The sequence below is a fragment of the Parasteatoda tepidariorum genome, chromosome 7 (assembly GCF_043381705.1).
Source record: "Parasteatoda tepidariorum isolate YZ-2023 chromosome 7, CAS_Ptep_4.0, whole genome shotgun sequence".
Lineage (NCBI taxonomy): Eukaryota > Metazoa > Arthropoda > Arachnida > Araneae > Theridiidae > Parasteatoda > Parasteatoda tepidariorum.
In genome coordinates this window covers 31,532,251-31,604,339 of record NC_092210.1, presented here as the reverse complement: position 1 = coordinate 31,604,339, position 72,089 = coordinate 31,532,251, and the positions used below count along the sequence as shown (strand labels likewise).

Below are 72,089 nucleotides of genomic sequence, written 5' to 3'. Positions count from 1 at the left end.
TTTTTCAAGTTTAATCCTCTTTATTTAATTTTTACATTAGTGGATATTGACTCTACCGGTAGTGGATATTGACTCGATATAAAAACCGGTGGTGGATATTGACTCGATATAAAAACCGGTGGTGGATATTGACTCGATATAAGAACCAGTGGTGGATATTGACTCGACCGGTAGTGAATATTGATTCGATATAAAAACCGGTGGCGGATAATGACTCTACCGGTTGTGGATATTGACTCGATATAAAAACCAGTGGTGGATATTGACTCGACCGGTAATGAATATTGACTCCTTATAAAAACCGGTGTTGGATATTAACTCGATATAAAAACCGGTGGCGGATATAGACTCGACCGGTAGTGGATATTGATTCGATATAAAAACCGGTGGTGGATATTGACTCGACCGGTAATGAATATTGACTCCTTATAAAAACCGGTGTTGGATATTAACTCGATATAAAAACCGGTGGCGGATCTTGACTCTACCAGTTGCGGATATTGACTCGATATAAAAATCAGTGGTAGATATTGACTCGATTCGAACAGTATCTTTCGATATAAATAAAATACAAGGCCGTCACACAATCAGAATTTGAGAAATAAAACGTGTGCTTGTTTTAGATTGTCCATTAATTTTCATCGTCACAATTACGCCATAATAATTCTGCAATCAACAGTTCTTGATGGACAGTTAAATACAAGTAGTATACAGTTGTCTGCTTTTAAAGCTTTGATCAGTATCTTCTTTTTATGCGATTAAAGTTAAAAGAATCTTTTACCATTATCCGAAAAGATTTTTCTCAGTGTGAAAACTGAAATAAAATTACATTTTAAAATATCTAAAAACTGAGAAACGTGTATTTGTAAATTACTTGTTCAAAACCACAAATCGCATCGTCTTACTGCTTTAAAGTTTTCAGAGAAAAATTCAAGGAAATTGTAAAAATGATCAATCGCTATTTCTTCTACTCTAATAAAATTACCTCTTTATTTTCTACCTTTTTCTTTTAAAGGGATTGTGCTGTTTATTAATGTATCATCAAAAGTTTGTAAAGTACAAAAAAAAAAATGAAGAAAACACAAATTAAGAATTTAACCTAAAATCCAAGATAGCGAGAACCTCTTAAGTTGAAGAAAAGTCACTTTTGTTATCCCCTTGTACAGCATTTAAGGATGAAAGCTCAATAAAAAGTTGTTTTATTTATTATTATTTTGGTTACGTTGAAGAAAGCTTTCATCTTCTTTATGATTTCGATTATTTGTCTCTTAAAGAAAGACTTCAATTATTAATGCCCAATTGTAAAATTTGTCCAATTTCCCTCCAGGCACCGATATTTATTTCATCCTGGTATTAAAAATAAGCATTAACTTCACTAGTTTTTAACCGTTCTTTGAAGATTCTTTCGTCACATGAAATAGTCTTCTTCAACAAATAAATTTTATAACTGTTACGAGTCAGAAACAGTTATCTTTTAATAACTTCACATTTGAAAGCATTTTAAAATATATGTCAAGAGAAGTTATAAAAGGAGATATATTAATTAGCCCTTGTCAATCGTATCGCCAAAATTATTCGTAGAGTAATAAACTTCCAGTGTCCCTTAGCAGTCAAAAATGTTGTCAAAAACACACTGTTAGAATTTTCATTCTAAAATTATGGAGAAATAACGAGTAGCAGTCTGTCCATTAAATTAACCGCGAAATTTACAGTAAAGAACATTTTTTGCCTTTACGGTTTTGAAACCGTTTGCAATTAATATGGTTAAAAAAAACACGAATATAAAACTATACCGTTTTGTAACCATTTAAAATTAGCATGGTTTCAAAACCATAAAAAAATTTAGCTGAACATTGGAGATAGATCAGCAACTTTATGCGTGAAGGAGAGTATCGTATTCTAACAGCCCAGGGGCACAAATTGAGGAGCGGAAGATAGTAGAAACTCTTCATGTATTGAAGGCAAAGGAGGAAATATTATGTTGTCAATGCAAGGACTCGAACCCCGTTCTGTCCGTCATGAGATTGACATATTAGTCCTCTCGGCTAAAATATGTACCCATCTGCAGTGAACTAAGTGGCTTCATTATGTGGGTTTAGTTGGTGCCTGATTGCTTAACCATATTAGGTGAAAGCAGTTTACGTAATAAACGGTTTTTCTCACAGTTAACAGTTTGAACGCCATTTAATTTATAATTATTAGACTGTTTTGTTTAAATATAGTAAAATAACATTTAAATAGATTGTTATTTGAAAAAAATTTCGGAGAAGTTTCTTAAAATGTTTAAAAAAAATTGCTTGCATTTTAAATGCAATGCTTGCTTATCCACCTGCGAAACTTAATATGTATGTGTTACCGCTCATGCTCAAAAATCCGTAATCTGCACATTAACTGAATGATTTACTGATTAAGTATGGTAATCCATTAAAGTGCAGAATCGTGGATTTTCCAAAATTTATCTAAATAATCGATAAAGTTCATACGTTTGTCTCTCTGATTTTGTCAACTAACTTACTGATTGTTTGATTGCATTTATTGACTTGATTCTTTAGATATTTAAAAATAAATAACATTCATTGTTTTTGAATTGTAATAACATTTTAAACCGTTTATTTCTTATATTAGAGTTTTAAAGGGATTTATTCCTTACAATTAATGTGCTAAATGCTTGATTGTAATAACTTGATTTATTGTATTACAAAAAATAAATAAACAATATTACGCTAATTTAAACGCACAAAAACGTTGCTATTGTTTCAGCTACGATCTTATTTTCACTTTAAAGAGAGCTTAGCAGGTATAATGCACAGATTATCTAGGTAGTTTGAAGATTACCTAGATAATGTGAGGAATGAAACAATATTTTGGTAATTCAACGGATTACCCTAGCTAATCTGTTTATTAGCCGCATAATCTCTAGAATAATAGATTTTTACACTTTAATAGGTAACATATAAAAAGTATTGTCTATTTCAAACTACATATACCTTTTCAAAATAATCTACAGTCATTCTTTCAAATCTCATTTAAATGGTTCTTCTAAACATGATTTGCAGCACTTTAACATCCAGAATCAAATTACGGTAAAAAGCACTGCGTAAAATCCATTTTCACCAGAACATGTTACGGCACAAAAAACCTGATATACCGTAATTTTCGCAGTAATAATTACTGTAAAATCACAGAATTATTCTAATCAAATAAATATTACTATGCAATATTTTACTGTTTTATTACGGTATAATATTTAATGGTAAAAAGGGATTTTACGGTGAAATGAATGGATTTTTTGGATGATGCTCTAAAATTGTCTGTACTTTATTTCGTAATTTGACCCGGAATTTTTGAAAGTGCGGGTAACTTAAGAAATGAAACAATAATTTGGTAGTTCAACGGAGCACCCTAGTTAATTTGCACATTAGCCTACATAATCTGTAGAATAACTGATTCCTACAGTTTAGCAGTAAAACATAAAATAATATGGATTTCAATCACAATTGCTTTTTAAAAATAATACGCTGCGGTTAGTATTTCAAATCTCATTTTAATGGTAATCCTAAACATGATTTACAGAAAATACACTATAAAATTCCGAATTTTTACAGTAATAATTACCGTAAAATCACTGAATTACTTTAATTAAATAAATATTACTGTAAAAAATGTGGCATAATAATTTACGGTGAAAATGGATTTCACGGATGATGCACCTAAAGTGCTGGTACTTTATACAGTATTTTGATTTGGATTTTTTTACAGGGCAGAGTATCTGATAGAGGAGACTTTTCCTACCAGAATTTTTCTCAAAATAATCAATAGTATTTGTCCAAACACATGAAGAATGACTTGACTGTAGTGGTCAGCGAGGGGTGGACAAAAGATCGAAAAGGTAGGGATAACCGGGATGTGAAAGTCTAATGTCTTTTTCCTGTTTTCCGGAGAAAGACGAACGTCTGGCGTGGCAAAAATGCAATTTGAGGAGTAGTCGCCCCAAAAACTCTTTGTCTGTTGAAGACGAAAATGTGGTTTGTCACTCTCCTAGTTCGAAAATCAGTCCATTTGTTTGCTACCCCCACCCCCTTTTTGTGATGGAGAACCGCGCATGTCTTTACTGGTATACCCATGCTCGATACAGACAGAATGAGACTTCATTGAAATTTATAGCTTGTTCTTAAATTTTTCCTCGTCCAGAACCATTGCAAAAAGCTTTAAAGACAAAAAGAAGCTTGCCGAATTTGCCTTGCTGCTTTCAATATTTTCAAAAAGTAAAGTAGTTGAAGACAGAAGAGAATAAAAAGGAATAGAAGATAAAGGAACGAAAAAAAAAACTCCCTTCACTTGTTTAGTTTTTTCAGTTGCAGATTTCACTTTCGTTTCTAAGAGAATATTTCAAAAAAATTCATCGCCATTTTTTCGAAGATAGTTTTGATGGGAGGAAATTTTAAATTTGAAAATCTTGTTTACGTAAAATTGAATAATGTGTTTTTTCAGTATAATAAATTATAGGTGCATTCTTTTTGATGCATTCTTGTAGCGGATATGAAAAGTATTCTCGGACTATTTTTGTATAGAAAAAGATACACCAAATATTTTTTTGTTCTTTTAGAAAATCTGTTTTGAACGCTTTTTAAGAGCGACAGGTACGGCATAAAATTTACATTAAAATATTCGGAGAAAGATATTTGCATAAGAGATACAAATAGAAGTATAGATGCGGATTTCAAAGGAATTTTAGGAAAAAAATATGATTTTTCTCTTCCATTTGAATGTTATTATCAGTAAAAGGAATGTCTGAAAGAAGAAATATAAATGTGAATTCTGATGGAATTTTCGGTATAAACTACAATTTTTCCTTACAGTTTCATTAGAAAGAAAATATCCATAAATGTACTTTTACTGACTTAAAATAATAGAGAAAAATTTATTTTAAATAGAAAGGCACTGAAAGGTTTGAGATTGAGAAAAATATGTAATAATAATAATTTATTCCTATCTTTTGAGTAGAATAAGATGAAATGTCAATGCCATCAATAGATATTAGATATATACTATATATATTTACAAAACAGTTTTATATAACCCCTGAAAAGGTCGAATTTGTGATTTCCCGTAGGCAACAACAACAACTCAGAAACAACAATCTAAATAATTCTATATAGTGCCGATACTGGCTATAAAATATAGGGTTAGTCGGACAATTCTATCAAACTAGAAAGCCCGAAAATGGACTCCGTTTACGCATTTCGGCAGGGGGTAAAGCAAAATTATGAACCCAAAAATTTATATTGAACTGTTTTGAAGTAAATTGAACCAAACTGGGGTGAGGGCAGTTGAAATATGAAAAGAATAATCCTTGCGTTGTACGTTGAATAATCCTGTATTGTTGAATAATCCTTGCGTTGCGTTCTAAATACGGAAGTTGAAAAATAATGGACACCCAAAAAATTTTTTCATTGGTTTTGCATTAGCCATTGTTATGTACAATAAGACGGGGGGAAAAAACGGATTACCCTGAATTACTTTTGATCTAATGTTCGGATCTTCACGTTCTAGGACTCCATCTTAATGGCTTATGGGGTGATCTCAAATATGCTAATTAATAAGTGCACTTAATATATTAAGTTAGGAAATCAGACACAAGAACGCATTTTCTCTAAATAAATATACTTTTATTTCCATGAATTTGGATTTTTGACTTCCAAAATATGGGTGGTAGCCGCAATCTGGGAAATATGATCCCAATAGTTTGTTCAGGAGAGAGCTCCAAAGTTTGCATTCCGTAATGTAAATTTTACTTTCTGCATATTTCGCTATATCTCGAGAACTTTTTAAGTGATTTGGAATTTTTTTACTCACTATTATAAAGTTTGCGTTCCATGCAAAAAATAAATTTTACTAAATACTTATTGCTCTTATTATTTTACTTAAAAAATTCTTTAATTGTAAGGTATACAATTTTTTGCATATTTTTAAAGAATGTAATTTTATATGGCAAAACACAAAATATAAGCGATCAAACAATTCCTGAGAAATCGAATTTTAAGAATCTAACTGCATTTCTCTAGAACTATTAAGCCCATCTATCTCAAATGTTGTATTTTGCCATGTCAAAATTTTAGTAGGAAATTATGCAAAAAATTTTATACTTCACAGCTCGAAATTTTGTCAACCATTCTTAAATGAAATAATAAAAAATAATAAATATTAACTATAAGTTGTTTTTCTGCATGGAATTATCTTTGGATAAGCGAATTTTAAAATTGTGTGTAAAAAATTTTCAATTCGCTTAAAAAGCGAAGATAGCGAAATGCACTAAAGATAAAATTAACATTAAGGATTGCAAATTTTGGAGCGCTCTCCTGAACAAACTATTGGGGCCGTATTTCCCAGATTGCGTCTATCCCCTCCCTATATATTGAAAGTCAGAAACCCGAATCAATCGAAAAAAGGTATGTTTATTCAGAGAAAGTATGTTTTGGTGTCTGATTACGTAACTTAAAAAATATTGTCTGCACAGATAAATTAACATATTTGAGGTCCCTCCCTTAAGCCTTTAAGATGGAGTCTTGGAACGTGAACATCCGATCATTAGATCAAAAGTTATTCAGGGTGGTCTATTTTTTTTGGCGCACTGTACATGTAATGTTTCCCAGCTTACAGCTCTGTTTGAAAAAAAGACAAAGTTTATTGTACATTCTTCGATAATTAACTATTTTTGATTAATTATGTCAGGTAAGGTAAAGGATAAACGTGAATAACGTTTGGGACTACCTCACCGAATTAGCATTTCAAAACTTATACCTGAAATCAAGTGCACTTTTGAAAGCTGTTTTTATAAAGAAGAACAATTTAAAATCAACTGTCATTGAAATAAAAAAAAAATAATTTATGTTCTAAAAAACAAACTACTTAATTGATTTTGGTAATTAGTACTACTGATATTGATGTAATAAGTTCTGTTTCAAACAATACTAACAATATTAATATACTTATTTGGCATAAATACTGTGGTAATAGGCTTTTTATGATCGTCTAATCGGGAAAAGTACAGGAAAAATTATTTGATTGTATTAAATTTTGACTATTATAAGTTGGTCTCGATCCTCAATTAAAGGATATTGAATGCAGTTAATTTTTATTTTGATAGGATAAACTTGTAAATACATATTTTGCTTAGTTTAATAACGCTAATCACCATCATATGCAATAAATAATAACAAATAAAAAGAAATAATTGCATCGGTATATGCCTTTTAGATTGTAAGTAAGATTTCGTAATGTTCATTACATCGATTTAAAGATTATTCGCTCCCCCCCCCTATTTTAATTTTATTTTTATTTTTATTTGACATCATATTTAGTCCATTCCAGTGTCTTTATATTATCAGATTAAGCAAAACATGTTTTTAGAAGTTCACCTAATCAAAATAAAGATTGATTGTGCTCGATATGATATCATTTGGCATAGTGTTATTGCTGGAGGTCAATTCCTGATAGTCAAAAATTACCATAATCAACAATTCTTCCGGTACTTATCCTGTTCGGTGGACCACAAAAACTTATCTCTACAGCTCCTATAGTAGGTTTTCTGATACTAATATTAGTATGTATAGTACCTATTAAACTACTCCAATTAACATGATAGCAGTAGTACCTATGACTATAACTATTTAAGCACTGTTGGCTTCGAAAATAATAAAGCGATTTTTTATGGTTTGCTTAAATAAATATAAGCTTACTTGCTTTTCTATAAGTACCTTTTCGCCATTAATTTAACCTTTTAGAATAAAGTAGATAACTTAGTCAGTCATGTCTTCAAATGTATTCAGACCAAATTTGGTGAGGATAGGTTCAGAATTGCGGATTTGCATAAGGTACATGGACATGCATTCTCGCATAAACATTTGACTTTATTTATATAGAGTATTTTCAAACTTCGATGGTAAATGCGTAGAAAAAGTATATAAATAAATAAAAGGATGATTTAAGTAAAAAAAAAACTAAAAAAAAAACGATTTTTTTTTAAAAAGCTTTTTTAAAAAAAAATAATTTAGATTTTTATAAACTTTGCTTACAGCATATTGCGTGTTATTTGTTATTTCCTTATTTCGTTGACAATAAACAAAAATACCTTTTGTGTAAAATCAAATACAATTTGAATAACCGTGTTAGTCAATTAAATGAAACATTTTTTTTTATTCTCACGTATTCGTAGATGTAAATATAGATTTTAGTAGCGCATAAAGGGGAATATCTAGCATTCAGACTGTATGAGAGAAATGTAATAAAGGCAAATGTCTTGGTCGATGTAAATAGGAAAACAAATAAGTGCAATTGCATCTCCTACGAATGTAATAGCGTACAATTACGGCATTCATTGCGTTAACGCACCCCATTTACCCCTTTTATGCCCGTTTACCCTTTCCATTTCCTTTAGTGAGAAGAATAATGGCGAATTTATATACAACTTCCTTTGGTTAGTGCGAATCTAGAAAAGTGTTTTAGAGTCGGTTTTATCTCTTGCCCTTACATTCTCACCAAGAAATGTTCCAGGGAGTTTAATTAGATTTTTCGCATCAGATTTTTGTTGAGAGTGATGAATAAATATGCTTGTAATTTAATCATATAGCATTCCTTTTTTTTTTCATCGTGCAAATTTCTTTTATTACATTTGGAAATATATTTTATTTATAAAATAAAAAAAGGCAAGTAAGAAAATAAAAAAGATTTGCATGTTTCTAAGAAATATTATTTCATATTTCTTTCAGTGTTTACAATATTATACGTTTTTCAAATTCTAGAATTGTTGAATGCTCCATAAGTAAAGACCGTACTGTTAATTTTTTGAAAAAGTAAGCAAAATAGTATTCTAATTTAGTGCTTGCAATTTGGGAAGGAAAAAACAAAAACATTACCGAGATTTTACCAGGTTATGAACTTCATTAACTTGAGTTATAAGCAAATTGAAATAACAGTCGGCATATTATAAGCGTATCAAAAAAAGGGAGCTCATTTTCAAGACTTGTCAAAAGTGAATGTAAATAAACAGAAATGATTTGCAATAAAAACGTAAAGTTGCCTATGAGAAATGTTAAAATAAAAGTGAGAAACAAAACTTGAAAAACTACAGAAGCCGAGAGAGAGGGAAAAAAAGAGAAAAACAAGAAAGCAAGAAAAATCACAGTGACAGAAAGGCAAATCAGGGTAAAATGCATTTCCATGCGCTATGGAGAGGGTGACATTGAATGGTCGTTAGGTCGTTAACATTGAATCAGAGTTCAAACGAATAAAATGAGATTCCAAGGCATCAAGATGAGTTGAGGTGCCTGGAATGGAAATAATTTTAGCATTGTCGAAATTGAATTTAAGTTTATGATTCCAACAATGTGAAACAATTGATGATTTCTCGAATTCATGATAACGGACATATCTATAGTGTTCCTTAAATTTTTTCTGGATAATTAAATAAAAAATTAAGTTTAATTAATTATTTAAATACCGAGTCGAGATTTGTCAAATCACTCATGAGGAAAATGAGGTGGAAAACATAACAACCAGTTTGATTGCCAGATGGAGCCAGAAGATTATTTTTTCAATCGTTTTTTTACTCCTTTCTTTTCCATCTAGCAATCAAACAGGTTTTGACATTTTCATTCAAGATTGCTTCCTTAATTGTGAGTTGTAAGACTTCGAAAGCGTTTCTGTTTTTCCTTGCTTAAATACTAATTTCAGACTCTTAATTTGTATACTTTTTTATTTTAATCATTGAGAAGGGATCTAAAAGTTCGAAAAAGGTAGCAATTATGGAACATTCAAGCATATGATTACTTTTAAAATACTTTTGTTCCAACTTTGTTTAAACCAAAAGAGTTTGTTGAGTTTCGATTTCTCACCATTTAAGATTTGTCGGTGTTAAAATATTCCTTTTTCTTTAAAAAAAAAAATTGAAATTGTTTGCATAGGTATTAAATTACTTTAAAGTTTTCTTTCCGTATACCAACGTGCACAGTGTTAAAATTTATTATATCTGCTTCCGAATTCTGGGCTTCCTTATTTAATGTTACAAATTTAATTTAAGTTATTGTCGAATTAAAAATTCGATTGATTACACTACACTCATCACTATTTACGAATAATGTTTAAAGAAGATCCCGTGCAATGTCACCACAAAGATTTTTTCAATGTTTTTTTGCTCCAGACTACTTGCAGCAAAGCCTTCAAAAAATACTAAAAGCAAACAATTAGTTCATTCTTTGAATTTGAAATGAAGACACGCAAAAACTTCAATTTAATGTCTTTTATAAATACTAGGAGGCTCCGCCCCCTGCTCGCTAACGCTCGCCAACCCCCGAGAATTGCTACGCAATCATATGTGGTTCACGCCGTGAACCATGGCTCGCTGCGCTCGCTCGCCAATAAACACAATGTTCTAGCACAAAGACATAATATATTATCATCAAAGACATAGTATTTTATCATCAAAGACATAGTATTGTACTTATGTAGAAGAATTCTACCAATGTTCTTATTGGCTTTTAAAAAAGTATATTAGCTATTTAGATTGTACATGGTGAAAAAATCAAAACATTAGCTAAATAAGAAACATATTAGCAAAATAAATTATCAAATATTGCTTCACTAATATTCTGCATTTTAAAGCGTGAAAATTCAATGCATAAATAAACGCGAAATATAAAAAAATTCAATGCATTCAATACAAACACTTAAACGTTTTTTAGACGTTTAGGTAGCTCCCAGTAGAAAAATATCAATTCAACAGCGGCCTTTTAAAGCATTCTCACTTCAATTAATTAATTAATTCCTAATTGAGTTTAAATTAAATATTGTCATGTTTTTAGTGCATGAATCTGAATTGAACAACCTGATAATGCTCACTCTGGTTATTGTTATCTGGTTGCTCACTACGTGCTCTTGCGCGCCGAATCCAATCAATTAAAAATGAAAACTGTTGCCAGCGCGAGAAAAGAAATATCATCGGTTTTATTGATACATACATACATACGTACGTATTAGCGTTTTATATAATATAAATAGATAGATATGTTTGCTTTTGTTAACGTCCTTCTTATTTTCTTTAATCCCATTTCATGATAAATTTTATTACAAACTGAAAGGCGAGAAATTCGCACTGCTGCTTCATTGAAAAGCTATTTAGTAATTAAAAGAAAGAACACTTATGTGCAATCTTGTATTTATTTAAAGGAGTTCATGGAGTATTTCAAACATGTAAATCTGTATTATATTTAATATAGAAATAAACCTGAGAACAAGAAACTTTAAATGAGAAAAAAAATGTAAATAAAATATTTATATTGATTCGCAATTTATTTGAGAGGCTGAAGAAATTTTACACTCACTTGCCTTTATTAACATTCGATATCCTTTAAAAAACGCCCTTTCACTGCGTAGAATTAAATTAAAACAAATTACTAAAAGATTAAATTTAATAGCATGAATTCATTTAAAAACGTCAAACGAAAACGATTAAATTATCGTCAATTTAATAGTTAACCTTATTACCACAGTAAGGCGCTGTTTTTTTCAAGTGTTGCCATTTTTCCGAGCTTTAAAAAAAATTAAATAACTCGCTTCTTTACTTGTTCTAACATTAGAATAGAAAGTTTTAGTATTCTATTTTTCTCTTTCAATTCTCTGTGCTTGTCACAAACGCTATTTTAGAAGATTATTAAATCTTAGTTAATTTTTAGATACCAATAACTATTTAGTCCCAGTAGCAATGAATATCTAAGAATAATAATAGCAATTCAGTTTGATTTTCATGGTTCTATGATGCACCTCGCAAAATTCTACACCTATTACACACATTGCTGTAGACAATTCTGGTAAGTGAGAAAACTATTTTGCATAAGAATGCTATAAATGCAAACTAAAAGTAATAACAATAATTTAATAACAATAAAGTGTGTATTATTTTTGATTTTAACTACTAAATCAAACTAACGCAAATAAAAGAGTCGGGTGATTAACAGCTTGCTAACCAGGTAGCCAATCCCTTTAAGTGACTTGGAGACTTTCATGGGATAATCAAAAAACTTGAAAGAAAATTAAGACAATGTTTTGGATGACGCAAACGATTTAGAATATGTTAATTAACGGTATAAAAACCTATTTAGAGGTAGCTATAGTTAGCTCTAATTTGTGGTTTTTAGTTTAATCTAATTTCATAATTTTGTATTAGATAATAAAATCATGATAAAGTATTATAAAAATAAGTAACTGATTACTTCATTTTTGTAAAATGAGAAAGAGAGTAAATGGGTCGAACCGATAAGTGTGTGATGATTTATGTGTTTCCAAAACATTTATGATCATAAATAGATTGCATAAAAAAGACACCCATAACATGGAAGTCAATCATTCAAAAGGTGCGTATTTTCCATTTTCTTAAGTCGGTATATTTTTCACTTTATTTATTATTTATTAATTTATTATTTACTTATTTATTATTTATTGTTATTTATGTTAGTTTTTTAAGTTACTGAGAAATTTCATTTGATATTTTATTTGAAAACTCAAAACAGACGTTCAATTTCGTTGGTTTCAACTAAATTTTTTTTGTACAAAAATACACGTTTTAGCTTACATTAGTATTATAAACTGACTAGCCGCCTAAGGCGGCCAGCTGTCCGCCACGCTAAAGGTTTTCACAAATAAAGTTTTTTAAAACATAGCAGGAAATCTGAAGATTAGTGGACAATTAAAGTGTTCCTGTCCTGCAATTTTGTCTTCATATCCAGTTCTGCTGCAGATGTGTTATAGCTCTTGAGGATGTTTGAAGATGTAACTTTGCTATGGTAACCTAAGGCCTATGGTAACCTAACCTATAATATAACTATCAGGTGGAGACTTGTTTTTTTTTTTTTTTTTTAAAAAAAGGCCTCAGAAATTGTAAAAGCATACAAAAGTTGCTTTCGAAATCATCATTGGCCAATAGCTGAAAACCTCTTCTAATCTTCTTTGACGTTTCTCTGATACTTCTTGGGCTCTAGAATTGCTTGTCGAAATTCGGTCATGTTCCATCCTTCTTTGACGTTCCACAGACGTTTCTTGGGCCCTTCTTCTTCTTTGAGAATCTCTTAATATCTTTTTCTTTGACAAAATACAAAGTTTTTTGGAAGGCGGTTCTGCCATGTCAGTAATCGGGTTTTTAAGAAGTCAACGAATACTTTAGAACAACAATTACTATGAAAGCAAATCATGAAACTTCAATATTAAAATCTAAGTGCTTACCTGCAAACTGAAACTTTCTGAAAATAACTAATTACATTTAATAAAAACTGTTAAAATAAAGAATAGAAAAACCAAAGAGATCCAAGGTAAGTGTGATCGTTCCTTCAAAAACAATTAAATTCCTATTTTATATATTATATAGCTACAACGCTTAAGAAAAAAAAAACTAAAATGCTAAATACATGAAAAGAACACGAAAACGAATTAATTTTTTATGGTATCAATTTCTATTTCTATATAATTTTTTATGGTATCAATTTCTATTTCTATATCGCTACAAAAATTATCGTCTTCGCTTAAGAGAAAAAAATAGACCGTGGAAAGAAGAAGAAAAACTTATTATAACAATTATGAACAGCGACAAATATTTCAAAGCGAAGCGTTTTATCTACGTATCGAATATGTTGCCACATTTTTAATACAAAAGTTAAACTTTTCTCCACTTTGATAAATGTGAACTAATGCGAACCTTACAATTAAAATATTAATTCCTTCGTATATTATTGGTTTAAGTTGTCGAAAATTTATATTTCAATTGTAAGGTTCGCATTAGCATACATTTATAAGAGTGGAGAAAAGTATATGCATTTTTTAATAGTTTTTTGAATATGGCTCTTTGAAGACGAAAAAGCATAGATTTTCTTACAAAATGACTGATAACTAAAAAACTAATCCAAATTTTTGAAAAAGAAAAAAATTCTTCTTCATTATGTCAAAACACAATTACGTGCCGAGTTTCGTGCCTGGGCGAGGCTTCTGGGGCGATATATTAGACAAACAGACACACACACAGCCGCGTTTATTATTATGTATAGATGAAAGCTAAAACGTGAAATAAAGTTTTTGATTTAAATGTGAAATAAAATTTTTGATTTAAATGTGAAATAAAGTTTTTGGATTTAAATGTGAAATAAATGTTTTTGTCTTAAATTTTACGAAGATTTTTGAAATAAAACGTTTATTATTAAACATAATTAAATTTAAAAGAAAGCTTGTTTGGGAGAAGTGTTTTTACTTTAATTACTTTATATAGTCATTAAAAAAACAGTTTTTGAAATTTTATTTTTATCACTATAAATTATTTCTCAATTTCTAAATAAATTATTTCTCAACTTATTAAACGAATTATTATTGTATTTATTGATAATGAGAAAAAAAAATAAATGACTGAAATCAAAAATAATAATAAGCATAATGTTTAAGCTTTTTTGGTAATTAATACATCATTAAAAAAATATATATCAGAAAACAACACAGTGTTAAACATTGTTGCTCTGTTTAATGGTATACTATAATGATTTTAAAGAAGTTTAAATACACACAAAATGTTTCCTACCTAATTTTTTAAACTGAATAATTAATTATTTTATCTTTTAAATTTTAAATGACGTAACTTGAACGAAATATCACTTAAAATTTAAGAGTTATTCCTTTTACGTCATATCATTGATTAGAAAAAGTAAAAATAAATAAAAACACTTTCACGTGGCTATAAAAGTCTGAGAAAGAGACGAAAAATAATTTTCGATGATAGATTTTAATATTATTTTTAAATATTATTTTTAATATGATTTTTTAATATGATTTTTCATAATATTTGTATGCTGCTCATATGTCTTTATTTACAATTATTATTACTTTTTTAAATGCGCTGTTCGTATGTTTTTGTATAACATATAAATATTTAAGAAATTATTTAAAAAAACCCAATTTATTAAATTATTGTATTTAAGTATGTACCTAAGTATAAAGTGGTTTTTTCTTTTCTTATAAACAATATTTATGTATAAAGATTAAAACCTTTCTGACAAGCCTATAGTCTAAATAATTAAATAGATAATGAAGCAGATGATTTTCCCAAAATGGGTAAAAAATATGGTGTAAATCAGAAGAAAAAAAATCTGATGCATCGGAAAAAAAATCTGAAAATATTTATAATAATTACGAACATAATCAACAGCAAAGTTTGCTTTTCAGAACTAACAGATACTCATGCGCTACTTTCGAATCCATTCTAAATTATATATATATATATATATATATATACAGTTTTTCTCGTTGTTTAACTCTAATTCCTACAATTTAGTTTCACAAATGGTTAGTTATTGAGTTATTCTACTTTTGATTATATACATACAATGCTCAAGGTTTCTTTTTCTGTTCTAAATGACTATTGAATTTGATCTCGTAAAGCATGTGCTTCGGATATATTTCTATACTACGCGTAATACCTTACGCGAAAGAATTATATTGACTTTAAAGCGAATAAACCGTTTAAAGATATAAAAAAAATTATTAATGTTTTTTAAAATGTCACGAATTCGTCGAGATATTTCCACCTAGACAAAAATTATTAAAATTAGGGAATAAATCGGAGTTTTGTACAAATTTTATGAGTCAAAACAATGTAGTATTGGCGCAATGTTTTGAATATTAAATAGTTAAATTACAAATACTTTTCATTTTCGAAAAAGAATAATTTTTCTTCTTGTTGACATTATGCTTCGTTTCTACAATTAGCGATAAAGGGCGCTGACTGTAGTTGGACAAAGTTAACCTAATTTCTCTGATTGAGCCAGTCGAACTCACAATATTCGAATTTACAATGACTAAAAAGTGTTTCTTCACATGATAAAAAAAGCCTATGAATAACAACAGAAGTAAAAAGAAAAATATGACGTGATTCCCTTCCTACAGTTTAAAAAATTTAAATTAAATCTTATACTTATTTTTACAATTGCACTGCTCTATCATTCATAAAAGTTGATCTAGTTTTTATTTAATAATATGACCATGACACGCATAGATGTCTTTTTTCGAAGTTCAAACTTTATTACAAAGCTGCCTATTTTTTTTGTTGACATTATAAGAACGTATTTTGATTGATTTATAAATGTTTATAAGAAGAATCAGTTTTTTCGAGTCTCCAGCTATTAAGAAATGGCATTAAGCAATTAAATTCAGTATAATTTAAAAGCTAACTACCTTTAATGCACACAATTTTTGTAATTTTTAAGTAAAGGCGAATTTTCTAAATATACATTGTTTGTAAAGCAAAAGTATTTTTTTTCTTGTTATAATTTCGATATTTACAAGAAGAATCAATTATTAAAATTTTTTAGAAAGTTTAGTAACCAGAATGCTTAAAATCATGCAAATAATTATTGCCAATTACATCTTAATTTTTCAGAAATAAATTAATTTTTTTTTCTTCTTTTTTTTAAATGAGCAGAAAAACTGTTGTTTTAAGTTTTTAGCTTGCAAAAAAATTATCTCTAATGCTTTTCAATTTTACAAAACGCCTTTTTCGCCTTTCTTTTATGCTTAGTAAGGAGATAGCCAGCTTAATATGGACAGATAACTCTTACGAATACAATGAAATGAACACTCGTGATTAATGTTTCGAGCAACGAAGAATAACATACATAAAAATATCGTAGTATTTGCTGTCGAATACGTGTTTTTCTGTGATGATAGCTTTGAAGAACAACTTTAACGAAATTATTAAAAATTAAGAAAATGTTGGTGCTGCCATCTATACTTTATTTATGATAGCATTAACCGTAAAATAAATCCAACTTCCTTTTTATTTAAAAATGTTCGTAAAAAGTTTCAATTTAAATGGCCTTTTATTTCCTTTTTATGTTTGAAGTATAAATAAATTCTAATAAAAAAATAGCAGTGAATAAAAACTATAAATTTAATACTGAATGATGTAAAATGAGTATAATGCTGAATTTTATTCGGGATGGATAGAGGATTTTAAAAGGAATTACGTGGAAAAATGAAATTACCAATTGAATATTCGAAACAAGTATTCAGTAAATTCAAAAATTCATTTAATTTTGTTTTATTTTAGGTACACTTATTTTATGTTTTTGTAATAAAGAACAGAAGAGTTTCTTCTCCCTTTAAATTTACGTAATCATTTAAGAATGGATTGGGTTAATAAACAGTTGGTTCAACTTCAAATTACTTTCTTAATTAATAATATTGACGTAAAATAACAAGTCTGTTAGTAATTGAGATATTATTAAAGGATAAAAATCAACTATTTCTAAAGCAATATAAATTGCATATAGTAAATTAATAATGCATACAACATGAACAGAGAAATTAAGAAATAGCAAGCAGATAATAAACTAATTTCAAATCATTAATCAATAAAAAATTATTTTTTTAGCAAGTACTATTTCAATTTTTCAAGAGGTAAGGCAAGCACTCTACTGAATGCACTAACTAAACTTATTAAATTGTGAAACTTGCATAAAAACCTGAGCATTTACTGAACAGATGGCAGCACTAGCTTGAAACTAGATTTTGAACTTGAAAAGTTTCTCAATTACATCTACATGTTTTTCATTATTCCTGAGTGAAATAATAACAATATCAAAAATTAAAATAAAATAAATAATAATTTTATGAGAAAAATTGAATTTCGTAAGCAATGCAAAAAAGTGGGAAAATGTGGTTTGATACCTAATACTAACATTATTCAATTTCGAAAAAAAAATATTTTTAATCCATTTCTCGTTGTATATTAACAAATTAAAATAAAATACTACTACAATTCTTAACATAAATTTATAAATTTGTGAGTTGTATAAGTAGATAGTTTTAGACTTTTTTTCCTGATACATTTGGCAAAGTTCAATCGTTTTGTTTCTTGTTTTTATTTTAATCATAATGATTATACAATTTGGAAACTTTTGAAGCGATGGAAATATTTTTTCTACAGATAGTCGTAAAAAGTATTTTTCAAAAAGAAAACTGTAAACACTACGAAAATTTTATCCTCGTTTAAAAACTAGAAGCAATATTTTTATAGAGCTGATGAAAATGTTTATGTTTAAATCACACTTTAGATCAAATTGGTGAAACTGACATCCATAAGTAGAATATTCCATGCTGTTCTTTTTCAGAAACTTTTAAAAAAAATGAAGTAATAATAAGAAATGAACATTGTTGACGGCAAATTAATAACTAAGTTAGTAAAAAATAAAAACGTAATCGAAATTTATGCTCATTATTGTGAAAAACGGGACGGAAAGCAACTAAACCTGTATGATTCTTGGAAGGAATAATGAGGAGTTCTAAGTTAATTATTTGTAAGACCCAAGTTACGAATGGGTAATCAAACTGGTTTTGCTGTTTTATCCTATTTCCTTCGAGTAACTTGTCAGATTTCAAAAGCATTTTTATTTCTTCAACGAATGAATATAAAACTTAAACTGATAGCTAATGTTCATGGATTTTTTATTTCATTTAAACGAGGATTTGAAAAATATACATTTAAGGGGGTCATTATATAACATCCTATTTATTTTCGTGAAGTTATGGATTTCGTGATTACTACTTATACATGATTTCTTGATTACTACTTTATACACGATTTCGTGATTACGATTAATTTGATTTCCCTGTTTTTGAAGGACTTCCTGATATATGTTTGATGATTATTTATTTCAAAAAAAAAAAAAAAAAAAANTTATAAAAAAAAAAAAAAAAAAATCAAATTATGATTTTGTATTACATAAGAGTTCGAAAATTTGATTGACTTATTATGGAGGTATAAAGAGAGCCAATTTTTCCTTCACTGACAAATAACTTAGGAAATTCGAACCATGTTAAAGGAAATCCGCAGGGTAGCATCTGTTACGAGCATTTTTTTTAAATTTAAATTTCCAAACTGAAGAATTAGTTTTTGAAATGCGAAATTTACTTTCATTTCACTATCACCGTTCAACTCCCCACAGTTAGAAATTTAGAGCCATGTTGATAAGCAACCATTACATCGTTCAAATTTCCAGCAGTAAAATGGTGAAAAACTATATTACCATATCATTTTTATCCATATTCTCTTTTTTCTTATAACAGATAATCCTGATCAACTAGTTTACGCTGCTCTGGCATATTAAGAGATATAATCATACAACTTTACATCAAACTTAAAATGATGTTAAGTTACCTTACTGTTTAACTTCCTTATGGTTCGAGCCGCGGTGGTTTGGGAGATAGAGCGCTTGCCTTCCAAAGAGGTGACCCACGTCAGCTCCTGTCTCACACCGACCACAGTGCTGACATAAAATATCCTCATTAGTAGACGGATCATGGGTTAGAAACTCCTTGTCGTCGGGCTTACCGTGAGAGATTTTGAAGTTTTTCATCTCCATGTAAAGCAAATGAGGGTTCCATCAAAGAGCCCTGCTTAAAGACTAGTTTGTTCCAATGCTTGATTCAGGATCGCCCTTGTCTTCTGGGTTGAGTTCAAAATGACAAGGTTACGTAGTTGAACATTGATAGTAGTAAATTCAACATTGGGTCGACTGTTCAACGTCGATTATTTTTATATATAAAAGAAGAAGAAAACCTGGTTCATCCCGAAAGAGAAAATGCTTCAATTTAACGCCTTATTAAGTTTACATCGGATTTGTTTCACAATACGGTTTAAGATACCGGTACTGGGGTTCAGCTTTTAACTTATTTTTCTGAAAATGTAAGATTCCTTTAATAGTTATTAAAAACGTTTTTCCTGTAGCTTATCTTCATCATTAACGAATCTTAAAGAATCTTCCATTATAAGATAATAATAATAAATAAATAAATAAATAAATAAAATTTAAAAAAAAAATCCATTTTGACTATAGAATAATTGTTTTAAATTTTAAACTAGAAGGAAAAAAAAAGAAAACACGAAATGCTGAGTTTTGAAAAATAATGGCCAATTATTTTAATAATTAACTTTAAATTGATAATGACGTACGTATGCTTTCGATTAACTAGCGAAAATGAGGTTAATGTTTCTAAAGATGACGAAATGCATTGACGATTTGCCGGGAGATAACGAAAGAAAAGCGTTTCATGCGTTGTCCTTGTAACATTTCATGAACTCATTTCAGAAAGAAAAAATACGAGCAATCTCACATTTTTACAGATAGTCATAAGTAACTTCGATAAAAAGATTTCTTGACCAAAACAATATGAATGCATTAGAAGTGTGTAGATAATATTTTAAAGGTATCGAAGTTTGTTAAACTACATATTTTAAAACAATTTTATGCCTAAACTTTGAAAATGGGTACCGCAACGAGGGAAAAATGAATTTTACTAAACAGATTTAGTAATTGCCCACCAGGTAAAACATTTTTAAAATTCTATGAGTAATTTTTCTTTTTTTTAGGTATAGCATAAATTATGTGTTTATTTTTTAAAAGTTAAGGTAATACAAAATTACATGTTGTGCTTAAAATGTTGATTTAAAAATGAAATAAGGCTCTTAATAAATATTTTTTATGAAGATATCAGTTATGGGTAGCGTAATGGAACTAGGTTGTAGCATGACAATATTTTTCGTATTAAATAATGCAACATTGGAATTATTTGGTTCAAGAAGTTCATAGATTGAATAGTTTCAGTAGATTTTTTATGTTTTCACATTATCGCGTTGACTGCCGCGTCACCTATATTCAGGTGACATGAAAGTTTCTGATCTGGCTGCGTCACCCCTATTGGAGTGTCCCTTATTTGACTACTCGCGAAGGATATTTGTATGTATTTGGAAAGATATTTCACATATAGTAACAAAACTAGTGAATTGTTATAAAAGGTATACAAAAATGATTCATTAAGAATTCGAAAATTTCAAAAAAAGTGAATAAAATTTCGAGGAAAATGAATAAACCCATGTTTTAGTTCTCAATTGAATATAATAAAATTTAAAATAAAACAACTAAGAATTTAGTTTATGGCAGTGAGAACAATATTTTTGTATATAATTTTATAAATGTATTACTATTGGGTTCATGAAGTTCTTAGTTGGGGTTACTTGATTAGACATTTTTTCCCCTCCATACTGATGCAAAACAATTTAGAAAACAATTACGAATTCATGGTATGGCAAGACAATATTTTTGCATTTAATTATAAAACATTATTATTTTTCTTATTTACAAAACATATACATTTATTAACAAAAATATTTTTATTGTGCTATATTATTAGAATAAGTAGACTAATTTTAACCCATGTATTATTTCCTTATAGTAACGCAGAAAAGTTTCGAAAAAAATTAATAAATCCATTTCTCATATTAATACATTAAAATTTAGAAAAAAAGATTAAGAATTTAGTTTATGGAAGTTTGAACAATTTTTTATTTTATTTAACCAATTGAATGCCATGGGGGTCACCGGTGACCGGCTCTGAGTTTGTTCGCAGCGCCACGGGAGTCACCGGTCACCGGCGAGGCCAAGATTATTCGAAACGCATAATTCAATTAAATTTTTAATGCTTTTAATTTTTTTATATTATTATCGCTACTAAAATGGTTTGAAGAAATTAATGTAATATAGAACACATAAAAATCATTTTGTCCAAATGCGCAAGCCATGTACAAGTAGCGTGGTATTTAACGTGTTAGTAATATAAATTAATTATTTTTTTGGTTCAAATAGCTCTTTGGTTGTTTTACTTGAACGAAATTCTTATTTCGTCATAACAATAAAAAACAATTCGTAAAGCAATTTACATATTCAATGTATAACTGGATAATATTTTTATGGGTTGTATTATTGTAGACTGGGTATTTAAGCATATTATTATCTCTTTTTGCGTACTACACATTTCTGTAATAATATTCTTTTTCAGAGTTTTCAAGATGCAGATAATTAGAAATTTCATTTTTGTCTGTTCTTTTATGGGATTACGTATAGCTGAAGAGCGAAAGAGACCTCACATTGTTTTCATGATAGTTGATGACTTGGTATAGTTTTTATTGTTTTAATATTTAATGATTTATGAAAAATATCTGTTCTATTTTACATACAAAACTAATTCAACTTTTTTTGTTGAACTGTGATTAATACATTTAGTGTACAAATTTTCCATATAAATTGTCACCATTTTTAGATTTAGGATTGAAAGTTCATTTACAAAGATGACATAACAGATGAGCTCTCTTGTTTCTAAAGAATAATAGAAAATATTGATAGAATCTAAGGACCATTCTTAGCCATATGACGCAGATCGGTTACCGGTGTCCTTTTTATGTATTTTTTTTTTTTGAGGCTCTGATTACAAACAAAACTATATTTTGTTATTTTTCAACAAGTTGAATGCCAAGGGGGTCACCGGTAACCGGCACTGAGTTTGTTCTTAGCGCCATGAGGGTCACCGATGAACGGCGAAGTTATTAGAAACACATAATTCGAGTAAATTTTTAATGCTTTTAATTATTTTTATATTATTGTTACTAAAATGGTTTTAAGAAATATTTAATCAAAAACTGCAACGCATACTGAGAAAATCATTTTGACCAGACTGGCGAGCCATGTAAAATTAGAGTGGCATTCAACGTGTTAACTATAAAAAAAAAGTCAAATAGTTACAAAAAAAATCTGTTATATATAAAATGTTAAATATAAATTCCAAGAAAGGCAGTTTAAAAAAAAATTCTTTTCATTTATATTCAAAAGTATATCTATAATTGATTTCGTAAGTTAAAGAAATTTCAATGATAAGTAACTGTTTCTCTTAGTTCTTAATAAGTGCAATAATAATAGTAAATAAGTGCAATTTTAAAGAATTATTGCTTTGAAGTATAGGTATTTGGAAGATTTTACCTTTTATTTAAAAAGAGACACCCGTGTTTCATGCTATATTTCATAACTATAAATTATTGAAATGCTAAAAATAAAATTTTTCACTTATTTTGACCTAAATTACTACAAAATTACATAAAGAGTATAAAAAATATGTTTAATAAAAATTCTGCAAAGGGTTAGAGTCAAAATATCTCAAGGCAAGGGTCAAGGAAATATATTTGTTGTTACAAGTGCTACTTGCCAATAAGAGCAATCCTGCTTGAAAATCAAGCTGATTTTTAAGGCAGAGGATGAGCTTCTTGTTTCTCAGTCTCACCATCTATGGCCAAGATTGCGATTTTGCCACTCACACGTCGCAGCCAGTTCAACAGGAACGAAGCAAATCTACTCAATTCATTCATCCATAAATTGAATTTTGATCTGAACCAGAGTACGATCAATCTCTAATTCAGTAAACCAGTGTTTCCCAAAGTGTGGTACGCGCACCCCCAGGGGTACGGGAACAGTTTAGCTGGGGTACGCGTTCTTATGCGAAATATCTTGCAACAAACGAAAATTTCTCAAAATTGTATTTAAAAACAAAGCTAGCAATGAAAATCTACGATTACGTATTTTTCTATTGGCTATCTTTTGCAGAGTTAACAGTTAATAATTAGGAGTATCAACAGCCAGTTGTGATTTTTAACTTTTGGGCAATTTCTTTTACAGTAAAAAATATATTCATTTTGTAGCAATGGTACACAGTGTTACGAAAAATTTAGAAAGGATGCACAAAAGTCAAAAGTTTGGGAAACACTGCAGTTAACCAAGACGTGTTGATTGCTACGAAGACTTAGACAGAATTAACGTGCACCACTCACAATTTAATACACGGGGAATTGGTAATAATGTAAACTAATTCTATATGTTTCATAAAGTCAATAAGAAATTAGTTTCAAATTAAAAAGAGACACTGTATGACTAAACAACTATCGGAGTAAATTTAAAAAGGAGTTTCTTGCACTGCATATGATTTATATGCAGTGCAAGAAACTCCTTTTTAAATTTACTGTAATGTCATAATGTAAACTAATTATAAATGTTTCATACAGTCAATAAGAAACTAGTTTCAAATTAAAAAAAGACACTGTATAACTAAACAACCATCGGAGTAAATTTAAAAAGGAGTTTCTTGTACTGCATATAAATTAAAGATTTTGTTTGTTTGATTTCTAATTTGATAGGGATGGAATGATGTAAGCTTCCATGGTTCTATACAAATCCCAACTCCGAACATTGATGTCATTGCTAGAGATGGAATAATTCTGAATAACTATTATACCATCCACATGTGTTCACCATCCAGGGGAGCATTAATGACTGGAAAATATCCCATTCGTATAGGTAAGCATCGTATCTCTTCAATTTATGAATTTTAAAAATTAGTTTTCTTGGACAGCGTGCGCAGAGCACTAGAGAGATTTTACATAACGTCTGCGGTGACTGGTTGATACGAATTCTGCTCTCAGCTCTTAGTGATTACATTGCTGATGTAATACAGATCCTGGGTTAGAATGCTCTTGTCGTCGGGACAACTATGAGAGAGTTTCTTGGTTTTCCTCACATTGTAACGCAAATGCGGATTAGTTCTACAAAGGCTATTATTGATTAAAAAGTTATAAGATATTTCGAATAAGTAAAATAAGCCGAGCATAAAATAGGCTCAGAATAACAAAAAATGAATGAAATGATTATAAAAATTTACCTCAAGGAATATAAACTTTGAATAAGTAGAAGGTTTCTTGTCTATTTTGAGCGAAATATCTTCCCTTAAAATTAAACTGACTGTGGGTTTTAAAATTAAGAAAAGTGCTTTAAAGCAGTTTCCAATTATCTACTTGACAAATGTAATTTTGAAGTAGATTTTATCAAATGTGTAACAAGCTAGAGTTGAAGAGAGACTTCTTCGCATTGCGTAATTTTAATTTTTTGAGAGATTAAAAACGTTAGATTGAAACAAGAAATTTTTAAGATTAAATTAGTTTCTAAGAAATTTCAGTCTAACTAAAAACATTTTATTTAAACTACTCTTACTACCTTTACATATTGAACTTTATGTTTGAATACAAAACAAATGCTGAATGATTGCAGCAATATAAATTTTCGATAATAGTAAAGTGATTAATTGAATGATTGAATCTGTATCTTTACATTTAGCGTATGTTGCATACATTTCTTTCGATTTAATACAAACTTCCATAAATCGTTGCGCCTCAACTAGTTTATATTTTCAAGTAGGCTTTATCATCTAATTTTTTTTAAAAAAGGTAATGTATTATATTGGGACCTTTTCCATTTGTTTTTCGGAAATAGAAAATTGAATAGAACAAAATTTTGGGTTACTTCAGTAACCAAAGAGATACCGGTAGGAGTTAAAAAGTTTCCAGTACAAAGACTAAATATTTAAAGGCTCTAACATGCTATTCAGAGGAAAGTAGTTTGCCCACGTTTAAATATTGCGAATTTATATAAACTCAATTATTACATGATCTAAAAGTTTGTTTTCAGAAATTTCTAATTTTTAGAAGGTAACAAAAACAAATTAAAACTTTGAGGGTTATGCTAAAATCTAAATGTTTTTATTTTCTATTCTTACTTAGTCTCAATCACTGCACAAGAATCATCATTCCCTAACTGATCCTTACAAGAGCAATCTATGTTTCTACAAGAATAATTTTAATTTTCATCAGGTTTATTCCTTCTCAAAGTATCCGTAAAATAATCGAAACAAATTTCTTTGAATTGTCAAAAGTGTAATATAATTCTATTTATATGCCAGAATATTTTATAAACGAAATTCTGCTCAGAAACTTTTCTTTTTACTAAAGCCTATAAATGATAAAGCAGTTTTTGACTTTTCACTGGAGCTGATTTACATGAGACATCAAATAAAATTTCGTTTTTACGTGATTAATTTTAGGTGTATATTCTCAAATAGAGCTAGTCTCTTAAATGATCTATTCCTAAGTTATAAGTATTGAAGATTTTTTAACGTCAATTTGTTAAAATAATATTTTGTAGACACACTAAGATAAAGTGAACTATATCGAAAGCAAGACATTTAATATTTGCAAAGTGTTGCATTTGATATCTCAATAGTTTGAGGGGGAAAAAACAGCTTGTTTTAAATATTTTTCTTTGCGAAAAATAATGTCGTACAAAGCATCGAAAACTGATTTTAATATACAGCATATTGAAATATACCGCATACAAATTATCGCTGTAAAATAATTTATTTATACCAAAGCTTAGAAAAATTGAAAAATAAAATTCTGGCGTTGTTTCAAAAATAGAAAGGAAATGTAACTATGTAGGATTATTAAGGAATATATGTAGAATCATTTTCCACTTTTTTAATTTAGATCAATTGTTTTCAAGTAAGGAATAAATATGGTAAAACTTTTTGGATTACAAATTCATTAATTGGAAAATTTCCCCTAATGCCAAGATTTAAATTTAAATTCTAAACAGAAAAATTTTATTGTATAGAAAAAAAGCGTAAATAATAAAATTAATTTTTGAAGACTTTGCGCAACTATTTTTTCTTTTAGAATTTTGTATATAATTTCATTGCATGCAATGCAAATTTAAAGTAGCATTTACTTTTCTTCCTACAACAATGATGAAAGATTAGAATATTTCAACATCTATGTTTTGAATAAAAAAAATAATAAAATAAATATAAATAAAATATAAATAAAATATAATTATACATAAAAGTACATAAATAATAATTTTTGCTGCAGGATTTCAACATCGAGTGATTGTTGCGGATGCTCCTTGGGGTTTGCCCTTACAAGAAAAGATTTTACCGCAGTACCTTAAATCAATTGGTTATTCCACTAGGGCTGTAGGCAAGGTATGACACAACTTTTAACTATTAATTAACAAGTTTACATTTTTTAACGANAAATAATGGCACGAAAATGTTCACGATTCAATTCCATTTTTTGAAAGAGAAGAACTTTTCAATTTACTGTCAACAACACAAATGAAGCTATAATGGTAAATCGTCTGCTGAATTTATGTTTAAAAATATCAAACTTTCGATTAAAATCGTTTGCGGTCGCCTAGCAACAGTTACTGTTGCCAAGGCCAGAAATATAAATAGCAACCCTCGTATTAATAGAATCGTGAACATTAACTACGGGTAACTTGATGAAAAAGAGAACTTTCCTATTTGGTTTGAAAATATAAGTTCCATAACCCTAAGTTTGAAACCATAACCATCATTTTTTCAGGACGCTGATTCGGATTAGTTACGAAGAACTTAACCATAATTTGTAATCGCAAAATCTAGTGCAGTTTCTGGGAACATCTATTTAAATACCACCTTTAATGAAGTGAACAGAATTAAAAGAATATATAGTAATATTTATTTACCCAAAAAACAAATAGATAAACTCTTTCAAAATTTGATAAAATAAAACAATGGATACCCAACTAAAGTAATAAAATTGTATATAAAATCACTGAGTTAATCATATATTATTGTAGATATATTTACTGAAAATTTTCTTTGTTAATTTATACAATTTTTCCATGTTCAAATCCATTTCGGGCAAAACCGTGGTCAAAATTATTTACGAAAAAATTTCTTTGTTAATTTATATAATTTTTTCCATGTGCAAATCCATTTTGGGCAATTCCGTGACAAAATTTATTTACTAAAAAATTTCTTTGCTATTAATTTTTCAACTAATCTATTAATAATTTTATTTATATGCCAGAATATTTTATAATTCTGTTCGGTTAGTTCTCAGAAACTTTTCTTTCTACTAAAGCCGATAAATGATAAAGCAGTTTTTGACTTTTCACTGGAGTTGATTTACATGAGACATCAAATAAAATTTCGTTTTTAGGTGACTAATTTTAGGTGTATATTCTCAAATAGAGCTAGTCTCTTAAATGATATATTCCTAAGTTATAAGTATTGAAGATTTTTTAATGTCAATTTGTTAAAATAATATTTCGTAGACACACTAAGATAGATCAAAATAAACTATATCGAAAGCAAGACATTTAATAGTTGCGAAGTGTTGCATTTGATATCTCAATAGTTTGAGGGGAAAAAACAGCTCGTTTTAAATATTTTTCTTTGCGAAAAATAATGTTGTACATCGAAAGCTGATTTTAATATACAGCATATTGAAATATTCCGCATACAAATTATTGCTGTAAAATAATTTATGTATACCAAAGTTTAGAAAAATGTAAAATTAAACTTCAGGCGATGTTTCAAAAATAGAAAGGAAAAATAACTATATAGGATTATTAAGGAATATATCTAGAATCGTTTTCTACTTTTTCAATTTAGAACAATTGTTTTCAAGTAAGGAATATTACATGGTAGAACTTTTTGGATTACAAATTCATTATTTGGAAAATGTCACCCAGTGCCAAGATTTACATTTAAATTTTAAATGGAAAAATGTAATTGTGTGTAAAAAAAGCGTAAATAGTAGAATTAATTTTTGAAGACTTTGTGCAACAATTTTTTCTTTTAGAATTTTGCATAAAATTTCATTGCATGCAATGCAAATTTAGAGTAACATTTACTTTTCTTCTTATAACAATGATGAAAGATTGGAATATTTCAACATCTATGTTTTGAATAAAAAAATAATAAAATAAATATAAATAAAATATAAATAAACATAAATAAAAGTACATGAATAATAATTTTTGCTGCAGGATTTCAACATCGAGTGATAGTTGCGGATGCTCCTTGGGGTTTGCCTTTACAAGAAAAGATTTTACCGCAGTACCTTAAATCAATTGGTTATTCCACTAGGGCTGTAGGCAAGGTATGACACAACCTTTAACTATTAATTAACAAGTTTACATTTTTTAACGAGTATTAAAATATACATTTGATTTAAATACAATATTAAATACACATATCATAATTAATTATAAATTAAATGAATCAGAATTAAACTCATTCAATTTATAAATTTAACGCTCTAGCTCATATTAAATTCTATGTGATAGACAATTTCGCATGTGATATTGCATATGGGTAAGTAAGAATTCCGTTCGTAATACTGCATGCGACTATAAATTCTACATATTACTTTGCATATGTGTGGAAAAAAAATTCAGCATAAGGCATTTTAATCAATCAAGGTCGAATGTCAGTGACTGGGTAGAGCAGTTTGTTTGTCGTTGGCCTTCTGAGCCCAAGTCTGTGGGTTCGATCCCTGGCCCAGAAACCAAATTTTCGGGATGCAGAAAATCCTCAGCGGCCATGTCGTATGATTATGCGGCATGTAAAAGATCCCTTGGAGTGCCTCATTGGCTCTTGGCATTTCCTGCCAAATTAAATTCCTGGTGCACTTTAGCATCCAAATAGTGTCTTGGTGCTGCCATCTAGTGTGGCAGAAACTAGACGCCCAAATTAACATGGCCAACGGTATCTCATTCATTGTGGTGGTCCTGAAAGAGTGAATACCACTTCTGGAGAACGCACTAGGTTTGCTCATCCGGAAGACTGATTGTGCAGCTCATAGGAAATAAAAAAGTTCGAATGTCTGACGTTTTGATATGGAGTTCAGGTAGCTCAGTAAAGATTTCGCTCACTCCGCTAATGGAGAGCCGAGAGTTGTGAGTTCGATTCTAGGTAGTCAATTAATCAAGCTGTGTGTATACGTAGAAAGGAGCATCATGCCTGAAAGTCCTTTCGTTGGTTATGGTGAGGTTCCTTGAGAGGAATACCAAATCAGGCGCTGTGCACGTAGTCTAAACGGGATCAAAGTTGAGTGGCTTTCTTGCCACGGCTGTTAAAAAATAGAGCCCTGAAAAACGATGTTTAGCCATGGTTGGGTGATGTCTGTGTGCGTGCGGTTTGCTATACGAGTACATCACGCCACCGCTATTAAATGTTGCGCAACAAACATCACTGCTTTCGTGATTCCCATAGCCGATGACTCACTACAAGAAGTGCAAAGTTTTCTGATTTCGAAAAGGTGTAATCGTCGGGTATCACAGAAAGGATATATCTTTCAGTGGCGCATTTAGCTAGGGGAATTATCCGAAATAAATCGAAAGTGGCCTATTTGAATTTGAAAAGAGAGTGGTGATTGTCAGAATGTACACAGAATCAAACACGAAAAAAATAAGAGACATTCGAAAGAACTGTTCTCAATCGTAAGGATCCCAAACTTCAGGAGTTTCAACAGTAATTCGGGATTGTTTCAATGAATAACATACAAAAATAGTACATGAACTTGAACGTACTGCCGTCCTTGAAAGTTTAATTAATAAGTATAATCGTGCTTATCGTTTACTGCAAGTCGATACTGGATAGTAGTGGTTTAAACCGACTAATTGTATATAAATAGAAATTAGTTTTTTTCTTTTTTCTTAGCGACAAGTCAAGACTTTTCTTCTACTGATGGCAAGGTCTGCCAGGAGAACAATTTCTGCTAAATTTATAGGTCTTACAGGAAAGTTCAGCGAGGAAGGAATTGCGGTCTGAGAGTGCTTAAATTTACGTTAAACTCACTGCTTCACTGATTTGGCTGATACTTCCTATGTTGAGGTATTTGAATGAGTTACTTCGGCAACAAAATTTGACATGTTGAGAGGTCCCACATGAATAAATGTGCTGATAATAGCATTGACATAATAGATGGCCAGCATAGAGTCCAGACCTGAACCGTACAAAAATCTCTGGTACAAATTGGAGATTAATTAAACAGTAAAGAATAAAACAAACATATGAAGTAGGTGAAGGAATTTAAAAATCTTCTCCAAGTTGAGTGAAGGAAAATAGGATTAGATGTCATATACAAGAACATGAGGAAACCATGCCTCGTAGGTTTGAGGCTCTGATTATCTCTCGTGAAAGTTATACCCGTTATTGAATGTCGATAGTCTTTTCTATCACAAGTATCTAAATACTTATTTTTAAAAAGTGTACAAAGCACTTTCTTGCGGATATTTTAAAATTTCTTGCATTAAAACAGGTTTTTATAAACATTAAATTATTATGTAGCAGATGAGGTCAAACATAAATGGATACAAATTCCTTTTTCTTTCTTTTAAAATCGAGCATGTAATTCTAAATTTCAAAATACTCAGTTCAACTTTAAACTCTACTGGGTGTCCGAGAATTATTGGGACAAAATTTAAAGGGAGGTAGGGGACAGCACAAAGATTCAGATTTGAAACGTCTTCGTTCGCCGCTAGGTGTTGTTGTTCACAAGGATGGATCTGGAGGGGTGGACTGATTTCTTGGCCACCACGCTCTCCTCATTTAAGCAGCGTGGATTTATTTCATTGGGATGCATTGAAAAGTATTGTGTACATAACACATGTGGATTCCGGATCTGTGCTGCTGCGGATATCAAACAAAATCCAGGTATATTGGAGCGAGTCCACCAATCCGTGACTCGACATTGCAACGCACGCATAACCAGCAATAGTAAAATCTTTAAACATCTTTTGTGACATTTTTGCATATCATGTAGGTCAGCCTATGTAATATCTTTCACCAATAAATATTTCAGATGATTTCAATTTTATGTCTCTTTTTTTCTTGTACTTGTCATACATATAACTTTACCGACCATGGATTGCTGTGCACTTCTGGATCCGTGCGATGTACTCTACCCCCCCCCCTTAAACTTAGTACTAATTATTCTAAAATATCCGGCATAATCGAAAATTGCAAAAAATATTAAAGTTTTCCTCGAAAAAAAAATAATAGTAAAAAATGACATTTATTAAAAAAAGAGCTCTATAGATAAAACATATGGATGATTTTTAACGATTTTCGATCGGAATAAACTATTTTATTTTGTCAAGTGTTTATATTTGTTTTCTTCTCTTTTATGCAGTGGCATCTAGGATTTTTTAATGAGGAATATCTTCCTTTGAACAGAGGATTTGATTCATTTTTTGGATATTACTCAGGTGTAGAAGATTATTACACACATTTCGCTACATCAGTAAGTATTTTCTTCATTAAAATATTCATTTTTTGGATATTACTCAGGTGTGCAGGATTATTACACACATTTCGCTACATCAGTAAGTATTTTTTTTATTAAAATATTTTTTTATTAAAATATTCATTTTCTGGGTATTACTCAGGTGTAGAAGATTATTACGCGCATTTCGCTTCATCAGTAAGTATTTTCTTCATTAAAATATTTTTTTATTAAAATATTCATTTTCTGGGTATTACTCAGGTGTAGAAGATTATTACACACATTTTGCTTCATCAGTTAGTATTTTGTTCTTTAAAATATTTTTTGATCTGAACTGCTGTGCATTTATTTCAAATTTGAATTATTCTAACATGTTCTTTTCCTTCAGAATCGTTCTGACATGTTCTTTTCCTGTCAAGCTAATCCTAGCTAACCAATTATTCCCAGCCCAATGTTGCATTTGCCGTTACTTTTGATTGACTCAATAAAGTTGACTGCTAAATCCAATGTAAAAATATTATGACATAATCCGACAATGGCAGCATTAATTTTTTAAAGATGCAATAAAGGCATGCATAAACCATTAAAAAAAAATCTGTAATTTCTTAGTTTTATTACAAACCTTGTTTTAGAAATTTTTTTCTTCCTTTGTATGTTAAGGTTCTAAACGCGACAATTTTTTAATGATGTGCTGCATGTTTAGATTTAGTCGCCATATAAAAGCGCTGTTTATGTAAGCTTAATGCGAACCTCTTTGCGTGCGTTGCGAGCTAGCAAAGTTAAATTTAATATTATTTAAAACTTGCCTGATTTATTTTCTAATAATTTATAAACCTTGTTCAGGTTTTGTGATAAAGGTTTCTGTTAGATTGAAATGAATCTTGCAATGTTATTTGGTCTCTATTATTATATTGTTCTAATGATCAAAATTATTTCAACATTCAAAATTATTTTCAACATTTTAAACTGTTCTTACATTTATAACAAGTTTAAAATTTTGAATTAGTCTTACATTTGTAATGAAGTATGCAAAGAGGAACAAAAAATATACATATCAACTGTCAAAAACTAATATTTAAGGGAGGAAAATGTAAAAACTTTATTAAAACTATACCAGCAAGAAAAGCAACAAGATGTTAACAAGATAAAAAAAAATTAAAGTCTATTTGATTTCTGGAGAAAACTGCGAGGGTAAGAAAAGTTTCTACAAGATGTACCATTAAATTTCGTTGGGGGATCAAACTGGTTTTGATATTTTTCACCCCACCTTCTGCAGTATTTAATGCTCAGATTTTAATAATGTTTTTTTTACTTTTATAAATATTAATTTGTTGCGCGTGATTTTTTTAAATTAATTGTTTATAATGCTCATTAGAGACAGATTATGAAGTAACCTATATCATAGAATAAATAACAACTAAAAACATATCAGACATTTATTATGTTAGAAGGAAAAAATTTCTTTGTGGCATGATACTGAAAAAATATACTTTAAATGCATTATTTTCATTCTTTTTCCTTCTATTTAGCTGAGCAACCTCACTGGATTAGATCTTCATGACAATTTCGAAAATGCTTGGTCTTACGAGGGTGTTTATGGAACAGAATTATACACAGAGAAGGCGAAAGATGTTATCTTGAACCACAATACCTCTGAGGTAAGATATGGATTTTGCAAAAAGAGAAAAAAAAATGAATGAACGAAAATTAATTTAATGCGTAAGTCATTTATCGGAGAATCTGATATTGGAAGACTTTATCTTATAATTACGGTTACGAATTCAGCGACCACTCTTTATAAGGCTCCCTAACTCAACTTGGAAGCAGTTGCATACCTTAACAGAATCCGGCTATGCACTGTTAGAAATTTCTCGCTAAAAATGGTAAAATAGTAATTTATTTAATTGTTATTTAACCAAATTTTACCAAAGCAGCTAAATAACCATATTAAAGATGATATTTAAACTGTTAAGTGGGAGAAAAAACTCTTATTGATCGTTTTTACCTAATATGGTTGACTAACGAGAATTCTATTCGCCCAAACTGGTCTCTCCTTATGGAGCCATTCCGTCTAGTTTGGTATATATATTGCAGCTGAGAGGACCAATCGGTCACATGACCGGCGGAACAGGAGGTTCAAATCCCAGCGTTGATACCATATATATATATATATATANTATATATATATATATGGTGGCAGTCGTGCGAGCAGGACAAACGGGCACATGATTTTGAAAAGAACAAATTAATTTTATTTAATCATTACGTGATGATGGAAATGAGAGAGTGTGACACAAAATCGTTGTGCTCCTCAATAAAAGTTAGGGAAAATCTTGCAAAGAAAATCCATAGAATTACTAGTTTTAGAGAATAAGGGGAATCTTAGTAATTGTTTATTAAAAAGGTCGCGCGATTCCCAAAAAGAGAAGAGGGGAAAATGTCTTACTTTTAATTAATGCATACTTGAACCAAAAATAGATTAATAGACAGGATGTGAATTTAAAAGTGTGAGAAAGCATTTTGTTTTGAATAATAAATTAAGAAAAAGATTTACAGAAAAGGAATAACATAAAAAGATTACTTGAAGCTTTTCATGTTACGTATATATATGTATATATAAAAATCCTCTCTCATTTTTGCTACATGCTTATTTTTAATTTTTTCAATATATTGCTAACACTTACATAGCTAACTTGATTACTTAACTTACCTATTTAAAGCTTACTTCTATCGCTTACTTAACGATTTGTTACATCACCCATTGTAACATCACTGCTTTTCTCCCCTTTGTCTTTTCTTTTCCCATGTTTTCCATTTTCCTCTCTTTTGCGATCTTCTTTCTTTTTTTTCTTTCTTCTTTTCTACTTTTCCTTTTCTTCTTTCGTTTTGAATCACCCTAGTTTTATCCAAAATTTCTATATTTCTTTTTTTCCACTTTCCTTCTTTTAAGTGCATAAAGGGAAAGAAATATTATTAGTATTAATGCATTAAATACTACCAACTGTCAATAAAGTATACACGTTTCTTAAATTTTATATATTTTAACATTTACTCTTTATATTTACTTTTTTTAAAGAACCATGAATAAATGAATAAGATATGATCAATTATAATTATCGATAAATTAACTATTTTGACTAGCTTTTGATCGAAATCTAAGATTCTATAATGTAATCAAACATATCACATATTTATTAATATCACGTAGATATCATTTATGAAGACATGGTTACTGTTTGAATTGATAGTCCATTTTCTTTCACTAAACTTCAGGCCAAATAAAGAATAATAAAAGATGGAATTTGTGCTCAGTGCAAGTTTAGATACAAAATAATATCCCTATTACTCAATACAAATATCCAATTAAAAGGAGCCATTTTGTATTTTTTTCAGCCATTGTTTCTCTATTTTTCACAACAAGCTCCACACAGTGGAAACTTTAACAATGCCCTTCAAGTACCCGATAAATACGTAGAGCCTTTAGAAGGTATAGAAGATGAAGAAAGAAGAAAATTTGCCGGTGAGTAATTGAATTTTCATATAAATTGGTTAAACTTCCAAGCTTCTGGTAAAACAGTGGTTAGAGAATCGAACTCAGGTCCGGAAGGGCTGTGGTTCCTCTTACCCGCTAAAACCCACTGAGTACATGCGATATACGCGCTCATTATGCCAGTGGTCGAAAGTCCTGTGGTCAGTCACTGAGCAGTACTATGGGTGTAGGAATCTGGCGAAACTTTCTTTCTCCTTCTGATCTATGGCGAATTTGTGAATGTAGTTTTACGAATAAGTGGTGCTGTCATCTATACGGGAGATTTTGAGCGAAAACGTAATTTCAACGTTGCGATGCTCGCTTGTCAAACGAAAGGCGCACCTTCCTGACTTAAATTTGCAAAGGCCAATCCTGGCGAGCTTGTCCAAGTGTTATACGAAACAACAGATACCTAATTTATTGCTTGCATTGAGAGTAAAATGTTAGCATATTTCATTGAAACATTAAAAACTGTCGTTTAAAATATTAAAAACTGTCGTTTTTAATATTTTAAAAACTAGATTGAGCAAAAAGTAGATTTATGTTCATATTTTTCGAAATTTAATTTGTAAATTTAAAAATTAAAAGAAATATATATATATATNATTTTAATAAAGAAAAATAAATCGATTTTGTACACTGTTAGAAATTATGAATGGTAATGAACCATAATATCTTTCAAAGTTGCTGTAATCGTAATTTTTAAACCAGCCTAGTCTGTCTTTCAACCTGAACGGATACTTAAGCACTTACCACTTATGTTAGGTGCTTAAATTCCTTCAGAGACAAAATTATTAAGCTTTTAACATCGCAATTTTTTTTAAATAGACTTATAAGTGTATCATACACTAAAGCATAGTATAAAAATACGAAAAATATTAAACAAATTTTTTTCAAAAAATATATTTTGGAAAAGTGATTAATAAAGACAAAAAAGGTTTTTGGAAACAATTTAACTTAATTAAAATTTATATTTTTTTTTATTATTCTTGCCTTAATAAAGATTTGTGAAAACTCATAAAATTTTAACTTTTGCAATAGGCAAAGCATTAAACATAAAATTAATATTTAGATATTTTACAGCAAAGACAGAAACTTATTTAGAAAAAAAGGTCGAAAATTTCAATTAATTATTTTCATGTTTGCAGTTAAGTAAAAAATAATCACTAAGCCTGTAGTATATACCCTATACATACGTATAGAAAATATTCCTGCGAAATTTCAAGCAATTTGAACTAAATTATTTTGAGATATTGCTTTTAGAATGAAGGAAAATAACTGGAAAAGACAGTTATCATTTTATTAACTAATATAGATGGGTTCTTTTTTTTAATCATAACTTCTGTTCTATTTGATGTAGAAACAAAACACTTACATGCAGGGATTGGTCGAAATGATGGAAACGCGATCTTTCTCAAAAATACTTAAGAGAATCATTTAACAAATTTAGAAGTGCTTAGAGTTTGCGAATTTTTATTCTTACCAATGAAGCTTAAAGCTTCAAAAGGTTTAAGGGATGGAGTATAAATTACAAATGCAAAATAGTGCTTTTGAAAATGTAGCAATAAATTTGCAACTTGTAAAAATTGTTTTGGTTGTTATATGCAATGATTGCCCGAAATTTCATAAATATAGTTTTATTATTTATGGATATATGTTTTTTTTTTTATAAAAAATAACTAATTTTATACCTCACGTTTTTTGCTATAACTTTAAAAATATTCAATAAAATTAAACAAAATTTTTGGGGCATTTTAAAATTAAGACTTTAAAGTATGAGAAAAATTTGTTTAAAACTTTGCAGGTTTTTTTAATAAAGGAAATAAATTATATAACATCTGAGCTCAAATCTCTGCTGTGTTTCATAAGATATTGATGATTTAAGTAATTCTGGTGAGTTTGAAGGGAAAATTTTGTTATTTTGAGATTTATTGTTTAAGAAGGTGACATGGTTGCTAGATTTAGAAAGAATTCGCTTTTGGCAGCTCTGATTTGGCCTCTTTTTGCTTGTTTATTACTACTGTCTGTTCTTGGAACAAGCCGTGCACCATCATACGTAGCATATTGTTCGAGCAGCGAGATTAAGTTCATTTTACAAATTATCAAAGTTTCGATTTCGATGTTGGTATATTATTAACAAGGTAAGAAATGTTTTATAACGATTCTTATCTCTTACAAACGACAATTATTATCTCTTGAAATGACAGGTCTTCAAATAGCGATTCTTATAGTGATTCTTCTTTTAAACACAAATAATAAATCAGGTAACAAATACACGCAAACAAGAATTACTACTAAAGAGAGTCTCAAAACACGATGATCCCGTTGTGAGCCAAATGGCTAACACACCAAAAACAGTAACCTGGAAGTATAGGCAGTCAAGAGCTTGCAGCGTTCCCTAGTGTAGAAAACACCATCCATATGGAAAAAAAAATTAAAAACAAAACGTTATAAATGTACTTTCCAGACTTTCAATGACGCAAAATATTTTATAAATTATTTTACGTTTAAGATTTGATTTCGATGTTGGTATATTATTAACAAGGTAAGAAATGTTTCATAACGATTCTTATCTCTTACAAACGACAATTATTATCTCTTAAAATGACAGGTCTTCAAATAACGATTCTTATAGTGATTCTTCTTTTAAACACAAATAATAAATCAGGTAACAAATACACGCAAACAAGAATTACTACTAAAGAGAGTCTCAAAACACGATGATCCCGTAGTGAGCCAAATGGCTAACACACCAAAAACAGTAACCCGGAAGTATAGGCAGTCAAAAGCTTGCAGCGTTCCCTAGTGTAGAAAACACCATCCATATGGAAAAAAAATTAAAAACGAAACATTATAAATGTACTTGCCAGACTTTCAATGACGCAAAATATTTTATAAACTGAACATAAAATACGAGCCTGTGCTTTAATTTTGCGAGCGTTTGAAGTTGAACAAGTTGTTTGAGTTTGAACAATGAACTTTTTTAGGTATGGTGTCTGCCATGGACTACTCAGTTGGAGAAATCTTTGAGGCTTTAGAGGAAGCTTCTATGCTGGATGATACCTTATTTATTTTCACAACTGACAATGGTGGAGCAGTTGAAGGAGCAGATTCTACGCGGGGCTCTAATTTTCCACTCAGAGGAAGTAAGTACACTCTATGGGAAGGAGGTGTGAGAGGAGTTGCCTTCATGTGGAGTCAACAGCTACGTCAACACAGCAGAGTTTACAATGATTTGATGTTTCTTACTGACTGGTTACCAACATTGCTCTCAGCAGCAGGTATGAACTTTAAAAAACAAAAAATACTGGTTCTGATGTTTTTCTTTTCATGAATTACATCTAGTTTTTCAGTTAACGAATGCTACGATGATCTAATTTTACATTTAATGAAAGAATTATGGAATAATCAATGGGTTTAATTTGCCTCTTTGTTGGGTAACTTAAACAGATGTTTCATTTCCTTATAGTAATCCATGAAAAACAATGTATAGTATGTATGAAAAACAATAATTAAATCTGCTATGAGTATATTTTACAAATGGAATATGCTTCAGTTAGGAGCATTTCCCCTTATTTGACAGACTTATGGCATTGTTCTAATTGTCCACCATGAGGATCTTTGTATTTGTAGCTTTCATGTTCAAGCAATTTTTTGTATTTAGGTATCACGACCAGTCTTAAATCTATGAAAAGTACGAGTCATCAGAATTGAATATATTGTGAGTTAAGAAAAAAATTATATTAAAATTTCTGAAGTTTTAAATGGGGTAACTTGTATAAAGATATATGTAAGATATTATCACGTAAATATTGTAAGACTATGGAGGGTAAAAAAATATCCCACCACACACGAGCATATATTTTGTTCAAAATATGAACATTTATTTATCATCATGGCTACAAATTCTCATACAAATAACCTAAAATACAATTTAGTAATGAAATTATAAACTTAATTAAAGAAGGGACTTTTTTGCCGGTAGACCATTAAAGTTCTCTGACATGAAATACAGTGCACATTTCAGAACATAAGCTTATCTGGCTGTGTCTCGTAAAACCAGGTGGATCATTTCAGAGACTGTACACTGCTGCGATCTGGTGTTTAATCTGCGAACTTGATATATGATTACCTTAAATCATTGACAGACGTGATTGTATTCATTTTTTTTAGTTTTGAGTAACACTTTATGACCCAAATAACGCTCAATTACAGTGCGTTAAGTCGTTTTAAAAACTTCGATTGACCTATGAGTTATTAAATGTAACGGGACGTGAAACTTTGCATATCATTATTTTATATGGAATATTTTATAATTTGTTTAAATAAAGCTAATTTTATTTTTAAATATTATTCAAATTTTATTAATTATAGATAGTGCTGACGTAGCACAAGATATAGATGGATACAGCGTATGGTCTTCTCTACTGAGCAATTCATCATCACAAAGAAACGAAATATTATTGAACATAGATAGGCTCTCCCATGTTGAAGGTATTCGATGGAAAAATTACAAACTCGTCAACGGAAGCTACTTTGATGGGTTTTTTGATGGGTGGTACGATGAGAATGGTACTTTGTTCAACGAATCACGATCGCCTGCTCAAAGCCTCGAAGTCTATAGGAAAGTAAATAAAACAATATTTATTTAGTCATTAGAAATAACATCACCGAAAAAAGTGCCAAAAAGAAATTTTTTTAAAAAAAATTTGAGACAAAACTCCTACCAATGTTTGGATAGATACTATTCTCTTATCACGAGAACTCCTCGTGACAGAAAATCTGAACCTATCTGTTGCTATGGAAACGAGATTGACACCATTTCTGATAGAAGAGAGTTAAAGATAGGATATGATTTCACTAGTCTACACAGAGATGAAAAGCCTAGCCTCCAACTCTCATTCGAAAATACTGATCCTGGTAACCACAGTAACCACCTACGCGTGTAGGTCTTATGTCTGGAGAAGTTCTCGTGATAGCTAGACAAGCGTATTAAAATTTGCCCTGAATATAGAATAGCTGAAGAAGATGGTAACGAAGTCAGTTAACATACTAGGTGAAGTTTACTTAAATTAAATTTTATCCTGTCGAGTCAAAAATTATTGGTTTAAAATCAGAAAGTCTTTATTACTCGCAAATATTATTATGTTATTACTTGACTGTGATGTAATATAAAGTTAAGTATACTTTAATAATAAATGAAACTAAATAAACAAAAATGCAAATGCAATAAAGATTTTAGAGATCAAAACTGCAAAATTTAAAAAGCAAGATGAAAAAGCCTAAAACATTCAGTTTCCAAACATATTAAATAACAGACTTATTGAAAAAATTTGCAGATTTTTAAATTTTTCAGAAGAATGCTTTTGTTGAAAAACACCATGGTTTCAATATATGCAGTAAGAAGTTTCTATGCATTGTCCTGTTATCTATTAAAACTTCAGCTTGTCAAGCACCTATCTAGAAAAAAATACTAAGAAATGGTTAGATTTTAAAATTCCACCGTTGAAGAAATGTACTGCATTACACTTTTTACCCCATGCCCTACAAATGAAAAAAAAAACATAAACATGTGATGTAAACATGTGAAAATAAAACATGTGATAAATGAGAACCATAAACAAAAATTAAAACAATGAGATTAAAACTATATTAGAAATAAATATCACAATTATGGAAAGTATTAAAATATTTCAATGTTTATGTAACTGTTATGTATTAAACATACTTAATAGTTTTATCTATACTTAATAATTTAATTAAATATTTTTATTATCGTTATTATGTTTTTATGCACACCAAAGCAGAATAAAATCAGATCAATCAAACATTTTGATACCTGTTGTCCCATTAAATTACCGATTAAAAAACATATTATAAAAGAATAAAAGTTATTGGTTTGCAGCGTTCTGTTTAGGAAACACGGTATTTTATTCTCTCTAACATACAAAATTGATTAAAGGATATTCTAACAGTTGGAGTTGTGGAGTAAAAAAATTTTCAAATTCTGTTGCTGTGGTATTACTGAACTTGCCCAACTGAGATATTTGCTCAGGGATTTGCTAATTTTGTCCTTTATCATACTGTTTCTAAAAATCGTAATTATTTTGAAAGACATTTTCTTTTTAGATTTTATTTGCTAAAAAACCTATTGGTTGAAAAATCTTAATGATAATAAACCTGTTTTTCTAAACAGTTCGCAGCAATCTATTTATGTGTATCTCTTTTTACTGATTTTTCAATCTTTGGTTATTTTTGGAACACCAGGTATTTTTACTAAAACAATACTGCTTTATGGTGCTTTTTTTTAAAGTTACCTGCTATTCATTAAACTACACAAAATTATTTCAGCAGAAAATTTTTATTCTTGCTTTCAGACATATTTAGAACTGTTAGAACAATCAAAAGCAGCAAGAATTCTTCAAGACAAATATAACAAGACTCCTTGTTCACCGATTTCTGAGGACCTGACTTCTTGTCCCAGAATACCATTCGCAGTATGTGATGAATCACCGCCTTCACCACAAGATAGATGTGATCCGAACCTCGGAGCTTGTCTTTTTGATATTGAAAAAGATCCTTGCGAATTTCATAACATTGCTGAGCTTCACCCTGAAGTACATATCTTTCAAAATTTATAAAACCTTTACATACCTTAATTTTTTAAGATGGCTAGATTATAAAATAATTGCAGATTGGCCATATTGTTTGTGAGAACCTATTGTTGTTCAGTAAAATATATACACCGAAGAGCCATTACATTATGACCACCCTCCATGTATAACAATGGGCTCGCCCAGGTTGTCATGGTTTCTCGCGCAGGAACAATGTTTTCATGGGGCACATTAGGAACCATAATCCTCATAGAAAAATCCCTGACGTCTGTAAGCTACTTGAACATAGTTGCAGACCAGGTTCACCCATTTATGGCAACAATTTTTCCTGCGGGGGATGGTGTTCACCAACAGGATAATGCACCATTTCATAAGGGTCAAATCGTGAAAGATTGGTTCGAGGAACTTTCCACTGACTTTCATGTCATGTCTTGGCCCCCAAATTCACCTGACCTTAATCCAATAGAGCACTTGTGGTCCTACTTGGAAAACCAAATTCGTGCTGCCACGCTACCCCCTCGCAATGTGAGGGAATTGCAGGACCAGTTGGTGAGCGCTTGGTACCAGATACCGCAGACTACCTATCAGCACCTTGTGGAATCAATGCCACGGCGGGTGCTAGCTGTTTTGAGGGCTGAAGGTGGTCCTACATGTTATTAGCAGGGTGGTCATAATGTAATGGCTCTTCGGTGTATATATAAATATATATATATATATATATTATAAGGCGTGGTATAGAGGGATTCCAAAGGAATATGGAAGAGCTTAGACAGCACGACATTTATTAAAATAAAAAGGTATGACAAAGAAAACGTGTAATTTTAGTATATCAGAATCAAAAATGTATTTTTTCTCAGTTTTGAAAAGTATAGAAAAGACTATAATAGTCATCCGAGAGGTGTAGTAGCTCAGTGGATAAAAGACTCGCCTCCCAATTAGGTGATCCGGGTTCAAATCATAGTGTTGGCTGGTCGATACGAATTCCCAGCTCGCACCGACCACAGTGCTGACATTAAATATTCACTGTGGTATATGAATCATGGGCTAGAATATATTTGCCGTCGGGCTTTCCGTAGAAATTTCAGTGGTTTTCCTCCCCATATAATGCAAAAGAGGGTAAGTCATTTACGAAGGCTAGTTTTCTCAATGCTTGATCCATGCCTTCCCTTGTCTTCTGGATTGAGTTCAAAATCACAAGGCTACGGAGCTGAACATTGATAGTCATAAACTCAGAATTGTGACAGCTGTCCAACGCCGTTTATAAAATGAAATACAGAAGTCATTCTATGCTAATAATCCTTATCCAATGCTTATGTGATCCTCGACATACTCCCAGCTCTGGTCTATCATCAAGGGAATAATCAGCTGTAATGGACGTGACGAGATCTTGTCACTACGCCTCAAACGTCCAAACCTTAACTCACAACTCTGTATGCAGTTTTGAGGGATGGTTTAGTATGTGATCCTCGATGCTTGGGTTTTCGAGATAAAGAATGCTCACGTGAATATGGTTTATAAGGATTCACTGGCTCAAACGGTTACGTTACCGTGATTGAATTTTAAAATTACTAATTCTTTTTTCATCATTACGAGTTGTAGTTAAAATGTAGTTAAAACTATATTATTTTTAATATGTAATAAGTAATAAGGAAGCGCTAGGCAGATATGAAGAAAGGGGAATCTCATAAATCTTCAGCGATTTGCTTTTATGGAACCTCTAGTGACAACGTTGAACATAAAATACAGCGGTTAGAACACAGCACTTAGCTCTCTCCATGTATGCATAGCATTACCCCTATTTTGGCTTAAAATATCATCATTTATGCTGTCATGTTCCAGTGAAAAAAGCATCGCCATTTTAATATAATTTCCAAACTCATGTTGCTGTAATTTTGAGCGTAATAGCTGGAAAATTAATTCAAACACTGTATCTGAGCACATATTTCATGACAATACAAAAGGAATTGTAATTAAAAGGTATTATCTCAAACGGTACTCGCGTAATGTAGTCATAAACTGACAATATTATCTTGTACAAAATCCTTTATACAACCATCTTAACTCGAATAATGTAATTACCTACTTTTTTATGTATACAATAATTCTCTTTTTATTCCTGTAAATAGCATTTAAAAAAACAATAAAATTGCATATTTATCCAAATTATATTAGTCATCCAAACCATTGAAAGTATTTAAAATTCATCCCTTCTCCTTGAAGGCAGCGAGAAAATACGCAAATATTTACTTTTCACAATTTCAACACTATTTCATCGATCACTATTTCATCTACTATTCTATCTACTTTAGTCAAATTTTTATTAAAGAAAACAAGTGTATAGGAGCAAGATATAAAAATAATTAATATAAAAATGTGATGATGTGGAAAAAAATGTCCTTTTTGAAAATAATATAAATTAAATAATATTTCAATAATACATTAAGTATTCCATGTTGTCAGCAAAACTGAACTTAGTAATATGATTTCAATATTAATAGTAAATGAAGACAAAGGGGGAAAAGCGGTTTCTGAGAAAAAACTATTGATTCTGAGAAGAAACGAATTTAAAGGTTTGTAACTGTTCAGGAGCTAGAATGCGATTGCATCCATAAAAATAAAAATATATATGAATATTAAAAGTATCTATTTACATCAGCCAAAATTTCTAAGCATAATTTATAATTTTTTGATGAGAGAAAAAATAAGATTTGAAAATCGGGTTTGACAAGAACCATTCCTTCCTCAAAATTCCTCTTAGTACTTCCTCAATATAACTCACATCATCGCTTTTATTATACTTTTCTTTGTTTGTACTTTCTACGCGAGGACAGGAACCGTTTATCTCCTGCATGGTCCTTCTTCTATATGTAATAACTCTCGGGAAGAACAGATTTTTCACGTTATTGATCAGTCAAAACTTAGCGATCCTCAAAATGTAACAGATGGTGACTCAATTGTCATTTTTATGAAAAATAGACATAAAAAGCATTCTCCCTCCTTAGTCTTCAACAATGATGTAATAAAGCAGTTATATCAGTTATTATATCAATGATATAATTAATCAATTATATTAATTATTATGTCAGTGATATAATACAACAAAATTTGAGCAACAAACTAAAAGAGTGTAAACTAATTTTCAATGATCATTCATGATATTAATTATTGACAGTATTCACCAATTACTATAGGAAACAAAATAAAGAAATTCAACTATATTCAGGATGTTCAATGATAATGATATTTTTAGAGTTCTTGTCTAAATTGACAACAAAAAGTATGCAAAGTTTCAAATGAATTTTTAAGCGAGGAAACTAACTCTCCAACTTTTAAACTCTTTCGAAATCAATAAAATTAGTTCTAAAAAACAATTAATTGAAAACATAAAATTCTGTTTAAAATCTGGTAAAAAGGAAGAAAATGTAAAAGAAGTAGAAATGCTTTCAAGTTTCATTTGACAATCTAGTTGGTTTTGATGCTTTCAATACTCCTACTCTGTTATTAATTTGGCAGATTTCGATAGTGGTTATATCTTATTATCTTTATTAATTTTTAACTCTACTTAAATATGATTTTTTAAATAGAATTTCGACAAGCATTTTAAAAATTTATGATAAAGGCTCTGATAGCGGGGAACACATAACTTTTTCTTCAAAAGAGTTTTTTTTTTACATCATGGCTGAAATAATGTATGCTATAAATTAAAACCTTTCAAATTAAGTGCTGAACCACCTTTAGAAACTCAGGAATTTTTTGAACTAAGTATCCTCTCTTCTAAAACCTGTTCGCTGCTATTGACTTTATTTGCTGTAATTGAATATTCTTGCGTGTAAACAATTAATTGTTTATCAATGTGTTTACTGTTATTTAAGAAGGGTGACTTTTTACTTTACAATCCATAATGAGCGTTGACATTTAACTTTACCACCGTTAAAAAACAAGAGCTATTAATAGAATGTTATTATGGTCAACAATGTTATGAGATTAGCTGTAATTTATTCATTTACTGTTTCTGAAGTTTGAAAACTGCAACGTGTTTATTTAAAATCGTTATTGAAAATAGTTTTATTCATTACATTACCAACCATAAAAATTTTCTATCAATTTCGATAGTTTTTTGACTTGTAATGTCTACCCCTTGCAGTTAAATATGGATGGGATTTTTTATTGAACTGTTGCACTCAAGTTAAAAAATGGATAAAATTTTCAGACTTTACTAAAATTTGTTATATACTATAAAACATTATTCTATTTTTTTCCCTGACAGATTGTAGAAAAACTTGCTACCCAGATTCGTAAGTACGATGCTGTAGAAGTACCACCTCTATATGTACCACTAGATCCAGCTGCTGATCCAAAACTGCATGGAATGGCATGGGTACCATGGAGATGAAAATGTAAATCAGCAATTTTTGGAATGCAGTAAAATGTATTCGAAGGAAGTAGAGTTTGCTCGATGTTGGTAGTAAATCAATTTTTTCAATGTCTCTGTAAACGTTACGGAACTTGCTTGCAATATCAAAATGCCCGTTTGTATACTGAACTTGTTTATTTGAAGCAGATAATGAAGAGCTGTTATTAAAAAATTTGAGTGTATAAAGTACAAAATCAGTGAGCAGAATTGAAGAAGAAAAACTGTAGCAATATTATCTCATATAAATCCTAAATAACACTGGGGATCAAATTTTTTGTTGCATTTATACAAATACTTTATCTTGTCTAATACGTATCTGGGGATTTCAAATCTAACATTAGTTTTGCTCTTAAAGCTTGAGACACTTTTAAATGACATTTTCAGTCTATTTTCCGTCAAAATGTACAAGTTTAAAAATGTTATATATAACATCATCAGAATTAAACTAACATAAAACCCATACACGAAAATGGCATCGTAAGGGGCTAGAGGCGCTATGACCTGTTCAGGAATACACAAAGAAACAGTTCGTTATAGGGAGGCATACCCCTAGCGGCTTATTACAACATGGGTTCCTATGCAATTTTAATCCTGATGATGTGCCCTAAATCCTTCAGAAGGTTGTCGCAACATTTAAGTTGCATATAACGTGTATATATAATGTTATTAATATGTTGCGTTTATATGTAACGTTTTAAAACTTGTACATTTAAACAAAAATAGACTGAACATGTCATTAAAAAACTGTAGCATGGAAAAAGAAATGGATGGCAAATTTAAAATCAGTGACCTGGAAATATTTAAGATCTATTAAAAAATATTATGCAACAGAAAACAGAAAAGGAAAAAAAAATGTTGTCTAGTGTTAACGAGATAAGTGCAATACGTCTATTGGTTTCGAAGAATTAGGTGCAGTTTTCTACCTTTATAACAAATTGCTTTTTACCATTATTACCATAAAGTTTTTATGCATTATTGCACAAAGGTTTCGATAACATTTTTGTTTCTGCAAAAAGAGGTTATTATTATTTGTAAGAATTGCTATTTTTTGCAAGTTGTAATTGTTAATTTATCTTTTAATACGTTACCAACTGTATGAATAAATTTACTTGAATATCACGAATAAATAGATTAAGATTACAAATAATAGATTCTGTAATAATTTTTTTAATATATTCTATAAATTACAGGTTTATTTCGTAATATATTTTACTTGTTATATGTTCGGTAGCAAAAACCCTCCAGCACCCAGCGGACACTGCAGATTATTAAAAGATTTGCAGATTATGCAATGTTTTCTCTTATTCTTAAAAATGAACAAACAAATGAGAGAAAATTGCTCAGACTCATTTTTAAAATATTTTCTAATGAAAATGTAAATGCTGAATTAAAAAAAAAATACCGAAAAGAACAATAAATATCTTATTTTACTAGGTTACAAGCCTAACTGAATAGGTATTTATTCCATTTTTTTAGCATCATTGTATAATCTTTAACTTATATTTTAACGACCTAAATTTCTTATGCATAAACTTTAAATATCATACATTTGCGAATTCTGCCAAGTGCGCAAGATTGATATGAATTTTTACAATGATAATTTCTGTTTGACTGAGTTGAGGCTGCAGATTTAGATTTATGAAGCTTCATGTGCTTCAGATTTACTCCGTAAAACCTGCTACCGGAGTTACATGTAATATAAGTTACAAGTAACATTGGTAAAAGGCAACATAAGTTTACCGGTAACATGACTTATAAAAATTTTAATCAATCGGGACAAGATTGCATTCTTGTCGAACCTGTCACTCCTTTTCAAACATAAGTATAACTTCAAATAAATTGGCATTTTGTCAATGTTAAAAAAAATATTTAAATGTCGTTAGTAAAATTATTATTTTCTTCAATATAGACTAGAATGAGAGAAATAAAGTTTTCTTATCTATGTTTTATTTCAACCAAATGAAAACAATAATATAATTTTTTTTCTCAACATCCCTGTGTCCTAATAATGTTAAAAATTTCTCGGAAAAAATTGTTACATAACAATTTATTTGATTGTTATTTAACCATTTTTGAGCAAAATATTCAAGTAACCATAAATAAATTGGTATTAAAACTGTTAAATGTAGGAAAAACCGTTTATTAATTTACCGTTAATTACGGTTAACCAACTGAAATTTTATCACACCAACTAGGCCCATTATTTTAGCTCTTTTAATCAAAAAATTTCAACCAAAGAAGTGATATTCACAATAAGAAAAGAAAAGTTTTAAAATGAGAAATTGGACCACCGTCTGAACTTAATGCTTTTTAGAGTTTCAATTTGAGTAATATGGAATATAATAACAAGAGTTTATTGTGGGTACAAAAGTGATTGGTTAAATGAAATAAGTTCATGTGTTAAAATAACATGTTTGATGAGAATTGATTTTTAACTGCAAAAAATTAGTTGGATGGAATATTTTTAAACTTCAACAATTCCTTTTTTATTTGAATTCAGAGCATACTGGACGCATTTATTGAAACTGTTTTTTTTTTAAAAAGGGAATGCATTGTTGTAAATTTTTGAGGCTGATATTCCAAACAAAGAGTGCACAAAAAACTATTTCTCAAATCATCAATCAGTAAAAAATTTTAAAGTTTAAAAATTGTGCATGCAATTGAAATTATTATACTTCAATCTTAAAATAGTTTGGTTTATTTTGATCGAAATTGTCCTTACTTCATTTTGTCTTTAGTAATTCTTTATTAATGCTTTAAAAATTTAAAAGGTTTCTAAATTTAAAATGTACAACTTTTAGCTTTTATTATTCCTTGAAAAATGCATAAAACCAAGTAGAGAACTATTTTATGAGTTTTCTGAAAACCAATTAAAATAAAACAATGCCAAATAGCAATATTTCAAATAAAATAAAATATCACTTTCAAAATTAAATTGAATATACTACAAATAAAATAAATGTAATATTTCAAATAAAATGAATGTATTTCAAATAAAATAAGTGCAATTTTCCAAATTATATAAATCTAATTTTCCAAATAAAATAAATTTAATATTCCGAATAAAATAAAATTAATATAATTTACACGTACGAAGGCTTAAAACGAGTACAAAATGAAAATATAAATGATTTTAATTTAAACTTTTTGCAATAAATATACTGATCCAAGTCTAAAATGAACCTTAATAATTGGGGTAAACACTTAACAAATTAAGTATGAAAATATAAAGCGAGTTTAACTCATAGTCTTTTATAATAAATATACTGATGCAAGTTGAAAAAAAAAAGCAAAAGCAACAAAAAATTCGTGGTCGCCTTATTATGATCATGATTTGACCCTATTAGTCAAATGCTTTTTCTTTCTAGATTGACTCGGTTAAACGCCACAACATTTCAAATCATGGGTTGCAAAAACTGTCTCAATTGATGGTTGTAGTCGGATTGGTTTTCATATCCTGTCTATGTACGTGTTTCAAGACGTCACAAAATACTTTTCCTTCTTCAGCAGTCATATTTATATTAAAATCACCTCCAAGACAGTAATTGTACGTTAATAATAAAAAGAATGTAAAAATACTTTAAATTATTATTATGTAAATACATTAAAAATGCTAGTGAAGATAAAAATATAAACAGCAGCCATCGCCATAGCAACGCATGCAATGACGACGCATGCACACTGTTTACTATTACTCTTGAAGGCAGTTGAAAAGTGTGTGAACGCCATCAAATCCAAACCAAGACCCATTTTGCCAATGGATAAAAATATATAACCATATACAAAAAGAAATTATTTATTTTTAATAGGTTTTAGAAATACATAGCTGTATATGGTTAGGAAATACATGAAAATACTTTCATGGAAAAAGAGAGCTTTCATAGTTTGAGCATCTTTTTGATTCCTGACATTTTTCAGTTCAGAAAACAAATTTTAAAAGAAATAAGAGCGTGTATTATATTTTGGACCAACTACAGCCAAAATTAAAGTCTCTAAAAGGATGGGAAAAACGAGAGAATCATTAAAGGCCGCTGGATTGTAAATTAGCACCCAGGGTACTCTTAAAGCAAGTAATTTTCAACTTACTTAAGACTGAAGCAGTAAGATATTACACGATTAAAAGCTTCATTCACTTCAAAAATATACAATTTGAATATAATTAGTATATTTTTGAGACGGGTAAAGTTTTTAATCAAGTAATACTTAAGACTGTATTTTTTAATCGATTTTTATGTGCGACATTTTAGATTGAAATCTCTAAAAGAAAAAAAAAACGAGTCATTAAAATTCAGCTGATTGTAAATTAGCACCCAGGATACTCTTAAAGCAAATAATTTTTAAATTATCTAAGACTGAAGAGGTAAGATAATACTTGATTAAAAACTTCATTTGCTTCAAAAATATGCTAATAAGACAAAATTTGTATGTTTTTGAAGAGGAAGTTTTTAATCAAATAATGAAGACTGCATTTTTTAATCGATTTTTACGTGGGACGTTTTCTTCAGCTGCCTCTACAGATCTAATATTCATCTAAATATTGTAATTTTAGGAAACATAAATGTTATTTAAGCGGTTAGCAGAGCATTCTAATACTGTTTCCATGTCAACCTTTTATACTTCAAATTTTCACAGCTGAATTAAGTGGTCTAAATAAGATATATCGATTTTTATTTATTCAAAAAGAAAATGCGAGATATATAGAGATAAGTGTTTTCTTTGTGTTCTTAGATCCTTAATTATAGAAATAAATCTGTTTATTTCTGAAAAATAAATTTTCAATTTTTTTTTTTTTTTTTTTTNCTAGGACAATCATGTTTTTGGTGATGTCGTCATTTGTTGTCACTATATATTCTGGAATAGGGATTTTGATGATGAAGCCAAAGGCAATTACACAGTTCAGCCAGTATTTCGAGTCAGCTGTCACTTCGGGAGGTTGTGTAATAGCAACTGTCAGTCTTATTGTGTTTTCTTCTGGAATTGCAAGAGCAATAGCAGGTGTTAAAATTCAATTACAAAAGACACGAAGAAAGAGTCACATGACAAAGGAAATATATTTGCTACATGATTTTAAAAATCGAATGAGACTGTTGAAATCAGTTGAAAAAATAAAACCGATCTACTTGACGATCTTGGGGATCTGCCCCGTTAAGCAAAGCATGATCTTTTCATCGATTGGTACTATTTTAACGTACTGTGTTTTAGTTTTGCAGCTACAGCCGCAGAATTACAACTAATGCATGATATATCTTAACATTATTGCAACAAATCTGTGAATCTTGGGGATCTGTTCCGTTGAACAAAGCATCTATTGGTACTATTTTAACGTACTGCATTTAAGTTTTACAGCTACAGCCGCAGAATTACAACTAATGCATGATATATCTTAACATTATTGCAACAAATCTGTGAATCTTGGGGATCTGTTCCGTTGAACAAAGCATCTATTGGTACTATTTTAACGTACTGCATTTAAGTTTTACAGCTACAGCCGCAGAATTACAACTAATGCATGATATATCTTAACATTATTGCAACAAATCTGTGAATCTTGGGGATCTGTTCCGTTGAACAAAGCATCTATTGGTACTATTTTAACGTACTGCATTTTAGTTTTGCAGCTACAGCTTCAGAATTACAACTAATGCATGATGTATCTTAACATTATTGCAACAATTCAGTGAATCTTTTCAACACTCTAGAAAAAAACTTACAAATAAAATATCTTTTCGACATTACTAAGTATTAAAATGAATAAAAATGTGGTATTTCAACAATGACATATTTCTGTGACTAGTCAAAAAAGCGATTATTTTTTTCCTTTCCAATAATTACTTGTAGTATTTTAGAACGATATTGCCTGGTTTTGCAGATTTAAGTAAAAGATATTGTATTGCTATTACAATACATTTTTAAATTTCAAAATATTTTTTTTAATCTTATGAACAAAATATTGTGCTATTTTGAAAACTATATATTTGTATGTAAAGCGATACTTGTTTTTTGCCATATTAATAAATCAGTATTCTGCCATTTTCAATTGTTACTTACAAAAGAACATCAATATTGAAAATAATGCCCCTTTCTCTCCAAAAAAAATATTACAGGAAATGATTTGTGTTGTAGTGATGTAGGAAATTTGCATGGGTATAAATTGCTAGACGTTAGCGAACTTAATTTAAATTGAGGATAATTTATAAAAAAAAAATATTTAAAAAACAAGAGAAACTTTAAAAAATACATCATAAGAAATTTTGGTGCATAGTTGCCACCATTTTTTTGTGTTGGTAAATTAAATACATATTTTAAATGGAGAACTGTAGTTACCATGCAAAAATGTATGAAAAATTATGAAAATAGAGAATAATTCAAAGAATTGGTGCGAATATATTACTAAAAATATGCTTGTGCTCATGTTTTCGCAATGAAACCATAAATTTATTTTAATGCGCATGAAAATATGTGTTGTCAGTTAAACGAACAAGAATGAATCAATAAATAAATACAACTAAAAAAACTTTTAAAAAAAAACTAAATAAAAAATGTGACTACATGTACTACCAACATCAAATATGCTGGCAACTATGCACCAAAATTTTTTACAGTATACTCGGGTCTTGAATGTTGAATTTTTGCTTCGTAACTCAATTTCAGCCAGCCGCATTTTTATTTGCCGGTTAATTTTATTAGTTTAAATAGCTTTTATTGACAAAAATGAATTTTATTTCATAATATTTATGATAAATATCAGAAAACATCATGTTTATGTGTTCACAACCTAACTACATCTTTAAATTAAATTACAAAGAAGATTTATTGCTCATTTGACACAGTTTCGTTTTTATGAGGGATAAAAATTTATCTATTAGTTATTTAAAGCTATAAACTTTGTCAATATTATTTTATAATTTTACTAAATTAATACTTGCTTTTGGAAAAAAGTGGTTATGGCAATAGGGTATAAAGCGAAGCTTGTTTGAAGTCTATAGAATAAATAAGCTTCTAGTCTATAGAACAAGCAAAGCTTCTAGTTTGCACATACAAAATCATAGCTCAGATGTTCTTATTCTTTTAATTAAGAGCTATTTGAATAACACTAGGGATAATTTTTTTCCTGCTACATGAGATTTTTTGACAGATCGTTAATACTTTCGTATCGTTGACTTCAAATCTGTAATCGGTTTCTTCCTCACAGCTACATTTTTTAATGACATTTTTAGGTTAGTTTTTGACGAAATGTTCAAGTTTAATAACGTCACATGTAATAGGGTTGTGTGAATATTGAAACAAACTTCTCGGAATGTTAGGGCACATCATCAGTATTAAAATTGCATAGACATCCAGGCTCGGAAACGTCGTCGTAGGTCACTAGGAGCTCTTTCCTATTATGCTCTATTAATTCGTGTGCTTCTGATAAGTTCACAAAAAGGAAGCACTCCAAACCACGTAAGACGGCATTTCTGAGCATGGGCTCCTATGCAATTTTAATCCTGATAAATATTGAAACAAACATAAATCTTGATTATGTGCCCTAACTCCCTTAAAAGTTTGTCGCAATTACATATAACGTTTTTAAACTTTTATAATGTCATAAATATGAAAAAAATTACGAAATCAGTTTTATTCTTTTAAATTTTAGATTCCCTGCATGGGTGCTTAAAATTTAGGGATTTTGGAGATGCCATCCCCCTTTTTAAATTCGGACCTGCATACAACTGTTTACGCATTGTACAAGAACATTTTAAAATGTTTATTTTATTCATTCTATTCTTCATTATATGTATTAAAAATTATTTCAAAATTCAAATAATTTGAAAGATGGTTCTGTAAATACATGAAAAATACGTTTTAGTTATAGCAATATTTTTTTTATCGTTTTGTAATATTTATATTATTATAGCCATTACTTCTGACTATTTGACTTCATAATCGGAATCTTAATGTTCATATTTAATAGAATTAAATTCAAGAAATTTAATGAAGCATTTTAAATTAAATGATTAATATTGCTCTAATTTAAGCGTAAATAAATATAAATTAAACGAATCAAAGAGTATTGAAATTTGGAACAAAGGTATTTTACCGAAACATACCTATATTTTTATTTTTATTTGAGACCGTAAAAAACTGTTTTAACATATTACTATTAACAGGTTTTTGTTTCTATTTGTGAGCAGTTTTAAAAATCTATCATAAATTTACAGGCATTATTTTTTTCGAGGTATGTATATTTTAAATGAAATATTTTTATGTGAAGATTTCCTTTGAAATTTATAAATGGACAAAAATTGCAGCATATTGATAAAATGTTTTGATGAATTATGTTGAGATGTATATAAATCAGTTTAATTTATTTTTGATATTTTGTGTAATACATTTTTATAAATCATATTAACAATTCTCCTGACATCGAAATATAATAATAGATTTCTTTTCACTTCGACGTAGTAAACTATTTTAAAGTTTCAGCATATAATTAAAATATTATACAAAGTATTTTAAAAATTATAATTCATTATAGGGCAAAAGTACTGTAACATTTTAAACTAAGGTCACTTTTCGAAAATAAAAAATTTTAAACGATTTGAACAGTGGCGTAGTGAGGGGTGGGCAAGGGGGGTCATCATGCCCCGGGCGCTACTCACAAAGGGGCGNATGTATATAAATCAGTTTAATTTATTTTTGATATTTTGTGTAATACATTTTTATAAATCATATTAACAATTCTCCTGACATCGAAATATAATAATAGATTTCTTTTCACTTCGACGTAGTAAACTATTTTAAAGTTTCAGCATATAATTAAAATATTATACAAAGTATTTTAAAAATTATAATTCATTATAGGGCAAAAGAACTGTAACATTTTAAACTAAAGTCACTTTTCGAAAATGAAAAATTTTAAACGATTTAAAGACTGTTGATATTACTGTGATACTTTTCGTTTGAAGCTTTTTTTAAAATACAAGGTTCTTTTCTAAAATGAAAAAAAAAAAAAAGCAACAAGAAACAACCGTGAAATAAATTACTTTTCACAATATTAGAAAATATTTATGATAATTCCATATTTATTTAAAAATATTCTCACGTGGTGCATTTTTGACGAAAAAGGTGGTATTAGGAGGGAGACTGACAAACTATTTTTTAATTGCCAACTATTTTTTACAAACTATTCTTTAATTTAATTTTTTTAATTTTTTAATTGTCTGATTAAATAGTTTTGGGGTTGTTAGTGACGGTTAAATTTTTTTCATTAAATAGAAAAAAAAATTTACGATCACCAATCAGGATTCGAAGTATTTTAATTTAGGAGTACGTTATATAATTGTATTTTATTTTTAAGATTAGTGCTGCCATCTATTTACTATTGTACTCTTAAAATAGAATATTGTAATAAAAAAATGAGTAGGCGGAAAAAAACTCTCAAGTTTCCTATTGATTAGTAATATTAAAAATAAGAGAATGAAGCTTTTTATACTAGAAGTCATTGTCGTATTAGCTGAGTGTCTAACGCTGAATCATTTTTTTTTTTTTTTTTTTTTTTTTATTTTTTTTTTTTTTTTTTNTTTTTTTTTTTTTTTTTTTTTGAAATTCTATTGTTGGGCTATACAGAAATTTGTCTCTGAAATATGCAGCATAATAATATACTAATTGAATATATTATGTCATCATAAGCTGTCTTGAAGATAGCTTTTAAGATTTTATTGTTCTCTAATATACACCATGTGATACAATAATTTACTGAAAATCCTTTGAGTATTTAAGAAACTATTATTATCTAAAAATTTTTCATCTGAAAAAATTAAGAATTTAAACTTGAAGATTCAGCTTAATCAAACATAGTTCAATTAATGTGAACATTAAAAAGTTATTTAAAAACATTGAAAACATATTTAAAATGTTAAATTTAATACATTGATTGTTCCGATTGATATTCATATTAGTATTGTTCTATTTCGGAATTACTATTCAAACTTACCTGAAAACGATAATCTTCTTAACGAAAACGCATAAGAGGCCTAGATTTAAAATTTTAAATCACTCCGAAATTTTAAGATGCTGTATAAATTTTAATATTAATAAAAAATAAATATTACAGGGAGGGAAAAAATAACAAATTAATAAAACGAGAACATTTGTTATTCTACATATTAAATATGAATTAGTTATTTCTATATATAAATGGGAATAAGAAATTTAATTATTTTGAACTGAGTTTTAAATATTTCCCGGTTCAAAATAGCATTCCTGTTCATTTTTACTAATATTTTCTATACAGGGGATTCTTTTGCATTCATTGCCAGAAATCTTAAATGAGACTTTTATTAAGAGATGGCAGCACTTGCAGCATATTGAAAAAGAAGGTTTATGTTTTTTTCCCCTTCTTTCTAATAAGCAAATAAAAATGAGTAAGTAGTTTTTTTTTTTTTTATAGTACAAGTGAAGATAGTTCAAAAATTGTCAAAATATAGATATCATTTAATAAATGAATTAATAACATAAAAATTTAAAAATTAAATTAAATTAAATTAAATTAAATTAAATTAAATTAAATTAAATTGAAATAAAAGTTACATTGAAATAAAATAAAATAACAAAATAAAATAAAATAAAATAAATATAAAATTAAAAATAAAATAAAAACAAAATAAAGTTCCATCGTGTGGCAAAATATTACGTAACCTTCATTTAGTAAGCAATAAAGAGACATATATAATAGTTCCTATTAGTTAGCAAAGCATTTTACATTTTTATGTCATCGAATAGCGATCTAGACAAGTTGTTCCCGACTATTTTTTTTTTTTTTTACGTGAAATTGAATGAGACAGTATTTTCGATTACTTATAAATTAAAATTTATAATGATTTTAAGTACACGTGATACAAATGTCTGACTGGGGTACCTATTTACAAACCTCTTAAAAATATAGAATGATCCCAATCTATATTTTTAAGAGTGAATCCAATGAGACGACGGGAATAAAATTTCAAAGGTATAGGTAAAATAATATATATATATAATGATTAATGATATTATAGATATAGATATAATGATATGCAATGATATATAATGATTGGATTTTGGTCAAAGCCCAATTTTTAGTGCAATTTTTGTAGCATGTTTAAAAAATAATCAGCAATTGAGAAGATGTACAATACAATTTTAATATTGATAAATTGATACGATATAAAAAAATAATATGCTGTGATATTCAAAGATAAAAAAAAAATAATCTGCAAATAACAAAAATAAAAAAAATCGTCAAGTTGGGATAACAAAAATAAAAACATGACAAGCTGGGATAACAAACATAAAAAAAGTAATGATAACTGTGATACAACAAAAAAGGCTGTTATTTGGAAGTTCTTTTATCATAAGCAGCACTTTTTATTTTTTTTTTTTTTTTTTTTTTTCTTTTAGTGCTGTGCTGCGCACTCAAAAATCGTAATGCACCCTCTATTCCAATTATGAAAACAGCATAAAATGTGTACATAAAGAAAACCCATATTTTTTTTTACCATAAAAAGCTCTAAGTGTTTTTTTTCTTCTTAAATCTCTGATTCATTTTTTAATAACTCTTTAAGTGTTTGCTGCAAAAGTTGCTTCAACGCTGCACTGTTCGTCTAAGTTAAATATTGCTTATAAAGTTTACTGATTTGTTTTAAATTTTTAAATTATTTACGCAGAATCACTTTTACCCATGAAATACACAAAATAATTACACTTGCAAATTTTTGCTTTTATAGCCTGAACAGATTTCTAAAATTCGACTTCCCTCAACTGCTTTATACAAGAGTCATATAAGATCTATCATGACATATGCATCAGGCATTGATTTTACGTACTACGGATTTTTACTGACTTGCTACTTTTGAGAGAAACATTTTGCGAAAAATACTTCGTGGGGTTCAGATAAACAGTTAACGGAGAAGAAGAAATAGTATAGTTTTACAAGCTTTTCAAGAAATCTGATATTGTAGAATTAATCAAAATCCAACGAATTAACTGGGCTAGCCATCAGGCAAGGATGCATGAAAATCGATGCAGTGAGAAAGTATTTTTGGCAAAGTAATGGGAAAAAGACTTCGATCAGGACCCCCTAAAACGGATCGACTGTGGTATCAACCCCTAAATTAGTCCCTGGAATGACCTAAATATTCTGATTAGGTTTAAGAACTGGAGAGTAGTCGCAAAATGTAGAGATTATTGAAGAAAACTTCTGGAGAACGGCTGTCAAGTTACTAAAGAGGAAATTATTTATCCATTTTGAAATCTAGAAATTCAAACTATGTTTTAAATTATTTTATTATTTTTTTAGACGAGAGAATTTGGATATAGCACTCTTAGCAAGCACACTTAGAGCAGGCATTGAGCTTACACAAATGATTCTGAAAGGGGGCACTAGTTAACATTTACAAAAAAAATTTAAATAAGATAAATTTTTTTAAATTTTATTTATTTGTTTTTTTACAATAGGTCTATCCTAGAAATTTGAGAAAGAGATAGGATTGTGTCTTAGAAGTAGTATTCACACAGCTAATGTGTCCAACAGATTCTTTACCGACAGCTTACTTAGCCAACTGCTCCTTTCACTGATAGCTCATTTTGCAAACAAATTATTTTAAAACTGGCCTTTTTCGATATTTTCGAAATGATTTCAATGTTTTTAGTTAATATAATAATAATAAGGAATAGTGTAAAAAATTACATCTCGCCCTAGGTGGAATTGCACCTATTACCCTTCTTCTAGATCAGCATCACACTGCTGCATCGTTGATAGCAATGATTCTTATTTTTATTAATTTTTAATACTTCACTCATATTAACCCCTTGACATACGAAGACGTCTGGGAGAGTCATTTGTTTCTTAGAGATGCCAACTTGCTCCGGACAGCAAAGAAAATATTTTAAAGTGGTAGTTTATCAATTGTGATTCTTGGTTTAATAAATTCAATTTAGTAGATTTGTATCCACCACTACTTCTAATTAATTCGTAGGCTTATATAATTCACCACTTTTTAGTAGTTATGTCATGCTGTACCTTTTAAAAAGCAAGCAAAAATAGTCAAATATTTGCAAAATTTAGTTTGTAGTTATTTACTGTTTTTTTAATTATTTTGGCGTGAAATAAATAGTATTTCTAGACACATTACTTTTGTGTTTGATGATATGTCAAGGAGTTAAAGAGTTTTTTAATATTACGTAAGGAAAAAGCTGTTCTGTGGTGAGAGCTGCGATTTTTGTTCGATTTTATTTCAACCAATATGCTGTAAAGTAGAATTTATGACCATCAACAATATTTTGAAGATGAAGGATTTCCTTAGGGCTGTTTTTCAAAGACTTCGTTGGCACATGAAATAAAAACCTTTTAAAGAATAACATGCTGAATTCGAAAAACATTTGAAAAACTATCGTGAGATTCTAACAATTATTTATGACAATTAGCTCTCTATGATAATTCTGAAAATGGCGCAAAATGCCGACGTGTAGAAAAGTCACTATGCTGGGAAAATGGAAAGCGCTTTTAATAGAATTTTTTAATACTTTAAAAGTTACTCGAACGCTTCATTGGGCTCATAAAGATAAGCAAAATTTGCGAATTACACAGATGAAGAATTTTATTTTGCTACATGAAACTTTTTAACAGATTTTGGATACTTTCGTATAACTCTGCAATCAGTCTCGTTCTCCAAGCTACAGATTGATTTTTTTTAAAATTAAATTCATACACGTTTTTTTTTCTTCCATTTTTAATTGCTTTTTTTGTCATTGAAATGTAGAAGTTCAAAAACGTTGCATATAACGTAGCTTACGTAAATGTTACGACAAACTTCTATGGGTGTTAGGGCATATCCCCAGAATTAAAACACACGGGAACCCATGCCCCTAGAAGCATACGCTGTATGATGCTTTAATGATCATTTGAATCTCTCTGTTAAAGATATAGCATAAACCAAAGAATTCAATAAAAATTCGATGGAAAGGGTAAAATTGTTTTTATTTTTTATTTTTCTATTTTTTATTATTATGCTGCTTACTCTTAAACTTTTAGAGTTCAAACAAAAAAATTAAAAACCCCTTTCTATTTATTTTTCTTTAAAATTTTGTTTAAACAATTCTAAGTTAAAAAATCAATAAACAAAGCCCTTAAAAGCATGGTGCTGTGGGCCTATTTTCAGAAATTTACAGCTCTGGACCTGAATTTTTTTGAGATAAGAAAACAATAATAATTATAATAATAATAAAGGAATAAATAAAATAAATAATAACAATTTAAAAAAAACGCACCATACTTCAGCTGTAAACTCAATTTACTTTTGCAAATGACAATAACTTTTCAGAATAACATTTTTAGATGATATTTATGTCCAAAAAACACATATCTCGTGATGCGAATTCCTTAAGTAAATCTTCAAACTACACTTTGCAATGTTAAACATGTAACCATATTTTCGTAAGAGAATACGAGTCATGGATAAAAATGTTAGAAAAATGAAAGCTTTTTTTTGAAATATATAGGAAATTTTTGCAAAATGAAATATATAGAATTTTTTTATCCAAAATTTTTTTTTCGTGGTGAAAATTTCTAAAATTAATATCTTAACTTCCCCGGTTAATTTCAAAAGTGCAGTCATATTTTCATAAGCAAATTCAAAACTTTGCTGCCAAAATTAGTAAAATATCCCAGCACAAAACTATATGGCAATTTTTTGTATAATAACAATTCCAGAAGCACTTATATTATTTCTAGAAGTTATATTAAAGTTCTAAAACTGTTCTTTGCTGACAATACTGGTTAAATAGCTCAGTTCCAAACTATATGGCAAATTTTTACGTAATAATATTTCTAGAAGCTATTATATTATTTCTAGATGTTATTAACTTTCTAAAACTGTCCCTAGTTGCCAATTTTGGTTAAATAGCTCAGCTCCAAACTACATAGCAAATTTTTACGTAATTACACTTCTGTAAGCTCTTATATTATTTCTAGAAGTTATTAACGTCCTAAAAGAAATTATAAAACTGTCATTTGTAATGTTAAACAAGAGTGTCTAAATTTTTATTACTAAATGCCAATTCCTGCTGTCAATGAAAAATAATATTAAAACTCAGTATTGAATTATCTTTCAGCCAATTTAAAGAATTACATTCTTAGAAATTATTTATGTCAAACAGTTCTAACAGTCTTATGCTTAAACTGCTATTGAGTATTTCGCACTATTTGGCATTATTTCTTTACATAAATGAAATTAAGTTGTGTCTGTCTATGATAGTAAAAATCAAAGCACACCTTAATAGTATGATGTAAATTTTTGCAGAATGCCATTCTTAGAAATTATGTCCATTATACCAAAATAATAATAAAAATAAGAATAAGTTTTTAAAAAAGCAATTTTTTACTTTGTTCTTTGTCAAATGTGATGAAATCATATTTGCATACAAAAGATCCACTTCATAGTCACTAATACTAAAAAAAAATAATCATATTCAGCTCCATTGAATTTGGTATTATTTTATATAATTCTATTCAATAAATATAAAGTAATTACGATAACAATAATATTAAATTTTTTAATAAACAAGAAATAGAATGAAAAGAAGGCTACACTGTGAAAAAATTCCGAATCAAATTACGGTAAAAAATACAGGTGAATTACATTTTTCCTTAAAATCCATTTTTACGGGAACATTACTGAATTAAAAATCAGCTATACCATAACTTCTACAGTAATGAGTATCATAAAATAACTGAATCACTCTAATTAAATAAATATTGCTTTAAAAGTTACTGCATAATATTTTATGTTAAAAATTGATTTTACAGTAAAATTGATTTTAAAGATGATGCAACCAAAATACTGGTCCTTGATATTCTAGTTTGATCCAAAATTTTTCACAGTGTATCTGCTGGAAATAAACGAAGCTGAAAACTATGTTATTATCATAAATAAAGAGGAATGAATATTTTATTATATTGTTTTCTTGCTATTATAAAGCAAAACACTGAAAAAAATTATATTTGCTGTAAATAAATACTGTTTAATAAAAGAAAAAAATGAAATTGAATGAAAGTAATTTAGAAAATTCCATTTCGCAGAAATATTTTATTTACAGAGTTTTAATGAGCACTTAGTAATGCATAAAACGATGTAAATAATAACCATTCTGTTGAAAACTGTTGTTTCAATTAATAAGTAGTCATTGTGAAGTACTAAAATTATAATAAACTTTTTCAAAGGAGTGTATACAGTGAGCAAACAAAAAGAATAACACAAAAATAGCATTTGATCTAATTATCAGATTTATCGTACGAATATGCAAGAATGATTAATTATTCCAGAGTGAGATCTTAAATAATTACATATAATTATTACATTAATAAATAATTTACATTAATAATTATTCTAAATAATTGCTCCGATAAAAACGTATGCTAAAAACTAAAAGAGTAGGAAAAAATTTATAGTGCTTCTAGCTCAATGGGAACACCAAAAAGTTCGGTACTTTTTATCGAACTGCTTTGGTAATGATTTTGGTAAAATGAACAATAAAATATGGTTTTATAAGTGATAAAAAGTGGTAAATGTGCTAAAATTTGGTAATTTTATCATAATACTTTAGATCATGGCATAAAAATCGTTTAAATTTACTTTTTGGTTTTGTATTACATGGGTGGCAATACGAACTATAATCTATAAAACGAGAATTTCCGGTAAACTGTTACCATATGAACGGAAAAATTACCAAATAAATGGTTTAAGTACCTAATATTTTGGTTTTTATAACCAGAATTGAAGGTTTTTTTTTACGAGAAATTTCTAAACCATAGTGTACTGATAAAAAAATTAAAAAAATTCCCGAGTAGTGCCGTCAATAATTTAATTTTCAAAATTAGAGACAAAAGCTTACTTTCTCTGATCAACGTTCCTTTATGTTGACGGATTCAGCTTTTTCACCCTTAAAATATGGCGTAGCTAATCATATTTTTAATTTTTTGTTATTTAATTTAGAAACTATTGAATAATACTCGTATGTCATTTACTGTTCAGTTTTTTGTTTTTTTTTCTTAAATATATATATGAATGTATATAGGGGAGTGTCGGGTACCCCCGCCCACTGTCAATTTCATGTGCATAGAATATTTTTTCAAGTCAATGGGCCATCGGACATTAATTGTTATATTAAAAAAAGATTGTTTTCAAAGTTTCAAGTATTTATGCAGCTGGTAACATGGTAAACAATAGTTTTGAAAATATGTTGAATACAGTAGTCATGAAATTAAGAAAAATTGGTTGAATGTTTCGATTAAACTTTATTTTAATACTAAAAGAATAATTTTTTCTATACATACAGTATTAAAGTATGTTGTCTTAAGTTTAATTTGCACAAAGAAAGAAGTTTATATGTGCAAAATTGTTCGAGTAAGTACAAATTTACAAAAAAATTGGATTTCAGGTAGCCCCTCTCACATGAATGTCGGGTATCACCGCTCAATTTTATTTCGCTCTAAGAGTGTCGATAAATGTACGGTTGCGAAGATTATTATTTTATTGCTTCAAATTTGAATGTTATATGCATTTTTAACAACAAATATTGTTGCTATTAAATGATTGTTAGTAAATGATAGAATTCACTAAAAGTATATAAATATGTAATAAATAAAATAATTTTGTGATAAAAGTGATAAATCAGGTTTATCTATTGTCAATACATTGGTCATTTTCATTTACACCTGAAAAAACAGTCAAAAAACATAATTTTGGTAACTAGCGGGACTACCCGACACATTTTGAAAAGAGCTGAAAAACATATTTTTTTAAATTTCTATTTTTTTAAGTNTATTGCTTATATTTCTGTATAATATTGAGTAATAATCAATATTTTTGTATGTTTCTATTGGTTAACCAATAGAAACATACAAAAATATTGATTATTACTCAATATTATACAGAAATATTAGCAATACTCCTTAAGTGGGCGGGGCTACCCGGCTCTCCCCTATATGAATATATATATATATATATATTAATATACAAAATCTAAGCTTTATGCGAAATTGGCTCAGTAGAAATCAAATTTCAAAAAATTCTTAGATTGAAATTTTTATTTTTCAAACATTTTCTACCATTTTTATTTAAGCTTAGCTTTTGTCTTTTGAAATTTCATCATTTAAAATGATGCAAAATTTTGATTATCTTATGTTTCGAAATTTTTCTTTTATCATTGTTAAAAATAACTTTTGGCTTGAAATTATTTTTGGAAAAACGAGTTCTAATATTTGCATAAAAATCTTTTGATACTGCGATTTACGTAAAAGAGTAAAACTAACATTCGGGGCGCAAACTTTCAACTGCTCTCTTGCTAAAGGATCATATTTTCGAAGCTGTGGCTATCACGCATGTTTCGAAAAGGTGATGTACAAAGATGAGTCAATCGAAAAAAAATTTATGTTTATTCAGAGAAAGTTATTTTTTTAAGTTTGATTTTGAAATTTAAAATATCGCCTTTACTAAATAAATATGTAGCATATTTAAGGTTTTCCGTTAGACTTTTTAACTGCAAATTTGTGCCTGAAATTCGTTCGATAGATTAAATGTTATTCAGGTGTTAACGTTTTATTTTGCGCACTGTACATTGTTCAAGTTTTCAATGCAATCGTTGATTAATGACTGGCGTTTTTTATAAATACAGAATGAGTTTGTTGTAAACAAACAATTTATAGTACGATTGTGCAGAATATTTTTAAGACTATATGTGCTTGATAAACTAAACGTTGTTTTTCGAAGCTCTGTCGCCAAGGGGAAAAAAAGGTCACAGTTTAAGTGACTTACACTAAAAGCAAAGCTATAATTTTAAACTATACATAAAATCTTGCCATTAATAATCATTTAGGCATTAGAACGAACAAATATCTTATTACTTTAAAAATAATTTAACTTTTTTAAACATCGCCATTTTGGCGAGCAGCCAAGAAGAATTTCCGAAATTCAGTGATTTTTAGAGATTGAAAAGAGAAAGTGATTTAACTTTTAAAAATAAGTAAAAACAAAAACTTCTTCGATTACTTAAGGGTTTTTTTAATTTTTCTCTTTTTTAGTTATTTTCGCACAATCCAGGTCTATTATTTTTACATAATCTAGACTTATATACTTCTTATATAACTTTAAACTTTACAAAATTATTAATAGCGTTTAAATTCATAAAATTAAAACCTTTGAAACTCATCCAAGTCTGTTGCCAAGTTTGTCATGTCTGCTACCAGATTCGGTAACAAACTAGACATTTTAAAGAACGAAAAATCAGAAAACGAAATAAATCTAAAAAAAATATTAAAACTATATTTAATTTTGACTGAAAAACTAATTAGCTAAATTATCTAGTTGAAAAAAGTGCATAAAAATATTATTTTTACGTAGCTAATAATGGTAACAGATATGACTAATTTAAAAAAACACTTACTGATAAAAAGCTTCTGTTTCAACTACCAAATATAGAAATACCTTCCTTTATTTCTTTTTTAAACAGTATTCACTGATACGAAAGTACATAGCATAAATCAAAATTAGCAGTTTAAAAAATGTAAATCAATATAGATGCGTGTTAATTAGTTGCGTAAAAGGGATTAGTGATAAATAGTTACATGAAAATTTACACATTTATTAATTGTTTTTTTATAACATTTTTAAGAATGTAATTAAGAGTATTTACTATAAGTGTAAAATGTGACAGAATGCTTTGTTCTTGGAAAGTATTTCCGTAAGAAACGTCTTAGATTTTTCGGACAAATATATTTTCAACTCCCTTTCAACTAATTTCTTTAAAATGCACATTAAAACTCATGTAAGTTGATCAGTTATGGTGCATTGTAGTGATAAACTACACGGAGAAGAAAATTCGTGCAAAATTATCATACAGTAATACAATGACATTTCTGGTAAAAAAAACAACAGCATTGTCTCGGCAATAAAATAAAAATGTAGGGTATTCAAACCACAAAATTGAAAAGCAAATTTGAAAGCATAAAAGGTTATAAAGTTTTTTTTATGCCATGCTCTAAGGTATCATGATAAAATTACCAAATTTTAACACATTTATTAAATTTTGACACATATTATAAAATTATATTTTAGTTTTAATTTTATCAACATCATTGCGAAAGCGATTCGGTAGAAATTACGAGCATTTTGGTGTTTCTATAGAACCAGAAACACAGTAAATTTAATCTTATACTCGTAGATTTTACCATACTTTTTTAAGTGTAGATTTTCTGCGAGTTATTTTTTACCATATCTTATTTATTCTTACATATATCATGCAATTTATATTGATTATTGAAACATTTTTTTAGAAAAATTATCAATAAAAATAAAAATGAATGTCGTTAAATTTTCTAACAGGGCTATGACTTTAACATTTTATTTACCAAATACCCCATATAACTTAAGAAGTGAAAATAAGATTAAGATTGCAAATGAAAATAAGATAAAGCAGAAATAAGTTTTCAGAATGAAATCTTATTTTTTACATAAATTTAATGTTTAACGAAACTTTCTTAAAATAGCAATACAGAAAAACATACAGACCATTAGAAAACATAACAATACATTCATCACAATGCTTTGAAATTAACTGTGTTCTACTTATTTATTACAAAAGCCCTCAACGTAAGAAGCATAAAGTAGTAATACCCTTAGACTAAAGGCTGAGATGAAAGGCTGAGTCAACCTTGCCCGGCCGGAGGATCGAACCAGGGACCTGTGGCACGACTGCGCGAAGCGCTACCGCTCAGCCACCGGGCGTCAGTTCCCTTAGACTAATTCCTCTGATTTCAGTGGTCAACATGCAAGATAAACAGGTGGTCATTTTACAAATGTTTTGCTCCCTAACATTATAGGATAAATTCTGACCTTGAAATTTCAGTTCAACTTGTCGAATTTCACTGCAACATTTTTTGTTAATTAATGTCTTATAATTTAATTTCTCTTTTTTAGACTTTAAAAGTACTAATGTTCATGTGATAAAGTAAAATTTTATAAATCACTAAACAATTCCAAGAAAAAATATTTTTCAGATGAGCCTCAAATAAAACCGAATTATAAAAAAGACTTCTACCACTCATTAAAATATAATTTTTTTAAGCAAATCTGTTGTACGAAGTAAAAATAAATCAAATAATTTTTACAGTCCACTTAAAAAAAAAAAAAAAATACACCATTAACTGAAAAACAAAAATCATTCATCAAATTATTTCTTTACTTTCAATTACGAAAACCATTCATCAAGTTTCTCCTTTTTTAATAACACCAAAGAAGCTCATTAAACACAATGCGCCTTTTTAACACAATTAGCTAAAAAAGGAAATGTATTTAAAATACATCACGAATTTAATTTTGTTCCTCGGAAAGATAAACAAAATTCTTTCGCTTCCATTTATCTTTTAAAAAGAAAGAAAGAAAAATAAGTGAAGAAGAAAAAAAAGGAAAGCTTTCCTATTCTCGACAGTGTTAGCATGTAAATGGAAATGTCACTTACAGATTGCTCCGAACACTTTTCAAATACAATTTCTCTATTTTTTCCACAAAAATGTAAATTGGATTTGTCTTTCAACAACATTGTATTCTCAGAATTTTGAAATAGATTGGACACAAAAAGAATTTAATTCATATTTTCTGACGTTTTTAGAAAGATTTCGCGGAAAGTTGGGAAATTCGATTTTCTGTTGAATGTTACTAAACAGTTTTGCATCAAAAAGCCATCTTATTTGTTGACATAATTACTCGAATATCATTTGCTACGAGTTAAAAAAAGATAAGTAAAATTTGTTTGATTTCTTTTCCTTTGAATTATGTTGGATTAATTTATAAGCTCTTTACGTACTGACGATTTTTTTTAGATAAAAAGGATAATTATCAAAACTTGTTATAAAATTGCGTCTATCTAATCAGCAATTATCAGCAAAATATAAATATTAATAAAAAAATACCGTATTAGTTTACTAGATAAAGTGTCATTAATACTATTTAAATGTAGAACAATTAATATTGGTTTAGGAAATACTACTCGCTTTTGGGGACCAGCTTTGTCACCTTTCAAGATTATCTAGTACAACATATAAAATTTAATGGTAACCACGCCAAATACACAGCACAACTGTATTTGAATATTCTAATTCTTCAACCCCTCCTTCAATCCTAACACCTCATTAATTTTAAACAATTATAGTAACCAAATTTTTTCACCGTCTAGCTGTTGCCCGTGGAATTGATTTCTTACTACTTTGATATCAATTTTGACTATTTTAAAGAGATGTTCAGCAAAGTTCTTTATGTATAGAATATTAGAAATAATTTGAAATCTGTCCGGGAGTCATTAAATCATAAAAACCACCGTAAATATGAGCTTGGGATATTTTTGTACAATAAGCTGGAGAATTATTAAATATATATTTCCATCTCAGCAGTGGGATAAGATCGAAAACTCATCCCGATGCTATATTATTTGCTGTACTACTTCCTCACGCACCTCTCGAATCTTAGCTTGAATATCGTACAATATTTATATGATATTGCTCAGAAAAGGCCAGTTCCTGTTCTAAAGTTTCCATATGTTTCTCTTTGAACTGTCTGTCTATATTAAAAAACCGTAAACGATGCCACCGCTGTTTTTGTTGTTCAATTTCACGTAACATTTAGTTTTTTTGAGTAAAAACCGTAAAACATGAGAAAATGAAATTACTGTGGAATGTAGAAAAATGTACAGAGGGTATGAGTGTAATGAAGTAAGATAATTAGTTTGAGAACTATTAACTGTTAAACTTACCGTTAAAAATATCATGAGGGCCACCGAGCAGGACACAGAAATTCAACTATAGAGTTAAATGTTGACGTGCTCATAAATAAAAAAAATAGTAATATATTATATAAATAATAAATATAGCATGTAATTATCTATTATTATAAAATATAAAAATATAGTAATATTTGTTTATACATTGTATTTATTTGTTCATGCGAATTTTTCAAAATTCTAGTTTGTTTGAAAGTTATTGCAAGTTTAAATGCTATAGAATTTTTTTTTTTTTTTTTTTTTTTTTTTGCTTTACATTACATTTTGTTTTGCTGCGCGAAAACTGTGAAACTTGAAATTATGAAGATGCGTAAAAAAATGTACAAAAAGTACAATAGATTGAAAAAATTGGATTATATTTTTATCTCGAAGATTATAAACTGTTTAACTTTTACAAACGAAATGCCATTCCAGTAAATCCACTACCCACCGAAGAGCAACAACAGAGTTCAAATTTGGCGGGCTGGAATAGCTTAAAGCGATGTTTTCATTTATTTATTTATTTCTAAACTCTAATTTGTTCGAAAATGATTGCAATTGTAAGTAATTTCTTCATTTTTTTTACTTTAATTAATGAACATTTATTTCTTGATAAAAAAAATTTATTTCTCTCTCGAGATTTTCATTGTGCTTTACTTTATGTCAAATAAATTAGAAATAAGAAAAAAATAAGAAAACTAGAGATTGGATGTTGCCAGATAAAAATCCAAAGATACATATCGAATTTTAAAAAGATATAAATATTCAAGAAAATTAAAAAGTGCCCTAAAAACATAAGTGATGGGAATACGTTGCATTTCTCAGCTTTCTAAACCTGGAAAAGAAAGGTGATAATCCGCTCTTCAAAGGGGGACATTTTGGAATTTAATGACTAGTGCTCCCTGCTTGTCGTTTTGTAATCTTGATCTCCGACATCAAGAAAACTTTTGGTTATCCAGGTCATCAATTAAATTGTTCATTGCCAAGTATCACCATGATATGACCTCTTTATAGGTCATATATGACGATAAAAGTTTACGTTTAAACACAGAAGAAGAAATTTGGATTTGTTGGTGTTTCTTGCTTTTAACTTTATTTGCTTTATTTTGTGTATCCGGGTCATCAATTAAATTGTTTGTAGCCAAGTATCACCATTATATGACCTCATTATAGGTCATATATGACAATAAAAGTGTACGTAAGAATGCAACGAACAAATTTGGATTTGTTGGTGTTTGTTGCTTTTAACTTTAATTGCTTTATTTTGTGTATCCGGGTCATCAATTAAATTGTTCGTAGCCAAGTATTGCCATGATATGACCTCTTTAAAGGTCATATATGACAATAAAAGTTTACGTGCAAACACAGAAGAAGAAATTTGGATTTGTTGGTGTTTCTTGCTTTTTACTAATCTACCTTTTCTTTTAGGGTATTTGAATATAGAAATTCATAAACAAATAAACTGTGTATCCTATAAGATATGCAAAATTTTATATAAAAAAATTAAATTTTGATTCTTTTTATTCTTACTAAATAATAAAATTTGTATTTCTCGTACAGTGCTCTAAATAAAAGCCGGACACCATAATAATTATTGAACTAATTCTCGAAACTTCGTATTAAAATGGAATCTTAATGGGAAAAGAACACATTTTAAAGATAGCAGCTCATTAGCTCAGGCGATATTTTAAATTATAAATTAGCAACTTTTAGTTCGTGGCAATCCGATCTAAAGACCAAATTTATTAAAGTTTTCCGTTTTTAATTTTACCCATAATTTCAACATCAAATTCAAAATAGTAGTATATTTGAACTTAAAATGTACAAAATGAGATAGTTATAACTCTAAAGAGAAGATAAATGTATAAGCGAAAAAACATTTACAGAGAAATTGTCTTTAACAATATCTTTTATTTTTACTAGACATTTGACTCAATTCAAAGTTATCGAAAAGGACAAAAGCTTAAAGTGAACGCGGGCGCCCATTTTGTGTTTATCACCTCCTTCAACAACAACCACCTCTAACCCCCCAACTAAAAGAGCATGAAGCTGATATCTACCCCTCTCTTACTACCCTTGGGGGTGCATCAGAGTTGAAATTAAATGACATCCCTCATTCCTGAGGAAGAGAGACCTTAAACGCTTATCCAAAATCAGGGAGTCAAAGAGCAAAATAAAGCTAAAAAGAGGATGGGAAAACTCGCCAACAATTCCTCTGTCTTTCGATACAGTGGAGTCTATATCTTTCCTTCCATTCCGAAACTCCGGTCATTCCCGAATCTACCCGGAGGCGGGATAACTTTATTACCTTTACACACCGGGTACTTAGGTTCGTCGTTTAGATCCGATATTAAACTCTGGCACAGGATTTCAGCTCCACAGAAGGGAGCTGCATTGATTGGGCCCTCGGGCATCGTCAGCTTCGATTCTCTCCCCCCCCCTGTCCCACACTACAACTCAATATAGAACTTATCCTTCCACCCCCCCCCTACGAACTGTACTCACTCTCCACCACCCCACGAAATGATGTTGACTCCCGGGTCTGGTAATCACTGCAGCAGGGGCCAATTTCGAAAACCGGCCCGGATTGGAAGGAAATTTCCGTTTCAATATTCCTTTATTAAACAGTTGACTGGTTACACAATAGAAGTGGAGGAGGGGGTGGGGATGAGGAGGAACAGGAGAGGCGTGGGTGGAAGAGGAGTATTTCTCCAAGGATGGAGCGAAGTTGGGATGAGTGTATACACACGCATCATTTTGGGGAGTAGGGGAAGGATTGGTGGTTCTCCTCCACCTCAAAATCGCCAGCGGTCAATTGTCCGGCTGGCCATCGCTTTCCCGGTTCGGATTAGAGATTTG

At 29.2% G+C, this 72,089-nt stretch overlaps 1 protein-coding gene across 2 annotated transcripts; it reads left to right on the top strand.

Annotated features, from left to right (window-relative positions):
- The first annotated feature begins 20,153 nt into the window (after positions 1-20,153).
- LOC107442262 (arylsulfatase B) lies at positions 20,154-46,449 on the top strand. Of its 2 annotated transcripts, none has more exons than XM_043043182.2 (11): positions 20,154-20,407; positions 21,919-22,033; positions 24,098-24,257; positions 26,660-26,772; positions 31,757-31,867; positions 33,379-33,507; positions 35,243-35,369; positions 38,366-38,659; positions 39,753-40,006; positions 41,756-41,995; positions 46,260-46,449. In XM_043043182.2, the coding sequence occupies exons 2-11, from the start codon at positions 21,929-21,931 to the stop codon at positions 46,383-46,385; spliced, it is 1,659 nt and encodes a 552-aa protein (XP_042899116.1). In that variant the 5' UTR covers positions 20,154-20,407; positions 21,919-21,928; the 3' UTR covers positions 46,386-46,449. The 2 variants fall into 2 exon arrangements, with proteins under 2 accessions (XP_042899116.1, XP_042899117.1); XM_043043183.2 differs by lacking the exon at positions 26,660-26,772 and adding an exon at positions 28,608-28,720 and having other exon boundaries at positions 20,156-20,407.
- Positions 46,450-72,089: the final 25,640 nt, after the last annotated feature.

Bases quoted from the DNA above. Each gene is read 5' to 3' on its own strand.
- LOC107442262 (XM_043043182.2), top strand. From the start codon at position 21,929: ATGCAGATAATTAGAAATTTCATTTTTGTCTGTTCTTTTATGGGATTA. The intron at 24,258-26,659 runs GTAAGCATCGTA...TTTTTGCTGCAG, and splicing joins AAAATATCCCATTCGTATAG to GATTTCAACATCGAGTGATT. The intron at 33,508-35,242 runs GTAAGATATGGA...TATTTTTTTCAG, and splicing joins TGAACCACAATACCTCTGAG to CCATTGTTTCTCTATTTTTC.